General features: G+C 39.9%; 1 protein-coding gene across 1 annotated transcript; it reads left to right on the forward strand.

The window, feature by feature from the left end:
- The first annotated feature begins 24,126 nt into the window (after positions 1-24,126).
- On the forward strand, positions 24,127-24,702 carry LOC147617884 (pterocarpan synthase 1-like). Its single transcript, XM_086775522.1, has one exon. It carries the CDS (start codon positions 24,127-24,129, stop codon positions 24,700-24,702), a length of 576 nt encoding a protein of 191 aa, XP_086631648.1.
- Positions 24,703-72,089: the final 47,387 nt, after the last annotated feature.

A 72,089-nucleotide genomic window follows, 5' to 3' on the forward strand; every position in this document is an offset into this window, starting at 1 on the left:
TGCATACTTTTATGCATGAAAATTAAAAATGATAAAAGTAACACTTTTGATATAAAAATTTTCCTTTATGCATACTTCTATGCATGAAAATTAAAAATGATAAAAGTAACACTTTTGATATAAAAATTTTCTTTTATGCATACTTTTATGCATGAAAATTAAAAATGATAAAAGTAACACTTTTGATATAAAAAATTTTCTTTTATGCATACTTCTATGCATGAAAAGTAAAAATGATAAAAGTAACACTTTTGATATAAAATTTTTCTTTTATGCATACTTCTATGCATGAAAATTAAAAATGATAAAAGTAACACTTTTGATATAAAAATTTTCTTTTATGCATACTTCTATGCATGAAAATTAAAAATGATAAAAGTAACACTTTTGATATAAAAAATTTTCCTTTATGCATACTTCTATGCATGAAAATTAAAAATGATAAAAGTAACACTTTTGATATAAAATTTTTTCCTTTATGCATACTTCTATGCATGAAAATTAAAAATGATAAAAGTAACACTTTTGATATAAAAAAATTTCCTTTATGCATACTTCTATGCATGAAAATTAAAAATGATAAAAGTAACACTTTTGATATAAAAATTTTCTTTTATGCATACTCTTATGCATGAAAATTAAAAATGATAAAAGTAACACTTTTGATATAAAAAATTTTTCTTTTATGCATACTTCTATGCATGAAAATTAAAAATGATAAAAGTAACACTTTTGATATAAAAATTTTTCCTTTATGCATACTTCTATGCATGAAAATTAAAAATGATAAAAGTAACACTTTTGATATAAAAAATTTTTCTTTATGCATACTTCTATGCATGAAAATTAAAAATGATAAAAAAAACACTTTTGATATAAAAATTTATCCACTATGCATACTTCTATGCATGAAATAAAAATGGTAAAAATAACACTTTTGATATAAAAATTTATCCATTATGCATACTTCTATGCATGAAATAAAAATGGTAAAAATAACACTTTTGATATAAAAATTTATCCATTATGCATACTTCTATGCATGAAATAAAAATGGTAAAAATAACACTTTTGATATAAAAATTTATCCATTATGCATACTTCTATGCATGAAATAAAAATGGTAAAAATAACACTTTTGATATAAAAACTTATCCTTTATGCATGATATTAAAATTCAATTTCTCCATGATTATAATGAAATTCTTTCAATTAATCTAGGATGATAATTCCTAGAATATGGTAGAAAGTCCTCTTTTTATGCTTTGAATGAAATTATTTTATGTATAATTTTTATAAAAATTTTGCCATAGCTCCGCTGCTATGACTGATAAATCTCAATTTTTCTAAGGGATAATGCTTATCATTAAGGAAATAATTAAAATGATCTCTAATTGGATTATTAATCCATAATGGATTGAATCATCAATATACATAAACTAAAAGCATAGAAAAAAGCCATTAATTTGACCTCAAGCATAGCTTAATCTTGGGTTAAGGAAAAGCTTTATGAAAAGCTTGATTTGGATTGAGAACGGGTCATGAGTATGACCATTTCTTGAGTGAGAGAGAGAATTTACATAAAAATCATTAGAATTTAAACATAAATGAAAATTAACTTCAATAGCATTTATTAAATTATGTAACTCTTCACTACTATTCAAACTTCAATAGCATTTCAAAAACCATACCAATTAAACTTCTCAAGCTTGAGAGGGGTTGAGAAGAGAGAAACATTGAGAAATTATAGAAAGATCAATATTCACTAATTACCTTACAACTTGCTTGATTCTTTGTTCACGGTAGAGGCCCCCAACCAATCAATTGGTTAAGTATGTTGATGGAGCCACTAATGGGGATTGAAGAAGGAGGGAAGCTCCAAAAACTAGTGAATTATTAAATGAATTCACAGTTCTTGGCTTAGGTGGAGTAGCATAACGATGCATAAACACTATCTATTTTTCAACAAGGGGGAGGCTTCTATTTATAGGAAAAATTGAGCTCCTAACCAAACAAACTGATTCTAGAATTTTCTAAATCAGTTTGGTCAATATTTGACCATTTTTAGGTCAGTTAAGCTAACTTTTTGGAACTAGACTTGAATGAGGAGAGAGGAGAGATGAAATATCTCAATTTTTATGAGTTTAAAACTCATTCAAGCATGTGAAATATGCACCTCCTTGAAAGAACTCCCCTTCCTTACATATGTGTCATAATGGAATCATTTTAATATTGCTCATAGTTTTTTTACTAATAAACCTTGTACATTTTCAACTCTTCATCTTATGTGAAATATGCACCTCCTTTAAAGAATTCCCCTTCCTTACATATGTGTCATAATGGAATCATTTTAATATTGCTCATAGTTTTTTACTAATAAACCTTGTACATTTTCAACTCTTCATCTTATGTGAAATATGCACCTCCTTTAAAGAATTCCCCTTCCTTACATATGTGTCATAATGGAATCATTTTAATATTGCTCATAGTTTTTTACTAATAAACCTTGTACATTTTCAACTCTTCATCTTATGTGAAATATGCACCTCCTTTAAAGAATTCCCCTTCCTTACATATGTGTCATAATGGAATCATTTTAATATTGCTCATAGTTTTTTACTAATAAACCTTGTACATTTTCAACTCTTCATCTTATGTGAGCATTTACTCATTTTTGGATACCCAAAATATCTCATATTTTTAATATTGCTCATAGTTTTTTTACTAATAAACCTTGTACATTTTCAACTCTTCACCTTATGTGAGCATTTACTCATTTTTGGGTATCTTCTTTTTACAAATTTGGATTTATCTCTTCCCTACACATGGATTGATGCTATTGGCCCATAGGAACCTTAATTGGACCATAGTCTAAAGATTTCTGAAAATCTAGACCCTTAGACTAAGGTTCTTTATACCTATTTCCAATTAATTCCAATTGCACATTGGAAAATTCTTTTTGAATTTCTATTTCAGGGGAACTCATCTGAATTATAAGAGATATTTTTCTATCCAAAAATATTCAAAATCTGAATATTCTCTCTCTAGAATAATTTTCCTCTCTCTAGGCTAAAATAGTTAGCAAGGGTCTTTATATTTCTGAAGAGGGTTGATTACAGGGGAAGATACTAGACATCAAAAAGGGGTTGGGAGAGGAATCTTACATTCTACCCCACTTAAGAAATGCGAGATGTCCTCATCTCGCAACTTGTGATAATTTCGCAAGATTCACGAATATGAGACTTAGAGAAAAATTTTAATCAAGATTAACCACCAAGATAAGTCTTAAAGAAAGCAAGATTCAAAATATGAACAAGATTTAAACTTTATTCATTCTCGAAACTTATACAGTAAAGATAGAGGAACTCTTTACACTTCCATAAGCCCGTCCATCATATGGTCACAAAAGCAGTCCTCACAAGCTGCACAAGTATAAGGTAACTCATCTATGGGAATGATTATGTGGGTTATTGCTGCGCCTATCTCAGTGGTATGAGGTGTTCTAACAAAAGGACCTCTGAGAGGCAAGCCAAAAACGGGGTAAAGGCATATCTTCTCATGAGGAAGAAAACACGCCAGTAAGAAGACCCGCTCAGAAAACCCAAGATGTCTTGATCTCATGACGCAGTAGTATCGAGGACCCAAACCCAAGGCTTCGATAACCATGGCCAAGCGGACATTGTTACGAAAGTGCTGCTGACCCCAGGGTGTTACCCTAGTTATGTCTTGATAGGTCCGCCATTTGGTCTGCGCTACAGAAGTTCCTAGGTGAGGAAAAAGTGAGCGCTCATACTGTTCTATAAAATCCTTCTTCACAGACTCACTTGCGTCTTGAAGGTGAGGAATCATTATGGATAAAACTAATTCTTGTTGCCAAGCCATGAAGGAGATTAAGAAAGAAAGGAGATCGATGGGAGTAAGATTACTGTGAACGACAAGTAAAAGTTACGACTTATATAAAGGAAGGAGCTAGCATAACTTAGAAGCCAATGGTAACTTGCCACTGAAGTTTTACCGTCTTTCCATGATTTGGGTTTGGCATATTTTTCTATAGAAGGCATTTAGAACTTTGAGATGAGGAGATAAAAGAAGTTCGTAAGCTAAATCACCTACTTTCTTTGGTCCACAATATCTGGGAGATACTTCTTATACTTCCCAAGAGATAAAGAACTTCTTTTGGGCCGTACTCGAATGAAGACCAAAACCTTGATATCCAAAACATCGATTCTCACTTCTGAACTCATTGTTCTGAATCTTAAAACAGGTGGGACTCTTGAGAAGTATTTAGGGAAAAGGTTCTTCCTTTTTTAAACAAAATCTTTCTTTTATTTTAGAGAGAGAATAATTATAAGATCAGAAAGGGAGATTCTTACTCCTGTATACCTCGAAGGCTGGGGGAGAATCTTACATTCTACCCCACTTGAAAAGTGCGAGATGTCCTCATCTCGCAAGGTAGAGGACAACTCTTTTTCTTAAGATCCAATTTATTCTGGGGTTCCTTATATTCTGGTCAACCCAACAGAATACGGGGATAATTATCCCTTATATAGAACTCATCATTAAATAACAATTCATTCAGATCATATCATTCATATCTTTAACACGATAATGGTCCATTAGTCTGAAAATTTTCCTTCTGAACATTCCTCCACAGGAATTTTAGTTAAGCAAGTTCTCAATTTGTCATCCCTTAACTTAATCTACCGTCTCAAGTGTTAATAGTAGCAATCTGACAGCACAATCCACTAATCTCATAGTGATTTGCTGAAATCATTATCATCATTCCAGTTATGAATATCATCACTGGGACTCGTCCCATTCATCCTCATTGTGGTTTCGCTCAGCTTATTACATTTCAACTAAATTTCGGAAATCGTCATTTTTCAATCAGAATCCAATTCAATTCATCAATTCTCAAACAGAATTAAAAATCATATCAACCACATTCGAAATTATCATCTGGATAGCATTAACGCTTATAATTTCAAGTCTTAGATTTACTCGTATATACTGTCAGTAAAGAGCTGCAGTTATACTCTCGGTATATACGGATAGTCACGGCCCTTGGAATTATAAGGTAAATACCATCATGTCTAGGCCTCAAGCAAGTCAGGGATTCTATATAATTGCGGTACTTCCATCTGAAGACCCAATTACCAAATTACGAATTTCAGTTTGAATATCAAATTGTATGAATTATATCACACAATTACAACTTTTTTGTGTTTCTTGATAAATTTCTGAGCTATTTGTCTTCTCAGTTGATCTTTATTAACCAAATGCTCTGATACCAACTGTGAGATCCCTGTTCCCACCGTGCAACAGATTCGGGGTACTAGCAGCGGAAGTAGCACTTCATGCGCGGGGCAGGGACCCACACTCGGGGCCTCGTCCACGGATATCCGAACAAGAGACTAATCCGTCGGTTTTTCCAAAACCGAACCCGAAAAAACTTCCCTTACCCAGAAAGCATGGGCGATTCCACCAGGATAACTCTTTACTCTAACGCAGTCAAGATCATTACAGATCAACTGATTTGACTGCACCTTTAATGGTACTTGGTCAAATCAAGGAAGAAACTTGCACTTGGATCATTGGGATCAACGCTTTTTTCCCCATCAAGAGGCACAGCCGTTGATTCCTATCCATAGAACAATTTCTATCCGGGATTTACTTCATCTATCGTAATAATAGAAATTAAATCTCGATTTACGGATCCATCAGTCTAGCCTAACCCCATCCGATCCCATGGGTTAGCCAACCACCCAACCACTGTAGTGATGGGATCCAATTTGGAATTTGGTTAGGTTTTGTCCCGGGTACCAAGGGAAAGAGTTCCAAGGCCCCCTAGCCGGAAGTTCATGCAAACATAAAACTAGCCACACCACTCACACACCCAATATGAAAATTGCCTTTTTCTTAGCATCAGCTAACTTTAAAACAATCCTTTAATGAAACCATAGTACCACTGATCACAATCTTCCAATTTATCCAGTTGATTCATAATTTCCCATCATTCCTTCATCAGAGTATCTATGGCATCATTGGCAACTAGAACGCTCACCACCTGTCCACACAGGGGTCTTTTCAATAGTTCCTAGCCCATAATACTCGGCAATATAATCACTTATAAAAATCAAGATGGACTCTCGTTGAAGATCAGCAAGATCAACCAACAGATCCATATAAAGAGCCATGGACTCATCCATTGAAGACCAGCAAGGTCAATCAACCAGATCCATGCCCGGTTTCACAAAACAACTCTTACTCCTTGTTCCAATATCTTCCACGACGCACGTGTGGGTATCTTCGGCGACCCAGAGCCCGAGCACCGTATGGTCAGCACCCTCTAGGATCCTTCGCAGGTGACCTAGCGCTTCACTCATAGGCCGCTTCCTTGGTCCCTCATCCACCGTACCGGAAGCTCACCATTTAAATCGAGCCGAGGCTGGTCAAGACCTCGATCGACCTTGCTACGCGAGACGTCCTCCATTGACTCTCCGTCAGCAGTTGCAACTTTATCAGTTCAGTCTTCATGACCTTAATCCTCAAGATGGTCAAAATGCTTCTCCAGCATTCTTGACATAAAACAGTCATTTACAAACAGTCACAAATACAGTTTCTATAACGAACTCTTGTCTTTCCATATTATCCACTCTCGGACCACATTACTTATTCCACATTCCATTCAGTGTGTACTCGTTCTCATCCATTCACTTATATAGACTACATTATCTCACATACATCTTCATATTCATTATTCTACATACATATCCATGTTCGTACGTCCACATCATACATCCAATTTCACATTCATACATACGCATCTACATGCATACATCCACATCTACATTCATACATCCATACCTCCATTTCCACATCCACACATCCACATTCATATTCATACATCCACATTCACATGCATACATCCATTTTCACATCCTCATTCATACATCCACATTCACATACATACATCCACATCCGTATCTACATCCATACATTCACATCCACCTCTTCATTCACAATCACATCCATACATCCACATCTACATACATACATCCACATCTGTATCTACATCCATACATTCACATCCACCTCTTCATTCACAATCACATCCATACATCCACATCTACATACCTACATCCATACATCCACATCTATATACATACGTCCATTTTTACATCCTCATTCATACATACACATCCACATACATACATACACATCCGTATCTACATCCATACATCCACATCCACATCAACATTCACATTCATACATATACATCTACATGTATACATCCACATCACATTCATACAACCATATTACATCCATTCTCGTCCTAACACATCCCATATACATCTTAACACATCCTAACTCATCTTAACACATTCTATCACATCTCATACACATCTTATCACATCTTTTTACATCTCATACACCTCTTATCACATCCTATCACTTTCCATACGCATCTTATCAAATCTTATCACATCTCATACACATCTTATTACATCTTTTTACATCTCATACACCTCTTATCACATCCTATCACTTTCCATACGCATCTTATCAACTCTTATCACATCTCATACACCTCTTATCACATCCTATCACTTTCCATACGCATCTTATCAATTCTTATCACATCTCATACACCTCTTATCACATCCTATCACTTTCCATATGCATCTTATCAATTCTTATCACATCTTATACACCTCTTATCACATCTTATCACATTTCATATCTTTTTTTTAAAAAGAGAATTCTTCTATTTTATATAAGATTTCTCTACACATTTATTTATACATAAATTCCATTTAAGGAGACTAACACTTTCGAAATTAAAATCAATCTTTTATGCATCTTCTTATGCATAATTTCAATTTGGTAGGGAATTACACTTTTAGAATAAAAGAATTTCTCTTATGCATCTAAGTTAAGCATAAAATCCATTTATGAGGAAAATCACACTTTTAGTATAAAAAGAATATCTTTTATGCATACCTATATGCATGAAATCCAATATGATAAAAGTAACACTTTTGATATAAAATTTTTTCCTTTATGCATACTTTTATGCATGAAAATTAAAAATGATAAAAGTAACACTTTTGATATAAAAATTTTCCTTTATGCATACTTCTATGCATGAAAATTAAAAATGATAAAAGTAACACTTTTGATATAAAAATTTTCTTTTATGCATACTTTTATGCATGAAAATTAAAAATGATAAAAGTAACACTTTTGATATAAAAAATTTTCTTTTATGCATACTTCTATGCATGAAAAGTAAAAATGATAAAAGTAACACTTTTGATATAAAATTTTTCTTTTATGCATACTTCTATGCATGAAAATTAAAAATGATAAAAGTAACACTTTTGATATAAAAATTTTCTTTTATGCATACTTCTATGCATGAAAATTAAAAATGATAAAAGTAACACTTTTGATATAAAAAATTTTCCTTTATGCATACTTCTATGCATGAAAATTAAAAATGATAAAAGTAACACTTTTGATATAAAATTTTTTCCTTTATGCATACTTCTATGCATGAAAATTAAAAATGATAAAAGTAACACTTTTGATATAAAAAAATTTCCTTTATGCATACTTCTATGCATGAAAATTAAAAATGATAAAAGTAACACTTTTGATATAAAAATTTTCTTTTATGCATACTCTTATGCATGAAAATTAAAAATGATAAAAGTAACACTTTTGATATAAAAAATTTTTCTTTTATGCATACTTCTATGCATGAAAATTAAAAATGATAAAAGTAACACTTTTGATATAAAAATTTTTCCTTTATGCATACTTCTATGCATGAAAATTAAAAATGATAAAAGTAACACTTTTGATATAAAAAATTTTTCTTTATGCATACTTCTATGCATGAAAATTAAAAATGATAAAAAAAACACTTTTGATATAAAAATTTATCCACTATGCATACTTCTATGCATGAAATAAAAATGGTAAAAATAACACTTTTGATATAAAAATTTATCCATTATGCATACTTCTATGCATGAAATAAAAATGGTAAAAATAACACTTTTGATATAAAAATTTATCCATTATGCATACTTCTATGCATGAAATAAAAATGGTAAAAATAACACTTTTGATATAAAAATTTATCCATTATGCATACTTCTATGCATGAAATAAAAATGGTAAAAATAACACTTTTGATATAAAAACTTATCCTTTATGCATGATATTAAAATTCAATTTCTCCATGATTATAATGAAATTCTTTCAATTAATCTAGGATGATAATTCCTAGAATATGGTAGAAAGTCCTCTTTTTATGCTTTGAATGAAATTATTTTATGTATAATTTTTATAAAAATTTTGCCATAGCTCCGCTGCTATGACTGATAAATCTCAATTTTTCTAAGGGATAATGCTTATCATTAAGAAAATAATTAAAATGATCTCTAATTGGATTATTAATCCATAATGGATTGAATCATCAATATACATAAACTAAAAGCATAGAAAAAAGCCATTAATTTGACCTCAAGCATAGCTTAATCTTGGGTTAAGGAAAAGCTTTATGAAAAGCTTGATTTGGATTGAGAACGGGTCATGAGTATGACCATTTCTTGAGTGAGAGAGAGAATTTACATAAAAATCATTAGAATTTAAACATAAATGAAAATTAACTTCAATAGCATTTATTAAATTATGTAACTCTTCACTACTATTCAAACTTCAATAGCATTTAAAAAACCATACCAATTAAACTTCTCAAGCTTGAGAGGGGTTGAGAAGAGAGAAACATTGAGAAATTATAGAAAGATCAATATTCACTAATTACCTTACAACTTGCTTGATTCTTTGTTCACGGTAGAGGCCCCCAACCAATCAATTGGTTAAGTATGTTGATGGAGCCACTAATGGGGATTGAAGAAGGAGGGAAGCTCCAAAAACTAGTGAATTATTAAATGAATTCACAGTTCTTGGCTTAGGTGGAGTAGCATAACGATGCATAAACACTATCTATTTTTCAACAAGGGGGAGGCTTCTATTTATAGGAAAAATTGAGCTCCTAACCAAACAAACTGATTCTAGAATTTTCTAAATCAGTTTGGTCAATATTTGACCATTTTTAGGTCAGTTAAGCTAACTTTTTGGAACTAGACTTGAATGAGGAGAGAGGAGAGATGAAATATCTCAATTTTTATGAGTTTAAAACTCATTCAAGCATGTGAAATATGCACCTCCTTGAAAGAACTCCCCTTCCTTACATATGTGTCATAATGGAATCATTTTAATATTGCTCATAGTTTTTTTACTAATAAACCTTGTACATTTTCAACTCTTCATCTTATGTGAAATATGCACCTCCTTTAAAGAATTCCCCTTCCTTACATATGTGTCATAATGGAATCATTTTAATATTGCTCATAGTTTTTTACTAATAAACCTTGTACATTTTCAACTCTTCATCTTATGTGAAATATGCACCTCCTTTAAAGAATTCCCCTTCCTTACATATGTGTCATAATGGAATCATTTTAATATTGCTCATAGTTTTTTACTAATAAACCTTGTACATTTTCAACTCTTCATCTTATGTGAAATATGCACCTCCTTTAAAGAATTCCCCTTCCTTACATATGTGTCATAATGGAATCATTTTAATATTGCTCATAGTTTTTTACTAATAAACCTTGTACATTTTCAACTCTTCATCTTATGTGAGCATTTACTCATTTTTGGATACCCAAAATATCTCATATTTTTAATATTGCTCATAGTTTTTTTACTAATAAACCTTGTACATTTTCAACTCTTCACCTTATGTGAGCATTTACTCATTTTTGGGTATCTTCTTTTTACAAATTTGGATTTATCTCTTCCCTACACATGGATTGATGCTATTGGCCCATAGGAACCTTAATTGGACCATAGTCTAAAGATTTCTGAAAATCTAGACCCTTAGACTAAGGTTCTTTATACCTATTTCCAATTAATTCCAATTGCACATTGGAAAATTCTTTTTGAATTTCTATTTCAGGGGAACTCATCTGAATTATAAGAGATATTTTTCTATCCAAAAATATTCAAAATCTGAATATTCTCTCTCTAGAATAATTTTCCTCTCTCTAGGCTAAAATAGTTAGCAAGGGTCTTTATATTTCTGAAGAGGGTTGATTACAGGGGAAGATACTAGACATCAAAAAGGGGTTGGGGGAGGAATCTTACAGTCATATGGTTGCCAAAGCTCAGATGTGTTCAAACATCTCCATTCACACCTCCTCCTATTTGTCCCAATGCATTTCCTATGCCTATCGCTAAAATCTCACCACCGACTAAACTTCAATCTCTTGCACGTACTCTAAAAGGGGTACCAAAAAGAGTCCAACAAAAAGGAACCTGTGCCATACGCCATCACCCCACAAACAATTTGCATAATGTTACATCCAAAAGCAAACTCATTCTTGAAAGAGCTATCATGCTACAAAAGCTAGTTTTTGGCAATTCATCTATCGAATCTATTAGCTCTATTTTCGTCATGCCTGTACATACTAGCATTCTTCGTTCAACTTGCATTAAATAAAAAAATCTGAACACTTCCTTATGTGTTGTATAGAATAACCAAATGGAGACTTGGCTCGACACATGCAGTCCATCTTTGGACCTAGATAGCACTCACCCTGACCATCAAGGGGGCTACAGCATTGCACCTTTTCAGACGCACTCCCGATATTTTTATGCCCCAGTGGGTGAGGATTGCTGTGGAAGACAATTTGTGGAGTTATACTACCAGCAACATCATCCGTTTCCACACTGCCGCGACTATGCTCGTATGGTATTGGGGAATGCTTCCCATATATGTTGGCAGTGTCGCACATATTTTCGTCACTATGGCACTGGTATGATGCAGCAGATCATGGGGGTCACACCTCAACGACATAATCTCTGGGCAATTATGATGCCGCAACGTGGACCCAACCAACAAAGACTCCCGGAAGAGAAAAGAGTTCAAACATGGTGCGAGGACACCCTTCGTTTGCTAACCCCTCCCATTTTGCAGGTTCTTCTTCCCCATGAATCTACATGTGAGTTTTGGCTCTATGTGAGTGAGTCTTTAGAACGGTTTCAAAACCATAAGTGCCTCTTTAGCCTTCCTACTGTGCCCATACCATATGTTAGTGAAGATGCACTTCTTCCCTTGCCATCTTCTCCATGGGTAGGATTATGTTCTGGGTTATCTTTACATCCTGAAGCTATTGATGTCCACCCACCTGAGAATGCAGACATACATCCACCCCCAGTGCAAGACTAGCACTTGTACTCTCTTAATAAGAACTAGAAGCCAAGGTACTTTTTTCCATTGGGTTTTTTCCCTCGGCCAAATCTTGTATTTAGCACCAATGTTTCTTATTTTTTGTCTTTTTAATTTTCTTTCTCTTTAGTTTGTTCTGTCGGAATAAAACAGATACAAGCACCAAACTACATCTTCCGCTTAAGTACCGCAACTGACAGTCATACAAATCAAGTGCAAACAATTCTTCACCAACCAGCGCTTTAACAGAAACAGGTGAACTCATGCCAATCTCTAATGTTTTCTGTATTTTTCTTGTTGCTTGATTGTTTATAAATTTCACTTTACTAAGCATGGCAATATGCATCTCCTTTGGTCTAGAGTAGGGATAGCATTCTAGTGGCTTTAGACTTGATAGTGTAAGTTTGACCGTAATTGTTTTTACCCGTTTAGCAATACAAAGTAATTAGTGTTTTGTGCTAAAGGTAGAGTTCCAGACCTAGGACAAAGAGACTAAATTAATCATAGGACCGTCAGTGGGATATCTTGCCCTTACTAGGACATTGCTTAGGGACAATCTAATAAACATTCCATAACAAAAATTGGCATGACAAAAATAAAAGAAAAGTGTATATGTTTGTGGCCTATTGCCTTGTTATTCATGGTAGGCGAGGGAGGTCTATACCTTTCCCAGCAGACCAATGCCTTGTGTAGTAAGGAATAGCCATATCACGGGTGCGCAAACATACTCTTGAAGAGAGCCATGTCCAAATAAGAGAGAGAGGGAGAAAAAAAAAAGGGGACAGAAAGGCACCAAGAGAAATGCTTGTCTAATCCAGGATGGTCGCTGTTGTGCTTAAAATATTAAACCAAAACACTAAGCAAAATATCAAGAGTCTGCCACACTACATAATTATGTTAGATTTATTAGTGTTGAACCGACATCTTTGACTTAGCATAGGCTTAGTATACCACTTAATAGTCCCTCGATTAACTGTTGTCTTTTGCCTTCTAGGAAAAGAACAATACATTTGGCATAAAACATTCTTTACTTTAGTTAGCTGTGCAGGTAGAAATTATTAAGGCTTGAACTAACCTATTCAATCTCTACACTGCTTCAATGTTTCCTTCCTCTAGCTAATTAGACGTTTATTGCCATGTCTTATTCAATAAAATTAATTGTTTTGTTATTGTCTGTCAGTACTTTTGCTTTCAAAAAAAAAAAGGAACACACAAACCACCTATCATTTTGCTTGTAGGTACACACTCGAGATGCTACTCTTCCTTGGCATCTACGCGCTCAAGGACGTGCACAAAATAGGAAGGGGGGAATGTTGCGTGACGAGTGGTGAATGCAAGGATGCAACACAAAGATGGAAGCAGGAAAACAAGAGACTTGACATTCTTATTTAGGGCTCTTGTAGAGAGTTCCAAGTTATAGGTGAGTGTGGGAGTGGGCTTGAGAATAATACCACATAGGAAGTTTTGGGAGTTTTAGGAGTTTTAGTATAAATAGTGGCTCATTTGAGAGCTCATAGACACATTGGGCTGAACTCATGCTTGAGCTCTCTTGAGACTAGCTCTCCCTCTTGTTCATAGAGATGCAAGCTCTTCTCTCTCCCCATCTACACTATTGTATGAGCGATGCTCTTCTAATTCAATGCAATGAGATGATGTTTTTTCTCTCTTCTCATCTCTATTCTCTAGTATGCATGCTTCTTTGTTTATGCTTATGGGTTCTCTATTAGGCTTTGTGTGCTAGTGGATTCAAGCTTAAGCTTCTCCATAGCTTGTAGCTTATCCATGGGCAAGGCATTGCTTGAGTAGTGAATGAGAATGCATGTTTATTTCAAGTTCCATTAAGCTTCAAGGTTTGTGTGCATGCTAGGGAAGTAGGTGCTTGAGAATGAAGTGTGCTTTGAGCTTGTGTGCTTAGTGAGCTTGTGTGTGCATTAGCTTAGCTTTCTTCTTGTATTGGATGCATGAATGAGTGGGTTGATGAGTGAATGAGCTATGGCAAGATTGAGCTTGTGTGTGTAAAGTCTATGTCAAGGTAGTGGTGTTCATAGCATCCTCTCCCGAAAGGGATAAGCTTCCATGCACCTAACCAGGTTGAATCCCCTAGCAATGAAAGGAGTGTTTATCATTCTATTGGTGAGCTAGGAGCGTAGTCTACTTGCCCATATTGCATATGTAGGGAGACGACCGCCGTCTTTCCAGATGGATACCTAGTTCCTGTTGTTATAATGCCATGTTTTCCTATGTTATTCTGAATGGTTTACAACGAGGAAACTACTTTGAGTATGAATTCCTATGATCATCTGCAGCAGTCAGATGGGCTAACAGAGCGTATGAATCAGATTGTACAAGATATACTTCGTGCATATGTCTCTGGAAAAGCATCAAATTGGAAAAAATATCTTCCAATGATGGAATTTGCCTATAACAGTTCTAAACATATGGCTATTGGTTTTAGTCCGTCCATACTTATGTATGGGTATCAACCCAGAGCACCTATTGATATCGGTCTTAAAGGACATCGAGCATACGTGTACATGGTGTGAGTGAAGGCTTTGCTATGGAATGCACTCGCAGGTGTACAAGGTGGACGGTTTGGCTTTGGGCTTGTGTAGGCTTGTCTGGAACGTGGTTCACTGGGGTTGATTTCAGCTCCTCGGTCGCCTTGAAATGTGTGCACGTCCAAGAGTATAATTGGGCACTCATAAGCTGCATCTTGAAGAGGTATGGAGGCATGAGCAATCAAAGACTGAAAGGGCTGGTGTAGCCTTGAGCATAGTGTGAAATGAAGAGTGATGTAGCCATCGTTGAGGCTTTAGGAAAATAAGAATAATAAAATATACTACAATGTGGCCACAAGTGAGCAGACCACGTGGAGTTTTTTGGAGCCGCCAATGAGGGTCTCTAGAAGTTGGCCAGCACGTGAAGAGGAAAACTGGCGAGCAAGGGTGATGCGCAGCTGCAAACGAAAAGGAGAGTAGCCGCCTTGTTTGTGGGGGGTCTCGTTAAGCGTGCAGGCACAAGGCACTGTGGCGAAGGGTGCACGCCCTGGGTGCGAGAAGCAGAGGCTGGACACGCGTTGTGAAGTGTAAGGACCGCCAGAGTTGCAGGTACAAGAGGTGACAGGTTGGTGTTACAGTGGCGTGGGGGCTCTCGGGCGTAGCAGCGGGCACACACAGAGAGAGTCATGTGGCTGGTGATACCAGGGAGTCGTCGTAGGTAGCCGCTTGTGGAACCGGGGGCGTCCCTTGTGGAGCGCAGCCGTATGTGCAGGCGCCTTGGTGAGCGCAGCTGGTAGTCGGGTTGACGGGCTGCAACTAGTGGTGGGGCCTCCCGTGTGTGAAGAGAAGAGTGCCGACGTGTGGGCTGGCGTGGCTGAAGCGCAAGGAGAGAAGTGAGAGCAGCTGGTAACGCAGGTGATGCTGCTGGAATTGGGCAGACACCAGAGGCGAGGAACAGTGGAAAGCGGCCTTGTGTACGTGAGGAGGTTGCCTAGAAGACAGAGCATGGGTGAGTGCCTTTGAGGTGTTGGCACAACAGAGGAAGAGCTGGATGTACAGTTGCAGGTGAAGCTGGTTGGAAGCAAAGGGGTTGACAGGCTACGAGGGCTGGTGTGGGCCGCGTAGGTGAAGCCGACAGTGGACAGCGTGAGCGGGTGCCGAGTGAAGCAGAGAGGGACAGGTGTTGCTGCTTGGTGGTGGGCTGGTAGCACTACAGATAAGCTACAGGTGGAAGTGAGGAAGTGGCTGGCGGAGGTGATGCAGAGACCAGAAGAGACACAGTCGAAGAGGCAAGGAGAGCCCCCTTGGTGAGGACAGCCATTTGGGCTGGTGAGCGTGGAGGGCACGCGTAAGAAGAGAAGCAGAGCATCTGGCAAGGAGCTACGAAAGTGCAGAGGCAGAGAGGGCCGCTAGATGAAGCTGGATGTGGAAGCCAAGGAGATGCTGGCGATCGAATGCTGAAGACAGTGTGGAGGGCACGCATGGCCGTATAGAGTGTTGCTGCTTGGTGGTGGGCCGGTAGCATTGCAGAGGAAGGGTTTGAAGTGGCTGGCAGAGGATCAGCACAGAGCGAGAGAGTGAGAGAGTGGTGTTTGGATAGCTGCTGCTGCTGCTAGCGACACATGCAGAAGTGATGGGCTGCAGAGAGAGTTGAGGGTTAGCTAGTGGGCACCTTCTGAAGAGTGAGAGTGGCCGGGTTCTTTCTGGTGTGATTGGCACAGCACGCTGTGTGAAGTTTTGTGGGAACCTCAAACTCAACTTGTACATGTGTACATGAGTGTTGTTCGTGTTGTGTGGGAGCACCCATTGACTCAGTGTGGGCATTGTGGATCCGGCAATCAAGCATAGGGCTTTGATGGAAGTGTATGTGCAAAAAAAAAAAGATGAAATTCTGGAAGCATAGGCCTATCCGGTGAGAGGTCCACCGGGGATGATATCAGCTGCTCGGCCACTTGAATTGTGTGCGCGTCCAAATGGAGTGGGCACTGAAGGTTTCTATTTGAAGAGGCATGAGGTGCATGGGCAATAATAGATAAGGGGCCAAAGTTACCTTTGCTTTGGTGTGAAAAGGAATAATATGGTGGCCATTTTTCAAAATAAATAAAATAAAATAAGAATGAACGTGGCCTTCTGGAAAGGTGGCGTGGAGGTTGGAGCTGCCGCCAGCGAGGTTCTTCTGGAAGCTGGCGAAGACACCTTGCGTGGAGTACCAGCTTTTGAAAGTGGGGGAGCGCAAAACAGAAAAGGGGGGTGTGTTTTTGTGTGGCTAGCTGCAGCCACCACAGGCGCACAGAAGCGTGAGCTAAGAAGTGTTCACGTGTGTGGAGAGCTGGGGTCTCTCTTATGAAGAACAGAGTAAAGGGGTAGCTGCTGCTGGCGAGCACCGTAAGCAAGGTTGCCGGGTGATGTTGGTAGTGGCTGGGCGTGTGCAGTCAGGCGCTGGTTGGAGGGAAGCGACGTGGAAGCCGAGGGCTGCGAAAACAGGTGGTGCAGCTAGGTGCAGGCCGCCTTTGGGCTGATTAGCAGAGAAGGTGGCGCAGAGATAAGTGCAGGGCGAGAGAGCATCAAAGGCAACAGGCTGGTGGTTGCCGTAGGTGACAGGCAGGCGGCGTCGACTTGTGGGAGACAGTGGGCTAACGTGTGGGAGCCACCAAGGAACTGTTGGCAAAAGGAGAATAAGCTTGGAAGCGAGGGTTGGCGAAGGCGTTGAGAGGGCCGCGTGTGGGAGCCAGTGGGAAGAGCCGCCTTGGTGTGGCTGCCTAGAGGTTAGAGACAGGGGGCCTCCCGTGTGAAGAGCAGTTGGGGCGCTCAGCGGAGATGATGGCCATCTGCTGAGGGGAGAGCAGAGGCATGGTGAAATACAAAGAGGGAGGCTATCTTAGGGCTGGCTCTTGTGAGCAACAGTGAGTGCCTTGCTTCGTATTGGATACAGCTGGTGGCTGGTGAAGACAAGAGGTTGCTTGGGGTTTTAAGCTTTGAGGACTGGCAGTGTGCTAGTGGGGGAGCGCAAAACAGAAAAGGGGGGTGTGTTTTTGTGTGGCTAGCTGCAGCCACAGGCGCAGAAGAGAAGCGTGAGCTAAGAAGTGTTCACGTGTGTGGAGAGCTGGGGTCTCTCTTATGAAGAACAGAGTAAAGGGGTAGCTGCTGCTGGCGAGCACCGTAAGCAAGGTTGCCGGGTGATGTTGGTAGTGGTGGCTGGGTGTGTGCAGTCAGGCGCTGGAGGGAAGCGACGTGGAAGCCGAGGGCAGCGAAAACAGGTGGTGCAGCTGGGCGCAGGCCGCCTTTGGGCTGATTAGCAGAGAAGGTGGCGCAGAGATAAGTGCAGGGCGAGAGAGCGTCAAAGGCAACAGGCTCGTGGTTGCCGTAGGTGACAGGCAGGCGTCGACTTGTGGGGGACAGTGGGCTAACGTGTGGGAGCCACCAAGGAACTGCTGGCGAAAGGAGAATAAGCTTGGAAGCGAGGGCTGGCGAAGGCGTTGAGAGGGCCGCGTGTGGGAGCCAGTGGGAAGAGCCGCCTTGGTGTGGCTGCCTAGAGGTTAGAGACAGGGGGCCTCCCGTGTGAAGAGCAGCTGGGGCGCTCAGCGGAGATGATGGCCGTCTGCTGAGGGGAGAGCAGAGGCGTGGTGAAATACAAAGAGGGAGGCTATCTTAGGGCTGGCTCTTGTGAGCAACAGTGAGTGCCTTGCTTCGTATTGGATACAGCTGGTGGCTGGTGAAGACAAGAGGTTGCTTGGGGTTTTATGCTTTGAGGACTGGCAGTGTGCTGGGTGGTGTAGGAGAGAGTGGCCTTCAGCTAAGGTGCAGAGCAGAGAACAAAAAGGTTGGCTGCTGCAGAGAAGCAAGGAGCGAAGGGATTTGGAGCGACCAGGAGCTGGGCTGATTGCGAGCGGCTGCTTGATGAAGCTGGTGTCTGGGATATCTTGGATATCCAATTCTGTAAAGATGAAGGTCTTTTCTGAAATATAAGTCTTGTTCATGCTCTTTGGTCTGGTGTTCTGGTGTGATTGCATGCGTGTGTGGAAGTGTGGCATTCTATAAGGGCGTAAACAGCTTTACCGCTTCCGTGCCATCAACGCAGGCGAGAGGTTCGTGGTGATTGGGGATGTGGTGTATCCTCGGCAGTGACAGGTCTGAGTGTTTTGTTTATGGTGTGTGAGTAAAGCTTCTGTGTCGGGAGAAGCTTGTATACAGTGTTTACTGGGAATATATTGATGGGTGTTTATCTTGGTCTATGGTGCCCCTGTTTTGTGCTGTCTGTCTGGCATGGGTTGGTGGGTTGGGTGGTGAAGTTTGAGAAGCGTTCTAGCCGGTGGTGGCTGGTGGTGCCCCCGTTCTAGCCGGTGGTGGCTGGTGGTGCCCCCGTTCGTGTTGTTGTATCCAAGTTTGGGAGGTGAAGGGCTATAGAGGAAGGGTTTTCTTTCTTTTTTTCACCTCACATTCTTCTGGTGCTCCCACGGAGGATACTCTGGTGTTGTTCTTTGCGTAGAAGGGCGTATGTCCCACTGAGGAGAGCTCAGGGATTGTTACAGGTTTTCAGGATGTGGTCTTATCCTGAGTCTCATGGCAAGAAGGGAGAGGATGTGTGTGACTTCTTGGAGTAGAGGGAGTTGGCATGCATTAGCAATCATGTTACAGATGAAGAGCAGGTTCTGAAGTTGATAAAGATTTTCTTGAAGGAAGATGCCCGAAGCTGGCTTAAGGATTTTGAAGTACAGGATGCGGCATGTGAGCTACATGGTGTTTTGACCTTAGACAGGTTGAAAGAAGGCCTTTTCGAGCATTTTCAGCAAGTGGAGGATTCTAGTGTACTTTGGCAGGAGTTGAGCATCTTGAAGCAGGTCCATGGGCAATCACTGGATGATTTTGAGAAGGTATTTACATGTTTGTGGAGTAAATGGTGTATGACATTGAAGCAGGAAGTTCCTCCTATGTTTCTAAAGAAGAGCTTGTTTATTGATGGTTTGTTACCCCATTTGAGGGTTAGGGTTGAGTTAAAGAATCCTAGGTCATTTGATGATGCAGTTAGGGTTGCTAGGGAAAAGGAAGGCAAGATTTTGAAGTAGATGGAGATGGGTATTTATCCGTTTGAAGGTGTTGTGTCTGCAAGGGATATGCATGTGAATTTGGTTGAGGTGTGTAAGAGTTCTATGCAAAGTTTGATTAGACACAGGAGCCTCAAAGGCCTATACAGGTGCAAAGGGGAATGTTCTATATGCCTTCTGATTTCTTTCCAAAGTCTTTAAAGCAGGTGAAGGTGGATGAGAAGCAGGTGAAGGTGGATGAGAAGCAGGTGCAGGAGCAAAGTGCAGATGAGGAGTTGCCAGTGGATTCTTCTTTGGATTTGGAGGTCATGGCTATACAGGATAGTGATTTGGAAGGTTCTATTGGAGATCGTTTGCATTCGGATCTGGATGATATGCATGCACATGGAAGTAAAGAGGATGATGCCTTGGGATTAGCTGATGATAAGAAGGAAGAGGAGCTGGATACTGGATGCTTTGAGGATGATTCTTTGCCAGATTCTACAAGGGAGGAGGATGGGGTAGAGACTTGTGGTGAAGTGAAGATGGTTTGTGATGCGGATGTGGAGAGTGTGGAGGAAGATCCTATCATTATGGATTTTCTTAGACAGCTTGATGATGGTATGGTACCTGCAATGAATGGTATGGATGTTGTTCCATTGGATGCATTATGTGCTGAGGAGTCTTTGGACGATGATACCAGGGGGGTTGGCAACACTCAAGAAGGTGTGCATGTTGATTTGGCTGATGAAGAGCGTTGTGATGAGAGTATTGTGTTTGAGGATCATATGTGGGAAGTTGCTAGCCTTGATGAACAGGAGCCAGAGATGGAGATGGATGCAGGTATGGTCGAGAGTGTAGCAAAGGCTTCTTTGCGTGTTACTGAAATGCTAAAGGCAAAGTGCATGGATGACAAGGGTTATGAACCAGCTGAGTCATATGGTTGTGAAGAGATGCCTGAATTACAAGAGCTGGAAGTGCTGGTGGACACTCCCGTTGGAAAGGATGTGGATTTTTGTATGCATAAAGGTCAAGATGCTGGAACCTGGCCTTCACTAGTGTTGATGAATGGGATGCTAAATGTTGCAATGCCACAGATTTTGAAGACGAGGAGGTTTGTTGTGGGTGAAGTGGACGTGAATGATTTTGTGATGCATATGGTCAATGTTTGGTATGCAGTGATGCAGCCATGGTGTTTCACAGATATTGGGAAATGGGATGGTGAGTTGGAGATGTTTCCTTTTGATCCTGGTGGATAGCTATTGGACTTTATCTTTTTGCTGCTGAGCATGAATGCTCTAGCAGATGGGGGGGTTGGCAAAGTATGTCAGGCGTTTTTCTGAAAGGTATTTTGGGCTTGTGTACATACGTGTGCATGGTGTGAGTGAAGGCTTTGCTATGGAATGCACTGGAAGGTGTACAGGTTGGACGGTTTGGCTTTGGGCTTGTGCAGGCCTGTCCGGAATGTGGTTCGCTGGGGTTGATTTCAGCTCCTCGGTCGCCTTGAAATGTGTGCGTGTCCAAGAGTATAATTGGGCACTCATAAGCTGCATCTTGAAGAGGTATGGAGGCATGAGCAATCAAAGACTGAAAGGGCTGGTGTAGCCTTGAGCATAGTGTGAAATGAAGAGTGATGTAGCCATCGTTGAGGCTTTAGGAAAATAAGAATAATAAAATATACTACAATGTGGCCACAAGTGAGCAGACCACGTGGAGTTTTTTGGAGCCGCCAGCGAGGGTCTCTGGAAGTTGGCCGGCATGTGAAGAGGAAAGCTGGCGAGCAAGGGTGATGCGCAGCTGGCAAACGAAAAGGAGAGTAGCCACCTTGTTTGTGGGGGGTCTCGTTGAGCGTGCAGGCGCAAGGCGCTGTGGCGAAGGGTGCACGCCCTGGGTGCGAGAAGCAGAGGCTGGACACGCCTTGTGAAGTGTAAGGACCGCCAGAGTTGCAGGTTCAGGCTGGCGACAAGAGGTGACAGGTTGGCGTTACAGTGGCGTGGGGGCTCTCGGGCGTAGCAGTGGGCACACACAGAGAGAGTCATGTGGCTGGTGACACCAGGGAGCCGTCGCTTGCAGGTAGCCGCTTGTGGAGCTGGGGACGTCCCTTGTGGAGCGCAGTCGTATGTGCAGGTGCCTTGGTGAGCGCAGCTGGTAGTCGGGCTGACGGGCTACAACTGGTGGTGGGGCCTCCCGTGTGAAGAGAAGAGTGCCGACGTGTGGGCTGGCATGGCTGAAGCGCAAGGAGAGAAGTGAGAGCAGCTGGTAACGCAGGTGATGCTGCTGGAATTGGGCAGACACCAGAGGCGAGGAACAGTGGAAAGCGGCCTTGTGTACATGAGGAGGTCACCTAGAAGACAGAGCATGGGTGAGTGCCTTTGAGGTGTTGGCACAACAGAGGAAGAGCTGGATGTACAGTTGCAGGTGAAGCTGGTTGGAAGCAAAGGGGTTGACAGGCTACGAGGGCTGGTGTGGGCCACGTAGGTGAAGCCGACAGTGGACAGCGTGAGCGGGTGCCGAGTGAAGCAGAGAGGGACAGGTGTTGCTGCTTGGTGGTGGGCCGGTAGCACTGCAGATAAGCTGCAGGTGGAAGTGAGGAAGTGGCTGGCGGAGGTGCTGCAGAGACCAGAAGAGACACAGTCGAAGAGGCAAGGAGAGCCGCCTTGGTGAGGACAGCCGTTTGGGCTGCTGAGCGTGGAGGGCACACATAAGAAGAGAAGCAGAGCAGCTGGCAAGGAGCTGCGAAAGTGCAGAGGTAGAGACGGCCGCTAGATGAAGCTGGATGTGGAAGCCAACGAGATGCTGGCGACCGGATGCTGAATCGACGCACACACATATATGTATATCGACGCACACACATATATGTTCATGCATACACACACATATAACACACAGACACAAGCACATGATACGTGCACACACGCATACAAACACACATACACACACTCGCACACATGGACACACATGCAACATATAGAGATATACACACTTGCACACATACTCAAGCTTGCACGTACACATGTGTATACATGCACACAAGCACATAAATACACTCACATACACAAGTACATGTGCACACACATGGATATGCACACACTCACACACACACACATATGCACCTGCATGTGCACACACATAGATGTACACACAAGTATATTCACATGCTCACACACATGTACATGCAGACACTCGCTATGGATACACATATATAAAAACATACACACCATGTACACACACACACACACACACAACAAATACACATTAACACATACACACAATCAAGACACTTGCATAACACATGCACACGTGAAGACATTACACAACCACACATATAAAAATGCGTGTGTGTACGTATCATGTACTGGTGTCTGTGTGTTGCGTGTGTGTGTATGAACATATATGTGTGTGCGTCGACATACATATAAATCTATTTATATATACATGCTTACATACCTATAGATACACATACATATATATTATATATAAGTGTGTGTATCTATAGGTATGTAAGTATGTATACAAAGATTTCATTGAAAGATGTGAGATGAGATCTTCTTAGATTCAAATTCAAAATTGCATTGGAAGATGTGAGATTTGGCTCCTCCTCACGCTTGGAGGAGGAGTGGTTATTTTGAATTAGCCCCACCTCCTTTGCCCACGTGGAGGGAGGTGGGGTTGTCCTTAATCCTGTATAGATGTCCCTTCCAATATAAAAGTAAGAAAAAGGGGTTTAAAATTTTCCGCTTCAAATTAAAAGAATGGGGTCCCCCTTCAAATTTGAGGCCTGCTGGGTATAAGATTTGTAGCACTTCTGAGCGGTGCATGTGTAATTAATTAATTTCTTTTTATTTTGACCGGTTCACAAGGAGAAAGAGATGGTGTTATATCTAACTAGGCGTAGGATGGGCTATTAAACATCTCAGCGGTGGGGCAATGGGCATCCGATGGCCGGCTAACGAAGCCTAGAAACTATACGAGCTGCCGACCAGTCAGTCCATGTGAACTTGCTCTTAGGCGTCCTTGCTATTAGGACATGAATTATGGTTTCTGTAAGGAAGCTAGCAGTTGAAGAACAAGAAAGCTAGCAATTGAAGGCCACGCAATTCCTCAGTTTCCTTGCTTTTTCTTGTGTGTGGCATTGCACTTAATTTCATGGCACTATTAAGGCAGTTAGCTTCCCCGCGAGCTGTAATTACAAGCTTCTCTCTTTCTCTCCCTCTCTCTCCCCCTCTAGGCTCTCTCTCTCGCCCGGCCTCCAGCTGCTTCGATTCTAAGCTCAGTTCCTTACCATTTCACCAACATGTGCACTGTCTCTGGCTTTGCTTATAGAGCCCTCTTCACGCTTTGGCTAGTGCTCGCTGCTGCTGCATGCGCACTCGGCGCAGAAGAGAAGTCGATCATTCTAGAGTACTACATGCACAACGACGTGGGTGAGAACTTGGTGGTGGAAATACCAGCTGGCGCTAATGCCAGCGCCACCGTCAACTTTGGCACACTCTTAGTCATGGACTTGCCCTTGACCGTCGGCCCGGACCTCAACTCCACCAGCCTGGGTGCTGAGAGGTGCATCGCCACCACCCTCTCCTTGCACTACAACCCCAATTACATGGCCAGCGTGCACATGTGCAGCGTGAACTACGATGACGGTGTCCACAGTGGTACCTTCAGTAGCATGGGTGAACTCAACATCCTGCAACCCGAAAGCTTTGAGTATGGAATCACAGGAGGCTCCAACGACTTCCGAGGAGTCCAAGGTTATGCCGTCGCTACTCTCCACAGCTCTAACCAAACCCGCCACACCTTCCATTTCACTGTTTACCTCCGACTTCCGGATCCCCCCATGACCCACAACACTATCAATTCCCTCTTAAACTAAACTGTGGTCGTTGGACCCTTAGTTGTATGATGGCAGAAAATATGAGATAAATGTCAGGTTTCGCCTTCGACTGTATGTCATATCATGATGGTGCTATATATATATTGAGTTTTTACTGTTAAATTACATCCATTAGCATTTCTGAAGGGTATCTCCACAGCTTCTCAATAACTAATAAGTGTTGATAATTTGGTAGCTCAATAAGTGACACATTAACATAATAATATTCATAGTTAGCTAAGTTCATAATGTTATTGTTGTGATTTTCTATACAAAGCTAGTGATCGCCAATAAGAAGAGTAGAAAATCTCAAGTCAATTTCACAAATGTTGGACGAGAAGGATATGTTGGAGTGAAGCAAGAATTGGTATTTTCTTTATATCTATGATTTATTTAATTCTTATCAATTGTTATTTAATTCTTATCATTTATTTCTTTATGAAGTATAATTTCAAAGTTATGTAGGCTATACAACTTATAGGGTCTCCAACTCAAAAAGAGATCTTTGTGGAGGGTCACACCTCCAAGGGTTATGGGTCAAAAGAAAGAGGATCATTGTCGAGCTACTACACCTCAAAAGTTTCAAGTAGTGGAATTTACTCTCTAAATGTAATTGTGTGCATGTAATCCTTTGAAATTCTTATTTACACTTCAAAATTTTTAGATGGTAGAAGTACTATAATAGTGTTTTATTGACTTTTTTAATTATTAGGACTCTGATGTGGATACATTGCTAGAAATATCAAGTAGATCAACACTGAAAACAAAGTAGCATAATGTGGTGGTACTTCAAAGCTTGTCATTAACCATGAAGATTCTTCTTCTCAAGCTGATACTCTTGTCAAAAAGTTGAAATAGAAGGATGAAGCTATGGATTCTTTGAGAGAAGAGCTAGAAGCTTTGAAGAGAACGTTGTCAAGCTCTTTTTCTACACCGCCACAGGTAACTTATATATATTAATTAAAGGCATAACCACCCATGGGTACAAAAGGTGTTAATTATATCACGCAATAATGTAGGCCTATGCCCATGTTAATCCACATCTTAAAACAACACCAACATCAATTGGAGCCAATGAGGTCAGTTATGCATCTTTAATATTTGACTTTAATAATATAAAATGGTTTAGATTATAGATTCATATATATTTTTAAGATGTTCATAAGTATGATTTTTTTAAGGGTGGATGTCTTCAAAAGGGCCAAAGAGTGAAGATTTTGCACAAGGGCTTAGGAGAAATTATTGGTTTAGGAACCATCAAAAGCTTAGATCCTCACTTCATTATACATATTGTACCAATCGAGCCAGGATTTATAGCTATAGAAGTTATTAACGTTATAATCACAACTGCCCCTTTATTCAAAGCATCAGAGGAGATAGCGGCTTTAGAGCAAGCTATTAAATTAAATGTTGCATGAAATCCCTGTCATGTGACACCTTTATGATGGGTTTCTTAGCTCATGTTGTTGTTAGTTGTTATCGACATCTCAAAAAAATGCATTGGTATATTCAAGTAGCTTATGTTTCTTTCTATCTCAAGAGATCTTTTTGTAAAAGAAATTATTATTTTTTGTCAATTTGAAAGTTAAAAAGTACTATTTTGTTGCTTCGTATCTTTTATGCAATATAGTATGTGTTCTTTGAAACTTGCAATTTCTTGTCATTAATGAAAGTGCCTTTGATATGCTATCATACATAAAGATGACATAAGTTTTTCAAAGTGAGCTCTCTTTTTCCATTTCTTGTGGATCTACACCATTTATAATGAATAAATGGCATTGTGTGTGCTGTTTCTCATGGATAAATGGCAATATGTGTGCATTTTCCATTAGATAAATGGCACTATGTGTGCTATTTCTCATGTATAAATGGCAGTGTTTGTGCCATTACTTATAAATAAATAGCATTTTCTTAGCCATTTTAAATATAACACATTAGAGTTTCTTGTGTCATTTCATATGGATAAATGACACTTCTTATGCCATTTCTTGTAAGTAAATATGTGTTAGAAAGGGTGTGCGTGTGAAATGAGCATATTGTTTTTTTATCGAAGAGGACACTCCTCAGAAGAGGGTGTGTGACTTACAAAGCAAGGTTGTAAATAACTAAATTGAAATCATTAGCTTCATGCCTTTGTTATTTACCCTATTATCTGGAAACCCTAACCCTAGCACATAGGTACTTTGTATGGAGGTGTACATATATTGTACTCATAGCTTAGCAAATAATGAGTCATGCACAAACACGTTGTCGTGCCATGGCACGTCTATGGTGTGAAACCATGCATGTGAGGCCATCAAATGCAAATCCAGATGCATGGGTTAAGTGCCATGACGAGTCATTATATGATGCCATGTACATATGTTCATATTGTAAATGAGGTTCAATAAGACAAGCTGAGGCTGAGCCAGATCTAGGAGTTTTTGTATATGAGTGTGGTGGGTGATGGTTCTGCTGTTACTCAGAGCTCATGGGTAAGTTGGAAACATTCAGTTATATATGATGGTATGAGTGGCTCGCCAAAGGGATATGTTAATGGCTTCCCATGTGCATAATGTGTAGTAGCTTCTTTATGGTATTGATGGGTCGAGTTAGTGAATACCTCTTATGGGAGTGCAAACATGAGGGCATGCCAATGCACAAGGGAATGCATTTATGAAGACATGGAGATATATTTGAGTGAACAATTGGGGGATTCTACAAATCACATGGTCGATATGATGACATTATAAACCATGGAGGCATCAAGAGCAATGGAGATCCAATGGGGCATTAGAGTGCCGAAGTCTTTATCGAATGCGGGAGACACAATTGGATGATCAACTTTGTATTGGAAAGCTTGCCTTGATGCCAATGTTAGGAGCATCACACACCTTATTGAATGTAGATTATAATAAGGGATATTAAGAGGGCAGCTTGCGTGGCATTAAAAGGATAAATAATCGAAAGCATTAGAAATGGAAAGGTGGCGCATGAGTATTTTGGAAGAGGGAAAATGCGTGAAGATAGCTGCAAAAGGTGGGGGAAGCGCCGAACTCCTTGCAGGAAAGTGTAGAAAAATCAGAGAAGTGGAAGGGTGCGCATATCAGAAGGAAGTTTGCAGAAAAAAAGAGAGAACCAGTGCGCCTTCGACCAGAGGCTAAAAATCCAAAGTGGCGGCTACTGTTCAACGCTTGTAGGAGTTAGAATTGATGAGTAAATTGTGTGCTATCTAGTGATAGGTTTTTCAATAAATATATGTTTTTTGCCTTTCACATGGCCTGCAGCGAAGCGCCGTTTGGAATTTTACAAAAATCCTGTGGAATCCGCCTTTCCACTTTCAGATAAGTGTTAATTTAATTCATTTTTGTTTCACTATCCTACCTACCCACGATTTGAAAATTCGTGGAGTCTAAAAACCTTTAAAGGTTTTGTAAATCAAGAGGAACTTGATATGAAGAGTTGTGATATTAATGCATCAAAAAACGTGGAATCAAAGTATCAGAAAATACAGCAAGGATTCTGGTAAATTTGATTTTGTTTCTACCCTAGTGGATCTGGAATGCAAGCCTTGGAATTTCTTAAAATCATGTGAGCATGTTATAGTTATGCCATATATCGCCTTGTGTTTGTGAGTTGTTCGAATTTATAGGCAGGTTTTCAGGTGATAAAGAACATCATGAGATGATGGGATTGGAGACACTGGATGTATGGAATGAAAATGGTTACATGTATGTTGGAATTATTTGAAGGTCATGTTATGCTTACATGTGATTGGCTTGAAGGATTTGGAAAAAGGAGCCAGTGAATCTATGCTTGGAAAGGGACAAGCACTTGGTACACAATTTTGTGCAATCATCAGGATGAATTCAAGGATGTATTGAGGTGAATTGACACATGTATATGTCATTAAAAATGGATATGTCCTATGCTCCTTGGAGAATTTTGTGTGTGAGTTTCCTTGTTAAATTTGGTACCTACTCTCACAGCTAGAAGTCTTGTACTTTCCCAGCGACACCGCCCACGTCACGACAGCCTTTGGTGAACCCGAGGTGAAACTGCTGGGGTGAGAGTGTGGTGAAATACACAGGGAAGATATGGCTGAGAATTCTGAGGGTCAGGGGGTTCATTTTGATCCCGGAGTTATGCAGATGTTTCAGATGTTTACTATGTACATGCAACAGCAGCAAGCTGCTGAGAGGGGACAAATTTCCACGACCAAAGCACTACAATCAATTGTGAAAAAGGTGGATCAATTTGATGGAAAGGATATCACAAAGTACCTGCGCAATTACATAAAGGAAATGGAGCTAAACAGGGTGACTGAGGAGGATATGGTTCGAAGTTTTGAGCTGGTATGTGTTCCTGAAATAACAGAACACATAAGAGGATTGCAGACAGCACATGGTGGCAGAAATTGGGAGGAGTTCAAGCTTGCTTTAAAGGACAAATATTTCATGGAGGATTCTGAGCGAGTGACCAAACGAACTTTCTTGGAATGGGTCACAAAACCTAAAATGGGAATTTCTGCCACAGAGCTGCTAAGAGAGTTTGAGAAGCGCTATGCCCAGGTGTCAAGGATAGAGCGCACAACTTTGGACAGAGAAAAAACAGAGCTCTTCTTACAAGCAGCTGGGAAAGATCTCCAAGAAAAACTGGAAATTCTCCTTGAGGACAAGGATACAGAGCAGGGACTAAAGAGTGATTGGAATGATGTTGAGGATGCGGTCACTATGCTAGCAAAGCGGCAACGAAGGAGGGATAAAATGGTGATGAGCTCCGCAACCCCTATAACTGCTGTTACCCCTCAGAATCTACCAAAACCAGCTGCTACAATCCTAAAGGTAGAAGGGCCGATGGATGAGCTTATTAAGGGTATGCGTGACCTAAAATTGAAGATGTCCAGGATTGAAGAAAAGGGGCTACCATTAGGGCAGGCTTCTATGCAAAGGCCTCAAAGTAAAGAAGGGTTTACATACAGATGCATATGGTGTGATGATCCAGAACATGCAAAGAAAGATTGTGCTAGCTATAAAGAAGCCCTTAAAAATCAACTTGTGTTTTTCAAAGATGGGAAAATCCACCTTACAGAGACTGGTCTTCCATTGAGTACAAACTTTGGGAAAGGAGGGATGAAAAAGCTGGTTGAGGATATGGCTGCTACTCATGCCATCTCTATGGTTGAGGCAGCAACCTATGGATTAAAGGCTGGTCAATCAAAGCAGGGATCTGAGAATGATGAAGATTATGAGAATGAAGATTTTTGGCCATCAACAATGGAATTAATTGCGTCAAAGAAGGTGTCTAAGCAAGCTTTGCATGAGGCAGGTGACTGTATACGTCTTGAGACTGGCTGGGAGGAGCCTGTGGATTCTTTATCTGTTCATGTCTACATTGCTAAATGCCAAAATAATGAGGCACAGGTAGAGGAGAAGCGTAAAAGGGAAAATGAGGAAGGAGGGCCATCAACAAGAGTTACACGTGGAAGTGAAAAGAAGGATCCTGGGCCATCACATATGCCTCCACCGTATAGCAGACCTCCACAGGAAGTATCAATGGAAGAAGTGCCAACAAAAATGAAGCATGAGAAGGAGAAGGGTAAAGGGAAAAGTCCACTCTACAAGCTTCAATCTGATATTGAAGCCGCAACAGATCTCAAAAAGGTGCTTGAAGAGAGGATTCTAAACAGCAGGGTGGAATTTACACTAGGGGAAGTCTTGGGAATTGCAAAGAAAGAATTCCATGATGAGATAATTGATATTATAAGGAAAAGGCAATCCATAATTGAATCTATTCCATCACAAGGGGAGGCAAGCACTTCCAAGACTCATGGAGTACAGGTACAGCAAAAGGAAGAGAGGGAAAATGTGGTGGAATGTAATCACTCTGCTGATGGGGCACGACAAGTGCGCTTTGTGGAAGAGGATGATGAAAAAGAAGTTCTTACAAAGAGTCATTACTCTAGGAGCCATTGGGCAAGAGCAACCACTGAAACCCTTGTCAAAATAGGAGATTTGGAAGAGCCATACGTTGCTCTAATTAATCATGGGTCTGAAATAAATCTTATGGCTAAAAATCTCTACAACAAATGTAAGTGGCCAATGGATGTAGATCATGGGTGGATGATTAAAGCAGCTAATAACTCATCTGGAGAGCTCTATGCAGCATGTCCAAATGTAAGGGTAACTATAGGAGATATGAAAGATGATCAGAACTTCTTTGTTCAGGAGATGTCATCGTATCCCCTCATCCTTGGGCAACCCTACATTACAGCTGTAAGGATGGAAACAAAGGTTTTGGATGATGGCTCGGCATATGCGAGAATAAGGAGTAAAGATGGCAAAAAAGCTGTTCAGTTTTTGACAGTTTGCATTAACCATGAAAGGAATCGTGAGTCTCTTCGAGCACAGTCACTCCCAAAGATAAATAGAGAATTCATGAATTACAGGGAGATGAGGGATTTTGGCCAGGTGCCATTGTAAAGTGGGATTCCAATGGTACAAGGGGAAATGAGTTCTCACAGGACTCAATCAATGTAAATAACTTTTCAGCAAATTTTCAGGGATTCTCCAGCTATGGGTCACTGGTTTTTGTAAAAAGCAAGGATTTGAAGCGTGGCATGCGTAGACATGTACAAAATGAACAAAAAAGTTTTGAGCAGTGTGGTCTTTTGGAGAAGAATGAGTTTATTTCAGGGGTGCTTGATGAGGTGTCATTTGTAGATACTATGGATGTGCTTTTTGATATGGGAAGAGCATGCTTACAGGGTGGAAATGAGATGATAGAGGTGTCATCTGTGGAGATGTATGATATAATCCAGGAATTTGAGGGTGTAAGATCCCTATTCCCACCGAGCAACGGATTCGGGGTACTAGCAGCGGAAGTAGCACTTCTCGCGCAGGACAGGGGTCCAACACTCGGGGCCTCGCCCACGGATATCCGGACAAGAGACTAATCCGTCGATTTGTCCAAAACCGAAACCGGAAAAACTTCCTTTACCCGGAAAGCACGGGCGATTCCACCAGGATAACTCTTTACTCTAACGTAGTCAAGATCATTACTGATCAAACTGATCTGACTGCACCTTTAACGGTACTTGGTCAAATCAAGGAAGAACTTGCACTTGGATCATTGGGATCAACGCTTTTTTTCCCATCAAGAGGCACAGCCGTTGATTCCTATCCATAGAACAATTTCTATCCGGGATTTACTTCATCTATCGTAATAATAGAAATTAAATCTCGATTTACGGATCCATCAGTCCAGCCTAACCCCATCCGATCCCATGGGTTAGCCAACCGCCCAACCACTGTAGTGATGGGATCCAATTTTGGAATTTGGTTAGGTTTTGTCCCGGGTACCAAGGAAAAGAGTTCCAAGGCCCCCTAGCCGGAAGTTCATGCAAACATAGAACTAGCCACACCACTTACACACCCAATATGAAATTGCCTTTTTCTTAGCATCAACTAACTTTAAAACAATCCTTTAATGAAACCATAGTACTACTGATCATAATCTTCCAATTTATCCGGTTGATTCATAATTTCCCATCATTCCTTCATCAGAGTATCTATGGCATCATTGGCAACTAGAACGCTCACCACCTGTCCACACAGGGGGCCTTTTCAATAGTTCCTAGCCCATAATACTCGGCAATATAATCACTTATAAAAATCAAGATGGACTCTCGTTGAAGATCAGCAAGATCAACCAACAGATCCATATAAAGAGCCATGGACTCATCCATTGAAGACCAGCAAGGTCAATCAACCAGATCCATGCCCGGTTTCACAAAACAACTCTTACTCCTTGTTCCAATATCTTCCTCGACGCACGCGTGGGTATCCTGGGCGACCCAGAGCCCGAGCACCGTATGGTCAGCACCCTCTAGGATCCTTCGCAGGTGACCTAGCGCTTCACTCATAGGCCGCTTCCTTGGTCCCTCATCCACCGTACCGGAAGCTCACCATTTAAATCGAACCGAGGCTGGTCAAGACCTCGGTCGACCTTGCTACGCGAGACGTCCTCCATTGACTCTCCGTCAGCAGTTGCAACTTTAATAGTTAGGTCTTCATGACCTTAATCCACAAGATGGTCAAAATGCTTCCCCAGCATTCTTGACATAAAACAGTCATTTACAAACAGTCACAAAATACAGTTTCTAAATCAAACTCTCGTCTTTCCACATTATCCCTCCTTAGTCCACATTACTTATTCCACATTCCATTCAATGTGTACTCATTCTCATCCATTTCCTCATATCGACGACACATTAATTCACATTCACATTCATACATCCACATTTACATGGATACATCCATTTTCACATCCTCATTTATACATCCACATCCACATCCATATTCACATCCATACATCCACATCTACATGCATACCTCCATTTTCACATCCTCATTTATACATCCACATCCCTTATCTACATTCATACATACACATCCATATCCACATCCATACATCCACATCCACATCCACATTCATATTCACATCCATATATCCACATCTACATGCATACATCCATTATCACGTCCTCATTCATACATCCACATCCACATACATACATACATCCACATCCACATACATACATACATCCACATCCACATTCCCATTCACATCTATACATCCACATCTACATCCACATACATACATACATCCACATCCACATTCCCATTCACATCTATACATCCACATCTACATCCACATTCATATACATCCACATCCACATTCCCATTCACATCTATACATCCACATCTACATCCACATTCACATCTATGCATATACATCTTCATGCATACATCCATTTTCACATTCATACATCCACTTTCACATTCATACATCCATACTCCCATCTCCACATCCACACATCCACATACATACATCCACATCCACATTCCCATTCACATCTATACATCCACATCTACATCCACATTCACATCTATGCATATACATCTTCATGCATACATCCATTTTCACATTCATACATCCACTTTCACATTCATACATCCATACTCCCATCTCCACATCCACACATCCACATACATACATCCATTTCCACATTCCCATTCATGTAACCCCATATGTCTTCACATCTAATCTTTTACATCACATCCATTCTCACCCTATCACAACCATATACATCCTATTCTATCACATACACTTCTTACCTCATCCCATACACATCTTATCACATCCTATCACTTTCCATACGCATCTTATCAATTCTTATCACATCTCATACACCTCTTATCACATCTTATCACATTTCATATCTTTTTTTTTTAAAAGAGAATTCTTATATTTAATATAAGATTTCTCTACACATTTATTTATACAAAAATTCCATTTAAGGAGACTAACACTTTCGAAATTAAAATCAATCTTTTATGCATCTTCTTATGCATAAATTCAGTTTGGTAGGAAATTACACTTTTAGAATAAAAGAATTTCTCTTATGCAACTAAGTTAAGCATAAAATCCATTTATGAGAAAAATCACACTTTTAGTATAAAAAGAATATCTTTTATGCATACCTATATGCATGAAATCCAATATGATAAAAGTAACACTTTTGATATAAAAATTTTTCCTTTATGCATACTTCTATGCATGAAAATTAAAAATGATAAAAGTAACACTTTTGATATAAAAAAATTTTCCTTTATGCATACTTCTATGCATGAAAATTAAAAATGATAAAAGTAACACTTTTGATATAAAATTTTTTCCTTTATGCATACTTCTATGCATGAAAATTAAAAATGATAAAAGTAACACTTTTGATATAAAAATTTTTCTTTATGCATACTTTTATACATGAAAATTAAAAATGATAAAAGTAACACTTTTGATATAAAATTTTTTCCTTTATGCATACTTCTATGCATGAAAATTAAAAATGATAAAAGTAACACTTTTGACATAAAAATTTTTCCTTTATGCATACTTCTATGCATGAAAATTAAAAATGATAAAAATAACACTTTTGATATAAAAATTTATCCATTATGCATACTTCTATGCATGAAATAAAAATGGTAAAAATAACACTTTTGATATAAAAACTTATCCTTTATGCATGATATTAAAATTCAATTTCTCCATGATTGTAATGAAATTCTTTCAATTAATCTAGGATGATAATTCCTAGAATATGGTAGGAAGTCCTCTTTTTATGCTTTGAATGAGATTATTTTATGCATAATTTTTATAAAAATTTTGCCATAGCTCCGCTGCTATGACTGATAAATCTCAATTTTTCTAAGGGATAATGCTTATCATTAAGGAATAATTAAAATAATCTCTAATTGGATTATTAATCCATAATGGATTGAATCATTAATATACATAAACTAAAAGCATAGAAAAAAGCCAATAATTTGGCCTCAAGCATAGCTTAATCTTGGGTTAAGGAAAAGCTTTATGAAAAGCTTGATTTGGATTGAGAATGGATCATGAGTATGACCATTTCTTGAGTGAGAGAGGGAATTTACATAAAAATCATTAGAATTTAAACATAAATGAAAATTAACTTCAATAGCATTATGTAACTCTTCACTACTATTCAAACTTCATTAGCATTTAAAAAAAACCATACCAATTAAACTTCTCAAGCTTGAGAGGGGTTGAGAAGAGAGAAACATTGAGAAATTATAGAAAGATCAATATTCACTAATTACCTTACAAATTGCTTGATTCTTTGTTCACGGTAGAGGCCCCCAACCAATCAATTGGTTAAGTATGTTGATGGAGCCACTAATGGGGGTTGAAGAAAGAGGGAAGCTCCAAAAACTAGTGAATTATTAAATGAATTCATAGTTCTTGGCTTAGGTGGAGTAGAGTAACGATGCATAAACACTATCTATTTTTCAACAAGGGGGAGGCTTCTATTTATAGGAAAAATTGAGCTCCTAACCAAACAAACTGATTCTAGAATTTTCTAAATCAGTTTGGTCAATATTTGACCATTTTTAGGTCAGTTAAGCTAACTTTTTGGAACTAGACTTGAATGAGGAGAGAGGAGAGATGAAATATCTCAATTTTTATGAGTTTAAAACTCATTCAAGCATGTGAAATATGCACCTCCTTTAAAGAACTCCCCTTCCTTACATATGTGTCATAATGGAATCATTTTAATATTGCTCATAGTTTTTTTACTAATAAACCTTGTACATTTTCAACTCTTCATCTTATGTGAAATATGCACCTCCTTTAAAGAATTCCCCTTCCTTACATATGTGTCATAATGGAATCATTTTAATATTGCTCATAGTTTTTTACTAATAAACCTTGTACATTTTCAACTCTTCATCTTATGTGAGCATTTACTCATTTTTGGATACCCAAAATATCTCATATTTTTAATATTGCTCATAGTTTTTTACTAATAAACCTTGTACATTTTCAACTCTTCACCTTATGTGAGCATTTACTCATTTTTGGGTATCTTCTTTTTACAAATTTGGATTTATCTCTTCCCTACACATGGATTGATGCTATTGGCCCATAGGAACCTTAATTGGACCATAGTCTAAAGATTTCTGAAAATCTAAACCCTTAGACTAAGGTTCTTTATACCTATTTCCAATTAATTCCAATTGCACATTGGAAAATTCTTTTTGAATTTCTGTTTCAGGGGAACTCATCTGAATTATAAGAGATATTTTTCTATCCAAAAATATTCAAAATCTGAATATTCTCTTTCTAGAATAATTTTTCTCTCTCTAGGCTAAAATAGTTAGCAACAGGATCTTTATATTTATGAAGAGGGTTGATTACAGGGGAAGATACTAGACATCAAAAAGGGGTTGGGGGAGGAATCTTACATTCTACCCCACTTAAAAGACGCGAGATGTCCTCATCTCGCAACTTGTGATAATTTCGCAAGATTCACGAATATGAGACTTAGAGAAAAATTTTAATCAAGATTAACCACCAAGATAAGTCTTAAAGAGAGCAAGATTCAAAATACGAACAAGATTTAAACTTTATTCATTCTCGGAACTTATACAGTAAAGATAGAGGAACTCTTTACACTTCCATAAGCCCGTCCATCATATGGTCACAAAAGCAGTCCTCACAAGCTGCACAAGTATAAGGTAACTCATCTATGGGAATGATTCTGTGGGTTATTGCTGTGCCTATCTCAGTGGTATGAGGTGTTCTAACAAAAGGACCTCTGAGAGGTAAGCCAAAAACGGGGTAAAGGCATATCTTCTCATGAGGAAGAAAACACGCCAGTAAGAAGACCCGCTCAGAAAACCCAGGATGCCTTGATCTCATGACGCAGTAGCTTCGGGGACCCAAACCCAAAGCTTCAATAACCATGGCCAAGCGGACATTGTTACGAAAGTGCTGCTGTCCCCAGGGTGTTACCCTAGTTATGTCTTGATAGGTTCGCCATTTTGTTTGCGCTACAGAAGTTCCCAAGTGAGGGAAAAGTGAGCGCTCATACTGTTCTATAAAATCCTTCTTCACAGACTCACTTGCGTCTTGAAGGTGAGGAATCATTATGGATAAAACTAATTCTTGTTGCCAAGCCATGAAGGAGATTAAGAAAGAAAGAAGATCAATGGAAGTAAGATTACTGTGAACGACAAGTAAAAGTTACGATTTATATAAAGGAAGGAGCTAGCGTAACTTAGAAGCCAACGGTAACTTGCCACTGAAGTTTTACCGTCTTTCTATGATTTGGGTTTGGCACATTTTTCTATAGAAGGCATTCAGAACTTTGAGATGAGGAGATAAAAGAAGTTCGTAAGCTAAATCACCTACTTTCTTTGGTCCACAATATCTAGGAGATAACTTCTTATACTCTCCAAGAGATAAAGAACTTCTTTTGGGCCGTACTCGAGACCAAAACCTTGATATCCAAAACATCGATTCTCACTTCTGAACTCGTTGTTCTGAATCCTTAAAACAAGTGGGACTCTTGAGAAGTATTCAGGAAAAGGTTCTTCCTTTTTTAAACAGAATCTTTCTTTTATTTTAGAGAGAGAATAATTATGAGATCAGAAAGGGAGATTCTTACTCCTGTATACCTCTAAGGCTGGGGGAGGAATCTTACATTCTACCCCACTTAAAAGGTGCAAGATGTCCTCATCTCGCAAGTAGATGACAACTTTTTTGCTTAATATCCAATTTATTCTGGGGTTCCTTATATTCCGGTCAGCCCAACAGAATATGGGGATAAATATCCCTTATATAGAATTCATCATTAAATAACAATTCATTCAGATCATATCATTCATATCTTTAACACGATAATGGTCCATTAGACCGAAAATTTCCTTCTGAACATTCCTCCACGGAATTTAAGTTAAGCAAGTTCTCAATTTGTCATCCCTTAACTTGATCTACCGTCTCAAGTATTAACAGTAGTAATTTGACAACATAATCCACTAATCTCATAGTGATTTGCTGAATCATTTTCATCATTTATCATTACAGGGACTCGTCCCAATCATCCACATTGTGGTTTCGCTCAGCTTATTACATTTCAACCCATTTTCAAGGATCATCATTTTTCAATCAGAATCCAAATCAATTCATCAGTTCCCAAACAGAATTAAAAATCATATCAACCACATTCAAAATCATCATCTGGATAGCATTAACGCTTATAATTTCAAGTCTTAGATTTACTCGTATATACTGTCGGTAAAGAGCTGCAGTTATACCCTCGGTATATACGAATAGTCATGATACTCGAAACTATAAGGTAAATACCATCATGTCTAGGTCTCAAGCAAGTCAGGGTTCCATACAATTGCGGTACTTCCAATTGAAGACCCAATTACTAATTTACGAATTTCAATTTGAATTAACAATTTGTATGAATTATATCAAACAATTACAACCTTTTTGTGCGTCTTGATAAATTTTTGACATAATTGGCTACTCAGTTGATCTTATTGGAGATCTATGACTTAAGTCTGATAAATAGATTTTTCTTTATCCGATCGTCCGAAAAAAAACATTTGTATATTTATATACAAGTTGCAATAATTACATAGAGTGGCTCGGCTCCAAAATTCAAAATCTCTTCGAGAGACACATAAGACGACGGTACTGGGCCATAGTCATGCCCTGTTACATAAGTTCTCTAACTGCGAAGGGAGTTATTATTTTCTCCTTAGGGATAATTCGACTAAGGAGTCTATAAATTCGACATGAAAGTCTGAAATTTTGAGGTGTCGAATGATATAGAATGACACCACGCACCATTTTTAGCTTTAACAGGATCATAGTCAATGAAAGATTCTGCCACAGCATTGTATGGTGGTTGCAATGGGCGTGGACATATTGCCCTGCAAACCACTTATGTTGTATTCTCTCCGCTGGGGTAGGAAAACATAAATCTGCGAAATGGCGTGCGAGTCTTGCTCGGCTTGTTTGAGTTGAAGCGGAAGAGATGAGATGCTCGAAGGCAAACGCAATCATATCTTGAGACTGGGTGAGGTCGGGAATACCAGATAAATGGGGAACTTCCATCTATAAAAATAAATTTTCTTTTTGATTAAAATTTCTTCATTAAAGAAGCTTACGGAATGAAAATACATTATGAAAATGCTATTTCTGAATTCTTTTTACCAATTTCAGATAAGAATTTAATTATCTTTATTAGCTTTCAATTTCGCTCTGATACCAACTGTAAGATCCCTATTCCCACCGAGCAACGGATTCGGGGTACTAGCAGCGGAAGTAGCACTTCTCGCGCAGGACAGGGGTCCAACACTCGGGGCCTCGCCCACGGATATCCGGACAAGAGACTAATCCGTCGATTTGTCCAAAACCGAAACCGGAAAAACTTCCTTTACCCGGAAAGCACGGGCGATTCCACCAGGATAACTCTTTACTCTAACGTAGTCAAGATCATTACTGATCAAACTGATCTGACTGCACCTTTAACGGTACTTGGTCAAATCAAGGAAGAACTTGCACTTGGATCATTGGGATCAACGCTTTTTTTCCCATCAAGAGGCACAGCCGTTGATTCCTATCCATAGAACAATTTCTATCCGGGATTTACTTCATCTATCGTAATAATAGAAATTAAATCTCGATTTACGGATCCATCAGTCCAGCCTAACCCCATCCGATCCCATGGGTTAGCCAACCGCCCAACCACTGTAGTGATGGGATCCAATTTTGGAATTTGGTTAGGTTTTGTCCCGGGTACCAAGGAAAAGAGTTCCAAGGCCCCCTAGCCGGAAGTTCATGCAAACATAGAACTAGCCACACCACTTACACACCCAATATGAAATTGCCTTTTTCTTAGCATCAACTAACTTTAAAACAATCCTTTAATGAAACCATAGTACTACTGATCATAATCTTCCAATTTATCCGGTTGATTCATAATTTCCCATCATTCCTTCATCAGAGTATCTATGGCATCATTGGCAACTAGAACGCTCACCACCTGTCCACACAGGGGGCCTTTTCAATAGTTCCTAGCCCATAATACTCGGCAATATAATCACTTATAAAAATCAATATGGACTCTCGTTGAAGATCAGCAAGATCAACCAACAGATCCATATAAAGAGCCATGGACTCATCCATTGAAGACCAGCAAGGTCAATCAACCAGATCCATGCCCGGTTTCACAAAACAACTCTTACTCCTTGTTCCAATATCTTCCTCGACGCACGCGTGGGTATCCTGGGCGACCCAGAGCCCGAGCACCGTATGGTCAGCACCCTCTAGGATCCTTCGCAGGTGACCTAGCGCTTCACTCATAGGCCGCTTCCTTGGTCCCTCATCCACCGTACCGGAAGCTCACCATTTAAATCGAACCGAGGCTGGTCAAGACCTCGGTCGACCTTGCTACGCGAGACGTCCTCCATTGACTCTCCGTCAGCAGTTGCAACTTTAATAGTTAGGTCTTCATGACCTTAATCCACAAGATGGTCAAAATGCTTCCCCAGCATTCTTGACATAAAACAGTCATTTACAAACAGTCACAAAATACAGTTTCTAAATCAAACTCTCGTCTTTCCACATTATCCCTCCTTAGTCCACATTACTTATTCCACATTCCATTCAATGTGTACTCATTCTCATCCATTTCCTCATATCGACGACACATTAATTCACATTCACATTCATACATCCACATTTACATGGATACATCCATTTTCACATCCTCATTTATACATCCACATCCACATCCATATTCACATCCATACATCCACATCTACATGCATACCTCCATTTTCACATCCTCATTTATACATCCACATCCCTTATCTACATTCATACATACACATCCATATCCACATCCATACATCCACATCCACATCCACATTCATATTCACATCCATATATCCACATCTACATGCATACATCCATTATCACGTCCTCATTCATACATCCACATCCACATACATACATACATCCACATCCACATACATACATACATCCACATCCACATTCCCATTCACATCTATACATCCACATCTACATCCACATACATACATACATCCACATCCACATTCCCATTCACATCTATACATCCACATCTACATCCACATTCATATACATCCACATCCACATTCCCATTCACATCTATACATCCACATCTACATCCACATTCACATCTATGCATATACATCTTCATGCATACATCCATTTTCACATTCATACATCCACTTTCACATTCATACATCCATACTCCCATCTCCACATCCACACATCCACATACATACATCCACATCCACATTCCCATTCACATCTATACATCCACATCTACATCCACATTCACATCTATGCATATACATCTTCATGCATACATCCATTTTCACATTCATACATCCACTTTCACATTCATACATCCATACTCCCATCTCCACATCCACACATCCACATACATACATCCATTTCCACATTCCCATTCATGTAACCCCATATGTCTTCACATCTAATCTTTTACATCACATCCATTCTCACCCTATCACAACCATATACATCCTATTCTATCACATACACTTCTTACCTCATCCCATACACATCTTATCACATCCTATCACTTTCCATACGCATCTTATCAATTCTTATCACATCTCATACACCTCTTATCACATCTTATCACATTTCATATCTTTTTTTTTTAAAAGAGAATTCTTATATTTAATATAAGATTTCTCTACACATTTATTTATACAAAAATTCCATTTAAGGAGACTAACACTTTCGAAATTAAAATCAATCTTTTATGCATCTTCTTATGCATAAATTCAGTTTGGTAGGAAATTACACTTTTAGAATAAAAGAATTTCTCTTATGCAACTAAGTTAAGCATAAAATCCATTTATGAGGAAAATCACACTTTTAGTATAAAAAGAATATCTTTTATGCATACCTATATGCATGAAATCCAATATGATAAAAGTAACACTTTTGATATAAAAATTTTTCCTTTATGCATACTTCTATGCATGAAAATTAAAAATGATAAAAGTAACACTTTTGATATAAAAAAATTTTCCTTTATGCATACTTCTATGCATGAAAATTAAAAATGATAAAAGTAACACTTTTGATATAAAATTTTTTCCTTTATGCATACTTCTATGCATGAAAATTAAAAATGATAAAAGTAACACTTTTGATATAAAAATTTTTCTTTATGCATACTTTTATACATGAAAATTAAAAATGATAAAAGTAACACTTTTGATATAAAAATTTTTCCTTTATGCATACTTCTATGCATGAAAATTAAAAATGATAAAAGTAACACTTTTGACATAAAAATTTTTCCTTTATGCATACTTCTATGCATGAAAATTAAAAATGATAAAAATAACACTTTTGATATAAAAATTTATCCATTATGCATACTTCTATGCATGAAATAAAAATGGTAAAAATAACACTTTTGATATAAAAACTTATCCTTTATGCATGATATTAAAATTCAATTTCTCCATGATTGTAATGAAATTCTTTCAATTAATCTAGGATGATAATTCCTAGAATATGGTAGGAAGTCCTCTTTTTATGCTTTGAATGAGATTATTTTATGCATAATTTTTATAAAAATTTTGCCATAGCTCCGCTGCTATGACTGATAAATCTCAATTTTTCTAAGGGATAATGCTTATCATTAAGGAATAATTAAAATAATCTCTAATTGGATTATTAATCCATAATGGATTGAATCATTAATATACATAAACTAAAAGCATAGAAAAAAGCCAATAATTTGGCCTCAAGCATAGCTTAATCTTGGGTTAAGGAAAAGCTTTATGAAAAGCTTGATTTGGATTGAGAATGGGTCATGAGTATGACCATTTCTTGAGTGAGAGAGGGAATTTACATAAAAATCATTAGAATTTAAACATAAATGAAAATTAACTTCAATAGCATTATGTAACTCTTCACTACTATTCAAACTTCATTAGCATTTAAAAAAAACCATACCAATTAAACTTCTCAAGCTTGAGAGGGGTTGAGAAGAGAGAAACATTGAGAAATTATAGAAAGATCAATATTCACTAATTACCTTACAAATTGCTTGATTCTTTGTTCACGGTAGAGGCCCCCAACCAATCAATTGGTTAAGTATGTTGATGGAGCCACTAATGGGGGTTGAAGAAAGAGGGAAGCTCCAAAAACTAGTGAATTATTAAATGAATTCATAGTTCTTGGCTTAGGTGGAGTAGAGTAACGATGCATAAACACTATCTATTTTTCAACAAGGGGGAGGCTTCTATTTATAGGAAAAATTGAGCTCCTAACCAAACAAACTGATTCTAGAATTTTCTAAATCAGTTTGGTCAATATTTGACCATTTTTAGGTCAGTTAAGCTAACTTTTTGGAACTAGACTTGAATGAGGAGAGAGGAGAGATGAAATATCTCAATTTTTATGAGTTTAAAACTCATTCAAGCATGTGAAATATGCACCTCCTTTAAAGAACTCCCCTTCCTTACATATGTGTCATAATGGAATCATTTTAATATTGCTCATAGTTTTTTTACTAATAAACCTTGTACATTTTCAACTCTTCATCTTATGTGAAATATGCACCTCCTTTAAAGAATTCCCCTTCCTTACATATGTGTCATAATGGAATCATTTTAATATTGCTCATAGTTTTTTACTAATAAACCTTGTACATTTTCAACTCTTCATCTTATGTGAGCATTTACTCATTTTTGGATACCCAAAATATCTCATATTTTTAATATTGCTCATAGTTTTTTACTAATAAACCTTGTACATTTTCAACTCTTCACCTTATGTGAGCATTTACTCATTTTTGGGTATCTTCTTTTTACAAATTTGGATTTATCTCTTCCCTACACATGGATTGATGCTATTGGCCCATAGGAACCTTAATTGGACCATAGTCTAAAGATTTCTGAAAATCTAAACCCTTAGACTAAGGTTCTTTATACCTATTTCCAATTAATTCCAATTGCACATTGGAAAATTCTTTTTGAATTTCTGTTTCAGGGGAACTCATCTGAATTATAAGAGATATTTTTCTATCCAAAAATATTCAAAATCTGAATATTCTCTTTCTAGAATAATTTTTCTCTCTCTAGGCTAAAATAGTTAGCAACAGGATCTTTATATTTATGAAGAGGGTTGATTACAGGGGAAGATACTAGACATCAAAAAGGGGTTGGGGGAGGAATCTTACAGAGGGGGTGGAATGTAAAAACATGAATTGCGAGATGGATGCTCATGTTGATACAAAGTACAAAACAGTTGCAAAGAAGGTGAAACCAGTTGCCTTGCCTTTGCCACCAGGAAGCAAGGAGAAGATAGATGAAGCTTCTATGCAACCAAATCTTAGAGATCCGAAGAAAATTGGGCATAAGTTTACTCAAGAAACTCTAAAAGAGCTGAAGATTGGTGAGATGGATTTTCTGTTGCCAGTTGAAAGGGAATGCTTTGAGGAGATGCTTGTAAAACATGGGAAAGCCTTTGCTTTTCAGCCGCATGAGATAGACTGTGTTGATCCAAGTGTAACAGCACCAATGGTGATCTTTACTGTTCCACATGTGCCGTGGAACCTGCGGCCAATTCCAGTACCAAAGGCTCTCTTGCCAAAGCTGATGGAATTACTAAAAGAAAAGATCAGGATGGGAATCTTGGAGCCATCATGCGCTCCATATTCCAACAGATGGTTTACTGTGCCAAAGAAAAATGGGACATTGCGCTTTATTCAAGACATGCAACCTGTAAACAAAGTCACAATCAGGAATGTGGGAGCAGGTCCGATTGTGGATGAGTTTGCAGAAGCATTTGCAGGAAAAGCTATATACTCTATGGGTGATCTGTATTCGGGATATGATCAGTTCCAGCTGGATATACAAAGCAGGGACTTGACCACAATGAGAACTCCTTTGGGATTAGTAAGGATGTGTACCTTACCACAGGGAGCCACCAACTCAGTGGCACATATGATGAATGGAATGAATAAAGTCTTACGAGACTTCATACCACAAATAACTATGCCATTTTTGGATGATGTGCCAATACAGGGCTGTGATGAGAAAGACAAAGATGGGGATTTGGATTCAAAGGGGTGCCGCAAGTTTGTGGCAAATCATATAAAGGATTGTGATATGATTCTATCCAGGCTTGAAGAAGTGAATCTTACTTTATCTGGGCTGAAATCAGTGTTTGGAGTTGGTGAAGTGCTAATAGTGGGACATCTTTGTAGTACTAGTGGACGCCGACCTTGTCCAGCCAAGATAGATGCAATACAAAGAATGAAAGAGACATGCATTAATGTTACAGAGCTGAGGAGATTTCTTGGAGCATGTGTCTTTTATGTTATTTGGATCCCACATTATGCACATGTAGCAGATCCTCTTTATCAACTTTTGAGGAAAAATCAAAAATTTCTGTGGAGTGCAGTACATATTAAAGCTATGCGGAAGCTGAAATGTTTGCTCCAATCATCACCTACTCTGAGAAAGGCAGATTATGAGTGTGGCAGGCCTATGATTGTTACAGTTGATACTAGTCCTACTGGAATAGGATGGGCAGTAGGGCAAGATGATGAGGATGATCACAGGTATGTAATCAGATTTGGAGCAAAGGTATTAAGCATCCGACAAAGAAAATATCCGCAGATCAAGAGAGAGTTATGGGGAATAGTCACTGCTCTAAAATGTGAAAAAGAATATCTTATTGGGGCATCTGTACTTGTGGAAACTGATTGCTTGCCACTTCTTGGGATGATAGCAAGTTGTACCACTCCAGATATTTCTATGCTTAGGTGGATTGCTTATATCAAGTCACTAAATCCTGAGTTTGAGCATATTGCGGGAAAAGATAATCCAGTTGCAGATATGCTATCAAGAGCCAGGTATGAAGATGAAAAAGAGATGATTAGTGACATTGATGATGTGGAAACAAAGTTCTACACTACTGCATATGCAAAGGGGGACCATATTTGCCTATCAAATGCACTTGAGTCTTTTACTGAGGAAATTTATGAAGGAGATTGGTTGCTTATTGGTCAATACTTGAGTACTCTGACAAGACAGGAAAGTTGGTCTGACTCAGAATTTAAGAGGATCCGCAGAAAAGCATATGGTTATTTTCTAAAGGATGGGTACCTCTGGAAGCATCCTAAGCAGAGGAATGCTATGCCACAGAGAGTCATATGTGATAAAGAGACTCAAGGGAAGCTTGTGAAAGAATTCCATGAGAGTCTCTGGGCTGGACATCGAAGTGTGTGGGCCACTTTTACCAAAATAAAGGAAAAATATTGGTGGAAAGGAATGTACAAGGATATTTCCCAATATGTGGAAACATGCATGGAATGTCAAATGTACTCAAATGTGCGACATCGTGATGGCTTGCAACCAACCTACCCGCCTGCCATGCACTACAAATGGGTAGTGGATCTAGTTACAATGCCTTTGGGAATTTGGCAGATGCGGTACATAGCACTTGCAAGAGAAGATTTGACAAATCAGGTAGAAGGGCGTGCTCTTAGAACAAAGAGTACGGAAACAGTATGCAAATTTCTCTTGGAAGATGTGATTTGTCGGTATGGTTGTGTTGGGAAAATAACAGCTGATAGGGGTGAGCTGGATGTTGAAGAAGCAAGGGAATTCTTCTCTAGAATTGGCATCAAACTATCCCTAACATGTGCTTACAATCCTGAGGGCAATGGTAAAAGTGAGCGAGGACATCCTCCAATCATTAAAGCTTTGGCTAAGGCATGCAGAGAAAGAATGCGAGAGTGGCCAAGGCTGCTACCATATGCCTTGTGGGCTGACCGTACAACTCATAGCTCAGTGATACATGCCTGCAGAATTAATGTATGGTCAGAAGCCAGTAATGCCAGTTGAAGAAGTAGTTCCAACTTGGAATGTTTTGCCCTGGATGGAAGGATTGAGCAGGGAAGACCTCCTTGCATTGCGAATAAGGCAACTGGAGAGAAGGCCAGAAGATGTAGAGCTTGCTAAAGCTCGCTTGAAAGATGCAAGGTTGAAAAATAAAGAAATATTTGATAGAAGACACAGACTCCGGCCAAAACCTATTGAAGAAGGTGATTGGGTTCTAATGTATGATAGTAGCCTTGACAACCAGTTCAGTGTTCAAAGGAAGTTTGCAAAAAGATGGTTTGGCCCTTACATTGTCAAGCATGTGCATGGAAATGCCACATATACTCTGTGTGAGCTTGATGGAACAGAGATAAAGAATCTTGTAGCAGGCAAAAGGATCAAGATGTTCAAAAGAAGGCTTGACAATGATCCTTTTGATTCACAAGGAACTCAGGATAAGAGGCTTGATAATGATAACATGGATATGGTTGAAGAGGAAGAGAATGATTTTCCTAATAATGTGGAGATGAGGACGACATCCAGATATATGTGGATCTTGATGATGATTTGCCACATACCAGAGGATGTGCAGGCTTAGAGGGGGTGGATGTCGTGCCATGGCACGTCTATGGTGTGAAACCATGCATGTGAGGCCATCAAATGCAAATCCAGATGCATGGGTTAAGTGCCATGACGAGTCATTATATGATGCCATGTACATATGTTCATATTGTAAATGAGGTTCAATAAGACGAGCTGAGGCTGAGCCAGATCTAGGAGTTTTTGTATATGAGTGTGGTGGGTGATGGTTCTGCTGTTACTCAGAGCTCATGGGTAAGTTGGAAACATTCAGTTATATATGATGGTATGAGTGGCTCGCCAAAGGGATATGTTAATGGCTTCCCATGTGCATAATGTGTAGTAGCTTCTTTATGGTATTGATGGGTCGAGTTAGTGAATACCTCTTATGGGAGTGCAAACATGAGGGCATGCCAATGCACAAGGGAATGCATTTATGAAGACATGGAGATATATTTGAGTGAACAATTGGGGGATTCTACAAATTACATGGTCGATATGATGACATTATAAACCATGGAGGCATCAAGAGCAATGGAGATCCAATGGGGCATTAGAGTGCCGAAGTCTTTATCGAATGCGGGAGACACAATTGGATGATCAACTTTGTATTGGAAAGCTTGCCTTGATGCCAATGTTAGGAGCATCACACACCTTATTGAATGTAGATTATAATAAGGGATATTAAGAGGGCAGCTTGCGTGGCATTAAAAGGATAAATAATCGAAAGCATTAGAAATGGAAAGGTGGCGCATGAGTATTTTGGAAGAGGGAAAATGCGTGAAGATAGCTGCAAAAGGTGGGGGAAGCGCCGAACTCCTTGCGGGAAAGTGTAGAAAAATCAGAGAAGTGGAAGGGTGCGCATATCAGAAGGAAGTTTGCAGAAAAAAAGAGAGAACTAGTGCGCCTTCGACCAGAGGCTAAAAATCCAAAGTGGCGGCTACTGTTCAACGCTTGTAGGAGTTAGAATTGATGAGTAAATTGTGTGCTATCTAGTGATAGGTTTTTCAATAAATATATGTTTTTTGCCTTTCACGGCTTGCAGCGAAGCGCCGTTTGGAATTTTACAAAAATCATGTGGAATCCGCCTTTCCACTTTCAGATAAGTGTTAATTTAATTCATTTTTGTTTCACTATCCTACCTACCCACGATTTGAAAATTCGTGGAGTCTAAAAACCTTTAAAGGTTTTGTAAATCAAGAGGAACTTGATATGAAGAGTTGTGATATTAATGCATCAAAAAACGTGGAATCAAAGTATCAGAAAATACAGCAAGGATTCTGGTAAATTTGATTTTGTTTCTACCCTAGTGGATTTGGAATGCAAGCCTTGGAATTTCTTAAAATCATGTGAGCATGTTATAGTTATGCCATATATCGCCTTGTGTTTGTGAGTTGTTGGAATTTATAGGCAGGTTTTCAGGTGATAAAGAACATCATGAGATGATGGGATTGGAGACATTGGATGTATGGAATGAAAATGGTTACATGTATGTTGGAATTATTTGAAGGTTATGTTATGCCTACATGTGATTGGCTTGAAGGATTTGGAAAAAGGAGCCAGTGAATCTATGCTTGGAAAGGGACAAGCACTTGGTACACAATTTTGTGCAATCATCAGGATGAATTCAAGGATGTATTGAGTTGAATTGACACATGTATATGTCATTAAAAATGGATATGTCCTATGCTCCTTGGAGAATTTTGTGTGTGAGTTTCCTTGTTAAATTTGGTACCTACTCTCACAGCTAGAAGTCTTGTACTTTCCCAGCGACACCGCCCACGTCACGACAACGTGCCATTTGACTTTTCTTGGCCATTATAGTAAAAGAGGTAAGACAAGGCATTTGCAGGAAGCGGAACAGTCATAACATCGGTCGCTTGTTCTAGTGGTGGTTAAAGGGGGTGACTTGTAACCTGGAGGTACTAGGTTCGATCTTCGGCTAGACACCCAATTGTTACCTTGCCCTCACTTTGTAGAGGAGATGAGGGGTCCTCATGGAGTATGTTGCTCTCTTCTAGTAGTCGCCACCCAAAAGTTTTAAAAAAGGAAGAGGAACAATCATAATGTTGTAAAAATACATAGTTTGGTGACAATGTCCTCTAGTTGGCAAACTATCTAAGAGAAGTAGATTGTCGTAGATGATTTAACATAAAAATTATGTTTGTGAGAAAAATAATAAGGATCTTGATTGAAATAAATGAATGGGTACTGCCTTTATGGCTTTTTCATGTTAAGATATGAATAAGATAGGTTACAATGATAGCATATATACACTTTTGAACTTTTTGCTTGCATCAATGCATATATAAATGAGTATGTGTTCCATAATATTTTTAGTCTTTTTAATAATCTTAGAATGTTTTTTTCTTGTCAATGTCCTTCACTTATTTGATTGTTATGATTTTTTGCTCGCTTCTCTCGCAATTTGTAAGTTTCTTCTTCCAAAGTAGATGGGAAGAGAGTTAGTGTAAACTGCCCAAGAAGTGTAGGAGTGGGTGTGCATTGCTTGACCATGAGCACAATTGAACATTTTGGCACTTAATCACATACATTAAACAATGCACGAAGCTGACAATAAAAGTTGCACGTATCACACCGCATAGAGGTCGGAATGGGCCGACCCCCCCTTGGAGTATATCATCATCCAAGGAGAAATATAATATCTACAAGCTTTGAGGGCCTTACTCTCCCCATGGGAGATGTGAGATTATCCATATACAACCATAAACGTGTCCTTCATCCAATATGGCTATCTAGCATGTCCTTCCATAGGTGCAGAAAAATGTATAACAGCCCACATGGCTCTTCCATAGGCGCATAAACTTGTATGACAGTCCATATACAAGCACGTAAACTTGTAAACCAGCCCATGTAACTCATTCATGAGCTCATAAACCTGTAAACCAACCCATGTGGCTCATCCATGGGCGTATAAACCTGTAGACCAGCCCATGTGGTTCATCCATGGCACATAAACCAGTATAACAGTCTGTATGTTGCATAAAACCAGAAATTTCAGCAAGCTTTAGGATAATTTTGTTAAAAAACAGTCATCCAGGGTGTGCAAGATTGGTGAAAATCATCCTTCCTAGGTTGGATATCACTATGGTGGGCTTAGAAATGAAGAGAAATGGTGTAAAATCAGAGTCTCTAACCTCTAAAAACTTGCTTAAAGCTAAAACTCACCCAAGAGATGACTCTTCATGTTTAAATAAGCAAGAAAATGCCACAATGCCATGTGTAGAGCTGAATCGATAAGTGTAAGGTCACTTGTCTTACTTTTATCATCTTATATGCCACATGTCCCAAATCTAAAGGCAAAAAATTTCACAATCTTTAGCTCTCATTTCACAATGGCACTTTGGTAATCCTTAATCTCTTGCCAAATTTTGGAGGTAATGAAGTGAACGGAAATTCCATGGGAGATTGCCAAAAATAGCAACTTTCCCTAAAATTTAGGAGATGATCTCTTTGTGTTCCACCACATGAGAAATACATGTAAGCACCATGTACAAACCTGTTTCATTGCTTGATCTCTCCCAAATCCTCAAGAGGTTGACATGCATACTTTCCACTTGACACTTGAGCTGTAAAGCCCATTTCTGTGTCCAAGAAGCTGTCTTCAGTGCATGCACCATGCTATGAATACTTGGTCCTCTATAACAGATAATTTCCCATTCTCAAAGGTTATATGTTGCACCCAGTAGCTTAGTGGCAACAGAAGGTGTAGGTAACCCACTCCACACGTCATGAGCACCAAATCAGTATCGCAAGTGTGAAGGTGGTGAACTATAACCACTAGAGAGCTGATGCTTAGAACAAGAAGACTTAGCGTAAAAGGGAAATTGGTCACTATAGATGGACACAAGGGAGATACGGTGATAGATAGAAATGTAGACACATACAAAGACATGGTGTTGTAGGGTAGACTAGGACTTAGTCTATTTTTCATGTTCTACTTGGGTACTATATATACCAAGTACTTTGTATCTCATTCTATCAAACATCTATTTGCGCTTTCCTGTCTGGAGCACATTCGTTCACTTGCGTTCACTACGTGTCTCCATCTTGTTCCTTCATGTGGTATCAGAGCTTCTGTCACTAGAACCCACATTCTGCCTTGCTTTCCATCGCCCCCCCGCAAGTTCCCCGGTGTTCCAGTGGTGCTCGTGATCCTGTTTCTAGCCAGTTTGTGCGAAGGTTGTTGCGTTTCTTCTCTTCTTGAGGTCGCCCAGCATTCAGGCCTCTTTTTGTTCTTACCAAGATCAGGTCTGTTCAGTTTGCGCATTGCCGTGCACACGCGTGCAATTTACAGACTATTTGGTGGAGTTAAGCTCATGGAATCAATCTCGGTGATCTAGAAGCTGTGTAGGCAAGTGTCTTGCGGTAATATGCCCCTTTGGAACCTATTTCTGCACTCAGAATTTGATTTTGAGCTAAGTTTCAGAATTTGGACTTTTGTGGGCTACGAATTTTTACAGTATTCAGCTCGTCTTTCTTCGTGCTACTCCCTGCCCTCAGGTCGTCTCTTTTTGTGGCCCCTATGCACTCCATTCTCCAGCATTTCAGCCTCCTGTTTAGCATGACTTTGATCTTGGTAAGATTCTACTTCTTCCTTTACAGGAACTCATTGAACAGGTACCCATTGCTTGGACACAGTTTCCAGCTTACAATTTCAGATTGTGTTGGCAGTGATTGGATGCATTATTGCACTTGAGGTACACTTTCAGATTTCACATTTGGGTTACAGAGGTTGATGCCATTTGCAGTGATTGCATAGAGCCTGTTTGCTCTGGGTGGCATTATTTTTACTTGGCAGGTATTTGAGTCAGTTGTTTGTGAAGTCACCATGTCTCTTTCAGAGAGTTTTGGCACCATGACTGAAGGGGATAAGTTGGAAGGTCCCAACTATGCATTGTAGTCATTTATGCGCTGCGGAATATTTTGGTTGGCAAGGGTCTTTGGAACATTGTGAGTGGAGATGAGACTAGGCCTGCTACTACAGCATCTACTAGCACTAGCTCATCCACTATAAGTCAGCAGACACCTGCTACTCCTCTTGCTCCATCTACTACTCTTTTCGATGAGCAGAAGAAGTTTGATATAGAAGGAATGCCCAAGCTTTGTCATTGATTGCCCTCTCAGTGAAGAGGCACATTATATCAACCATCAAGTTATGTAAAAGTGCCAAGGTGGCATGGGATAAGCTAGAGAGCATGTATCATGTCAAGAATGAGGCTAGAATTCTTGCATTGACCAATCAACTCAAGGAGTTGAAGATGGAGGAAGGTCAAACAATCACTGAGCATATTGCAAAGAGATTACAAAGATCACTGATCTTAGAGATCAGCTATAGCAGGTGTTGATGAGGAAATGGAAGACAAAAAGTTAGTCTCCACTACTCTCAATATCCTGGCCCCTTCTTATGGTACTTTTGTGACATCTTTGACCATTATGCTCAGGGGGCTGCACTTGTTTCTTTTGATGAGTTGGTAGGGCTACTCTTACACAGGAAGAGGAGAGAACCTCCAATTTTTCCCATTCTTCCCGCCAAGGTGAGCAATAACTTTTTGGATGGAAGGGCAAATTTCAGCCCAAGGGAGGTAAGAACAGCCATGCATATCAGCCCAAGAATGAGGGGAATGCAAGCAATAATGCTAGTCAAGGACCAAAGAAGAAGGGAATATGCAATTATTGCAAGGTGCTAGGTCACTACATTGCAGAATGTTCAAAAAGAATCGCAAATGAGAAGAAGAGGCAAGGAACAAACAACAATTTTGTTGCTCTGGCTAAAAATTCAAATGCCTAATCTCATGCTCATTATGCACAGAATGACAAGGACTTTGCCTTGGTGTAATGGATCATGAGATCATTGACACAAGGGGGAATCCACCAGTGATTGTTGCAGTGCACATGCTCATGCACATGCCCATGCTCTTATTGAGCTAGTGCCAGACTCCATTTGAGGCATTTCATGGGTACAAGCCCAAGGTTCATCACTTCAAAATTTTTGGATCGGTTGCATATGCTTTAGTTCTAGCCCAACACAGAGCAAAGCTTGATGACAAGAGTGTCAAATGCATATTTGTGGGATATAGCCTTGAAGGTAAAGGATTTTGTCTTTATGATCCTATTACTAGAAAGGTTATCATAAGCAGAGATGTTGCTTTTGCAGAGATTGACGTAATGTAGCCAGTCAATGTGGACTTGCCACCATATGATGATGATGTACCTCTTGAGGATGATGAGATGGGTTCCCCCATAGGTTGCTTCTTCTTCCTCACCAAGTTCAGCAACATGTTGAGGGTGTTTCTTCCTCAAGTGTTCTAGATGGGCAGTCGGCTAGTGGAGACGGGCAGCCACGTGTTTGGAAACATTACCACCATCGTGCAAAGGATGCCACACCCAGTGGTACAGCTAGTGGTAACGTAGAAATTTCAGTTCCAAAATGGGCATGGTTGACACTTAGAGACACCAAGGATCAGCCAGTTTTAGGGAGAACCAGGACAGCCACAAAGAATGCCCCATCTCAGGTGAATTATGCATTGATGGCCTTAGTGATGGATGCTAAATTAGAGCCTCGGAAGTTTGAGGATGCAAAGGGACATCCCACACGGCAAAAGGCCATGGAATCAGAGATTAGTCCATTGAGAAGAATGCCACATGGGATTTGGTTGATAGACTAATTGGGAAGAATGTTGTTGGCACAAAATGGATCTATAAGGTTAAGGATCATGCAGATGATACTGTTGAGAAGCACAAGGCAAGGTTAGTTGCCAAGGGGTATGCTCAAGAAGAGGGAATAGACTATGAGGAGACTTTTTCTCTGGTAGCCAAGATGACTACCATTCGTTCTGTCATCTCTCTTGCTCTGCAAGTTATGGTTGGCCCGTCTTTTAGATGGATGTCAAGACTGCCTTCTTGAATGGAGATTTGAAGGAGGAGGTTTATGTGCAGCAGCCCCAAGGATTTGAGGTTAAGGGACAAGAGCACAAAGTATGCAAGCTACGCAAGGTGTTATATGGGCTCAAACAAGGACCTCATGCATGGTATCACAAGATACATCCGTATTTGCTATCCCCCAAGGCTTTGTGAACACACATACAGAGTCTAACCTCTATTTTGTACAAGAAAATTCAGATTTGCTGATTTTGGTGCTTTATGTGGATGATATATTACTCACTGGAAGTAATACATAGCAAATTGCAGCCATCAAGGCGACCTTTGATATGATAGATTTGGGTTTATTGCATTATTGGCTTGGCATTAAGTTTTGGCAGACCCAGGAGGGGATATGCATGTCACAGACAAAGTATGCTAAAGGTCTCTTGCAGAAGTTTAAGATGGAAGAATGCAAACCTGTGGACACTCCATTGGAAAAAGGCCTCAAGCTTACAAATCATGACACAGCTGAGAAGTTTAATGGCACACTTTATAGGCAGTTAGTGGGGAGCCTCATTTATTTGTGCTCTACCAGGTTAGATATTGCCTATGCTACAGGGTTTCTTAGTCAGTTCATGCATTGTCCCACAGTCACACATTGGAATTCAGCCAAGAGGGTTCTCAGATATCTGTAGGGCACTCTTTCGTTTGGATTGCATTATGCTTCAGCTTGTGATGTTTCTTTGAGTGGTTTCACAGACTCAGATTGGTCAAGGGACATGGATGATAGAAGATCAACAAGCGGATATTGCTTCTCATTGGGTTCCAGCATGCATATCTTGGCTCAGTAGAAGCAAGACTGTGTTTCTCTTTCCTCAAGTGAAGCAGAATACAAAGCTACAAATGCAGCCACTAGATAGGTTATGTGGTTAAGGAAGCTTGTGTATGATTTACATCATGCACAGGATGGTGAGGCCAGCTCTATCTTTTGTGACAGTATGAGTTACATTGCCATTGGGAAGAATCCTATCTTTCATGCCTGCATGAATCACATTGAGAATCACTATCATTATGTTTGGGATTGTATACAGGATGGCTTCATGGACCTCATCTATTGTTCCACTGAGGAGGACAATGTGGCAAACATCTTCACTAAAAGCCTGTCAGCTCCACTTTTCGTACGTCATCACTGAGGAGGACAATGTGGCAAACATCTTCACTAAAAGCCTGTCAGCTCCACTTTTCATACGTCATCGTCGGCATGGCTTGGGGATTCGAGATATTACAACCAAATGTCAAGGGGGCTATTCGTGTGTTACCCCATAGGTTGCTATATCCTGATGGATGAGTTTGTGCAACCATGGTACTTTAGGTGCCCTAGGTACTACTGAGACGTTTCCAGAGTACTTCAGCCATATCTTTGAGGGGGGATTTGTAGACACATACAAAGATATGGTGTTGTAGGGTAGACTAGGGCTTAGTCTATTTTTTATGTTCTACTTGGGTACTATATATACCAAGTACTTTGTATCTCATTCTATAGAACATCTATTTGAGCTTTCCTGTGTGGAGCACATTCGTTCACTTGTGTTCACTACTTGTCTCCATCTTGTTCTTTCAAGAAAGAGTGATAGATACTCAGATAAAGTGAATGTATGAAGCGTGCAGTCATTGTTTGCTCTCAACTAATGGTTGATACTCTGTGTCATGAAGCTTGTTATAATGATAGCACTCACGAAATGGTAGTCTGTGTTGGGCAATTGCTCTGTATTAGTCTACAATACTTCCAGAATGTAACTAAGAGAAATCTTATCATTTCATTATTTTTCTGTGTTTCTCTGCACTATGTGGATTAAGTATGCAGTGTCTCTATTTTACTGAACATGCTATGTATGTGTGAGAGAGTGAGTGAGATAGTTAATGGAGAGATGCAGAGTGAGAACTAAGAGAGTGAGAGTGAAGGTCTACTCAACAGAGTGGTGCTTTGTGTGTCCCCGTGACCATTTGAGAGTTGGTGTTCATACCCACCAAGCACCAACATGATACAGGGAGATGATATATAGAGGGAGGTGCATGATATCTTGGCAGCCACAAGGGCTAAAGCGAATGAATTTGGTGTAGTATAACTCCACTACATAATCAAGACTCACCCCAAGCCCCCAAGAAGGCATCTGTGGACTGGGAATTGTAGGAAAAAGTGAGAGGATTCAAACTACTAAGGAAATAGAGCGAAGGCAAGGTAGGAAAAAGGAGGATGGCTCACGCAAAATCATTATAGAACTTCTAAAAATAAGTGGAAGCGAGCATGCAGAGCACCTCTATGAGATGAATGCTTGGAAGAAAGCTAGGAGAATGTTGATTGGTTACAAACCAATGTAATGCCAATGTTGCTGGGCAAACAGGTCCGCTTGAGACAAATGCTAATAAACTTATGTCCAAGATTAAAGGCCAAACACCTAATGGCAGGCATTGAAGGAATGAGCAAGGAACTGAAGCACTCAGTAGAGGAAGAAACCCCGAAATGTGGCAATATGCAAGTCGAAGAACTCCTAGCATCCAAAGATGATGAAGTGGCCAAAGTCACAGTCCAAATGAACAATGTACTCATTAATGATGCAGTGCTGGATGGAGGATCCAAATTGAATATCATCACTGAGGAAACTACATTGGGTTTGGATCTCAAGTGGGAGCCCATTCTGTTCAACATAAGAATGGCACATAAGAAGGTAGTAGCACCTAAAGGAATCATAAAAAATGTCCCAATAAAAATCAAACAAGTTGACTTCATGGTCAACTTAGTGGTTATTACCACACAGAAAACCACATCGGGTCTTACCAGGTATTATTTCGACATGGCAAGGTTGAGAGAGTGAGTGAGATAGTTAATGGAGAGATGCAGAGTGAGAACTAAGAGAGTGAGAGTGAAGGTTTGCTCAGCAGAGTGGTGCTTTGTGTGTCCCCGTGACCATTTGAGAGTTGGTGTTCATACCACCAAGCACCAACATGATACAGGCAGATGATATATAGAGGGAGGTTCATGATATCTTGGCAGCCACAAGGGCTAAAGCGAATGAATTTGGTGTAGTAATAACTCCACTACATAATCAAGACTCACCCCAAGCCCCCAAGAAGGCATCTGTGGACTGGGAATTGTAGGAAAAGGTGAGAGGATTCAAACTACTAAGGAAATAGAGCAAAGGCAAGGAAGGTAGGAAAAAGGAGGATGGCTCACGCAAAATCATTGCAGAACTTCTAAAAACAAGTGGAAGCAAGCATGCAGAGCACCTCTATGAGACGAATGCTTGGAAGAAAGCTAGGAGAATGTTGATTGGTTTGCAAACTGAAAACGGAATCGTTCTCTAGAATAGCTTGTGGAACACTTGAGAAATTCAACACATAAATTCAACCATGAAAACACATGCTTTGCCGGTTTCAACAAAATCAAATAAATTGAACAAAAGCATAGCAAACATAATACTTAGCTCCAAGACAAACATGCTGGGTGCAATCTTCCCCTCCCTTGTGTGTGGCCTCCCCACACGAGTATTTTTATTAGCTTTTTCCACCAAAAATAGGCCATAGCCCCCAAAAATATACAAAGTGTGCTTTTAGAGAGCACAACACTCTTCCACAACAAAAATAGAGTGTCCCAAAAATTGGGGCTAGGGTAAAGCCTTTAGGCTTTAATAAATTCAACATTATAAATGTATTTTTTCCAATGTATCAAAATGGAAAAATCAACTACTAAGGTTACAAGCTATACTTGTAAAAATAAATATGATGCGCATAAGAAACATTCTCCTTGACATAGCCCAATTAATAATTAAATTAATCCCACAAATATAGAGCATTGCAAGAATGATAGTATCTGAGCAATACTCATTCTTATGAGCCAATGCTGCCAAGCATGGTTTTGTCAAGTCAAAATTATTCACTGAAGTTTCATCCTCAATATGGACAACTATGTTAGGGCCCAGCTCCTGCAGCTTTCTCTGTATCTGCAGCTCCATCTGTATAGTCTCCACATCTATAACACATTTGGATTCTTTTATTTGCTGCTTCAATGACTCCTCATAAGCAGCTTTCCCTCTGGTGCTCATTGAGTGGGTTACTTCAACAACCTTAACCTCATCTACCTTCAACTTTCTTGTAGGTGGAATTAATAATATGTCTCTCATTTTGATGTCCTGCCATTCCACAGGATGGACTAGCTTGCCATACCTCCATCTCACTCTGGACAAAGTGTTGAAGTCTTTGGCCATCAGAGTTACTCTGTGAGCATGGGCTGCTACCAGCATTCCATCTTCAAAATATTTCTCCAAGTAATCCTCTGCCATTTCCTGTAAGGAAAGAATGGCAGTCCTGTTCCACCTGAAACCAAGGTGCCAACTATCACATATTTCTCTCACTAGTCTCTGCAAAGGTGCCTTGGGGATTGCAAAGCCTATAGCTTTCTGTTGCTTCCTGATCTCCTTTAGCACACCTGCACCATGTTTCAATCTCTTGGCCTTTTGCTGGAGCAGGCTCATTGGCTTCCCCTTCCTGCCATGTGCAACTCTTTCCTTTGGAGACACACTAGCTGCCCCAGCTGCTGCTGCTGCTGCAAGCCCTGGCCCCTTGCCAGCCCTCCTTGCAGTTGACTTGGTTCTTGCCATCACTCTGACAAGCTGCATACAAAGCAATGGAAAGAGATTACAGCCATGGAGAACATGGAATGATACAAGAAGGCAATGACACGGGTGGATGAATCAGCATTTATAAATTTGCAACAAAACGCGATTTCGGCAGTTTAAAATTCCTAACAGCTCACTCTCGCGTTTTCCTGCAAATACCTGAAGTAACATGCTATTACATTCCTACAATGATTTCTCTGTCTTTACAACTAAAAACAATATGGATTGTGTTTATGCAAGGAGTGTACAGCCTTGGATAGCTTAGAAAGACACAAAATCACAATGATAGGGGTGGATGAAACAACAATTTTATATTTGCAACAAAATGCGATTTGGGCTGTTTGAAATTCCTAAAGGCTTCTCCTCGCGTTTTCCTGCAAATTCATGAGGCAGCATACTGGAACATGTCTTTAGTCATTTCACTGTGTTTGCAACTTGGTGCAAGATGGATTGAATCTATGGAAGGCAAGAAGTGATCAATTTGTCACTCAACCAGCCCAATTCAAAAGTCTTCCTGCTTGTGGTTGCAATGGAAAAAGCTAAGGAATGCATATAATATTTATCTTAATATCTAAGCTACATCACATCACTCAGTACCTTATCCTCATATACTATTAAATAAGAAGAAAATGATATAGAGAGTCTTACTAACTTGGAAGCTATCTGTAGGTGTGCTGTGCTGGTGATGAGTAACCTGTGCTAGGGATGAACCTTTGCTGCTGGTTAGGATGCTGATGGTGCAGAGTAGGGAGGTAGAGAGGCAAGAGAGGGGAGGGCCTAGATACGAGAGATTAAACAGGAGGAAAAAGATTAATGCAAAATACAAACAAAGTAGCTAATAAATACCACACGTGTGGAATAGAGTGGTTTTTCACACGTGTGGATGGGACCCAGATCTCTTGGAGTTTGAAACTTGGCACGTGTGAATGGCACTTTTTGCCTTGGAACTTGTGCCAATCATGATTTCATAATCAGATCCATAAACACTCTTGTCTCCCCGTCTTTCATCCCTGCCAGCACCCTCCCATCATCCTTTTCCTTCCCCCTCTGATCCCTTCCTACCCAACACACTCCATCCAGACTGCAACCTGCCTGAAGACTACTACCACTACCAAATCTCCAGGTTACCTAGGCTGCAGCTCAAGTTTGGAAGAGAGAAGAAGAATCACCAGTGCAACTCCAACAGCATGGAAAAGGAAAAGAAAGGTCAGAGATCTATATTCTTTTCAATGTTTTTTAATATATATATCTTCCATCCATAGAATTCTTGAATCTTACTGCCCACGAATCTGGTACAGCACCCTAGGATTTGATTGGAGATGGATATCAATAGGACCTAGAAGTTTGCAACAAAATGCGAGGAGGGTGCTTTACATTTTCCAAATGGCCCCATATTGTGTTTTCCTACAAATTCTTATATTAGTTTTGGTTTTCATTTCTTCCTCATTGTTTTGCTCTCTTTGGCCCTGGGGAATTCTTCCTAGTATCACCTACTGTCCCCCTCGGACACTGTGAGATGATCCTAGCATTTGATTGGAGATGGATGTCAATAGAAATGGAGAATTTGCACAACAAAATGCGAGAGCACTTGACATTTTCCAAATGGCCCTGCATCGCGTTTTCTTGCAAATTCCTGTGTCCCTTTTGGTTTTCACTTCTTCCTCATTGTTTTGCTTTCTTTGGCCCTGGGGATTTCTTCCTTGATGATGAGAAAAGTTTTTGCTTTGGAACAGTTGATTCTCAGGCCCCTCCTTTCAAGAGGAAGCTAGACTTTTCTGCTGCTATACTTAGACCACAGCAATCACCAGGTGAGTCATGTGTGCTCATGAAGAGAGTTTTTTGGTGATATCCTATACATTCCCTGATTGCATATGTCAGCATATAGAATTCATGATATATAAATTTTTGCTCAGGCAAAAGCAAGAGACTGGAGCAGAAAGCTGAGTCTTCCCTTTCAAAACAAAAGGAACCAGAAGAGGACAAATCTCTAGATTTGCTCCTATTTGACTTTCTTCACAAGTGCAAGGCTCAGAGGAACTTCCACATATACCACAGTATTTTCAACAGGGAGTTCACTATGAGCTCTGTAGTACTAGAGCATCACAGAGATTTTCTTTCAGACCATTGGGATACCTTCAAACAACTGAGGCAGGAAGGATTGTGGAAGGTGAAAAAGTTTTTGTGCATATAAATCATATTGTCTCCATTGACAGGCTGAGGTACCATGTGAATAGAAGATTTGACAGCCTGCCTGAGGAATATAAATTCAGCTGTAACTTGCACACCAGAAAGTGTAGAGTGCTTGAGGAAACCATGGCATTCCTTATGTACGTTGTCTTCCATCAGCACTCTGTAGAAGAGCAAGGGCAGGAGGCTAAAGAAGAAGACACATTTGTAGCAGAGGAAAAAGAGGATGTTCCTGTGGCAACAAAAATGGCAAAGCAAGAAGAAGATATCAACCTCCAGGATGAGGGGCTGCAAGTGGCTGCTCTTGACCTTGTTCAACTGAGAACTGAAACTCTTAGGGCAGCACAGCCAGTTGAAGATTTTGATGTTCAGAGCAGCAACTATGCAGTGCCCATGCTTCCAGGTGGTAAAGATTATGTTTTCCTCCATGATATAGAGTGTATGTTCAATTTGAGGGAGGACTATGCCATTTCCCTTATTGCCCAGGCTTCAAGGCTTGACAAGGAGGTTGGCATAGAGAATGACCATTCACTACTGGCTTTGGAAACAACTTTTGATCCTACAGAGGCCCTTACTATTTGTTTCAAAGAGGCTGAAAAGTTCCAAGAGCCAGATGAAGCTGCCTTTCAGCTCACACAGGAAGCTATGAATCTCTCAGCACTATACAAGGGAAAGCTTAAAGAAGAGGCTGGACTGGAGGGGAGAGGAATAAATCTTTGGAAAGATGAACTTCTTGTTGCTGATGAAAATGAGAAGGTATGATCTTGTTACTTCAAATCAAATACTTTATCTTGTGTTTAAATGTTTTGTAGTTGTGTATTATTGTCTCACTGCAATCTTTTGATATGTGGCAGCTACAAATTGAGGATGACACATTCCTCCAGAGAACAAGTGGAAGCAGGCCGGCTGGGTTTGGCAAAATGTCAAGCCTAGCTCATTATATTCATGATCTAGGCAGTGCTAAGATCTTGATTTACCATAGGCAGTTGAGCAACAATGGAGAAGCCATTGTTTACTTCTTTAAATGTTTGTCTAGGGTTTTAGGTGGACATGATCTTTCATAGCAAAAGGAAAAGATCATTTTAATGGAGAGGTTGTCTGCCATAGATATATTTGGGGATTATGTGAATAAGCAGGCCTCTAGGGCCTCTTACTTTTTATCTTACACTTCTTATGCATTAGCATATGTGGTGTTAAGGAGCCCAAATGTCTGGAGGGCTATGGAAAACACAAGCTCATAAGGTTTCGAGAGCCACCCGTGATTGCATCAGGCGACACAATCCAAGAAGAAGAACACGTGGAGATAGCTGAAGACAAGGATACCCCTCCCAGACATTTAGCAAAGGCAAGCATTGATAAACAGACAGTCGACATCAAGCCAACAAGGAAGAAAAAGAGTCCAATCAAGTTCAAAAAGAGAGTTTCGACTGGCAGGCCCTGGGCGTAATAGGATTTAGTCATCAAATATAGCACAAACATTATGTTGAAGTTGAACTGATTTGTACAAAGTATTTGATCCTCATCAGCTCCTTGTCCATACGGATGATCAGTACCCTTTTGCATTTGTCCCATCACCATACGACACTTCAGTAGAGTCTTCCCACACTCAGTAGCTTCTAAAAACGTTTGACACTCAGTACCTTATTGGTAAGGATCAATAGTGTGTCTAGCATAATTAAGTAGTATTGATTGAATTTTTTGTGTGTAGCTCATGGATGTATTGATGCTTGTTAATATAGATCACATGTTTCACAAAAGAAATACTTTTGATGGAGTCTCAAAACATATAGGCATAACACCAAGAGTCACTTGTTCCACAAAATAAAAATCTATTGATTGAGTTTGAAAACATGTGGACATAACACCAATAAGTTACAAACTGCTATTCATGTTTACTTGTCCATTTATGGTTTCTAAATATCTTCGAATCCCTCCATTGTCTATGTCTCTCTGCTGCCATTGAATTGTCCAAAGTTTGTCTTCGTCTTTGCTTTTGGGCTAGAATAAAAGCAAGCTTGACTTTGGAAATAGCAACTTTTCTTTTAGCATGCAGCCTCTGTAGAATGCCTCGATAAAACCATTGAAAGACTTCCTTCAGACTATTTGCCTTTTGACTGCCTCCGTAGTGTTGTGTGTGTCTGAAAAATGCATTACGTGCCATGTAGTGAGACTTCTCCATGCCTTGGGTAGACCAAATTGCTGGGCATCCATACTTTTTGACAAAATAGGGAAGGTGGTTGTAGATGATATGCTGTTTTCACAGAGACATAAGAATGCATAGTAAGTTATTAAAAAAAAAAATCACACTTAAGTAAAAGAAGAAGACAGAACTTTACCATGTAGTGAGTTATATTGCAGGCTGTCCACGCGTCTTTCATTGACTTCCCAAAATGTTTAATCGCCTCTTCAAAGTTCTTGTAATCACTCTTTGTCCATGTTACATTGTCACAGAACATGAAGAGTTGATCAAGAGACCTCCACACCTCTGCCTTCACATTTCGTGCTTCCCCATCTGCCTCATGATCTTTCACGGCATTATGGACTTGCTTCCACAATCCATAATTAATCCTTGAAACTGTTCTACCTTGCCTTACTTGCTTATTACTGTGTTTGGGTCGAGACAAGAATCTTCTTGCCTTAACACCACCAATAGAGGGCTTGATTGGTACCTCCTTGCCATTGGTAGACTTTTTAAAATCCTTTGTGATATGAACATCACCTCCATGCAGACCTATATCGGATAACACTTTTTCCAATGCTTGAAGAGCATCCTTTCTATTTTTTTCGAGACAGAGTTTCCAAGCAAATCCAATATACAAAAATACCAATTTCTCAATAATTCGACATAGAGCATGCAATGTGCATATGTGAACATTACATAGTGGAATGTCAAGAATGGCCTTGAAGTCAGGGTCAACTTTATCTCTATTAGGTGCTCTCTTCCACCATTTGGAATCCATTACTCTTGAGCTGATTCTTTGCAGTAAAGACAAGGAGACTTTGAGTTGCCTCCTTTACTAACGTTATACATGCACTTAAGTGTTTTAAGATCCCCCGCCATGTGCCACTCTACTTGAAAATCACCTTTTCCTGCAACATGGAGATTCTCTCCTTGCACTTGTCTTTTAATTATTCTTGGTATTTCCGTGTGGTGAAACACCCAATCTAGTGTTTCATGGTCTTCTGTCTTCACCTGTGATTATAGAAAACAAAAGTCTTACTATAAAAGATTTGAAAACAATGACTAAAATCAAGTACGAAACAAAAAATGATCATACCTGGAACGAGCCTAACCACCATATGTGTTTCTCCGACTGCACACTAAAATACTTCGAACTCGCTTCAGTCAATGATGTATCAAGTGCTCCATTCATCAATGTAATAGTAATCCTTTCCATTTTCTTTTCCTTTACAACCTCACACTCATCCAGTTTGATAACAAATTTCAAAATGCCTTTGCACTCCTCAAATGTTATTCCATAAAACTCGACCATTCTTCTTTGAAGTTGTTGTAGATCTACAAATATATTGTTCCAAGGGTCATACACAGTGGTTCCTTTACCACCATAAAATATTTCTTCAATATGGATATATTGCCCAATAAACTCATCGATACTTTCATTCAAATGACCTCTTATCCTCCACACGGTTGCTGGATTTGGTAGTAAAACTCATTTAATCCTTTGATCTCTCAAAGTTGAGGATATCGCATGGAAAATCGAACTATATCCCTTCCTCCTAACTCCACTAACATCAAGAGCCTCTTGGATTGTAGTGCCATCAACTTGATTATTGGATATAAAGTCCTCTACAACATTCCGTTTGATTGTTTCGTATTTTTTCTTCTTCAATCAAACCTTTTGCTACACCACAAGAAAGCAATCCTTTCATTTGTTTAACAGGAAGAAGGTTGGGATCCATATTTTCTTTTGCAGGCTCCAATAGTTTCCTATAGTAACAACACAATATGCCTATATTATTCAACACCTCCATTCTTGTTTTGCGTTAATGGACAAAATAGATATAGTCATTTGAGAGCCTTTTTTAGTATAAAAAATGAAAAAAATCAAACTAGCCTTGCTTCCTGAATTCTTCGCTTGAATCCACCAGTCCCAGCCTTCAAATTTGCAATGTTTTTAATCTTCCTGCTTCATTGTCTGTCTCCAAGCACGGTTCTCTTCCTTCTTTCTCTTGTCAAATCTTTTTTACTCTTTGAATGCTCCTCAATTTCATTCTACAACTGCTGCTCCAATTTTGCACGAATGGCTATTTCTTGCATCCTGGCCCCCTTTTCTTGTAGGTACATCGTTTTATATGTTTCTGCAAATGTAGACTGCGCTGAAATATAACCAAGAAGTCCATTTTGTCCATCGCCCGCAAACCTCAGTAGTGTGGTTGGATTGACAAATGGAGGCGTAGAGTTTTTTACTAGACATTTTGGATATATGCTTCCATCGCACCATAAGTCAATATGTTGAAGCCCTTCTCTTCTCATATTTTCTCGTTGTTCAGCATTCAGCATCATATCCTTTCGTCTTTTCTGTGCAGGAGTATATTGTTCTTCTAAGTTGATGTGAAGATGGTGTAATCGCTTCTTTTGAGATTGTGACTCACTAGTATGGCCATTTTTGTGCTTCTGATGTTGCAAAGTTTGCTTGTCAATCTCATAGTCTTTTTGTAACATGAATCGTGGAGGTGTGGCGGTATCCATGCAATCGTGGAGGTGTGGCGGTATCCATGCAATCATTAAGTTTAGTGATGGATTCTTTATGAGAGGCCTACACACGTCGTGAAAAGAGATGTGAAATCTTCGGGAAACAAAAAAAAACTAAGGAGATATTTAATGCAAAATCGTGTTAGTTAGACAAAAGATTATCTTATTCCTTTCTGAACTGACAGTTCGGTAGTCCTTACTGACAGCTCTGAGCCATGTTTCCATATTTTACTATTTTTGAGGTCTTTTAGGAGAGAAATAAATCAAAAAATAGTGAATTTCTTACAAGGCCCCAAAATGAGCTCCCTTTTTCCCTAATGACCCCAGGAATCACCCTGCCATACAAACCTAACTGAAATAATCATAGACGGCCCCAAGCATACATCATATACCACATGTATTAATATTTATAGTGGTGTCACCCACGATATTAACCTAGCCGACATGACGGAAGAGTAACCTAGGCGTCCCCAAATTACTCAAGAGGAGAAAATAATATTCTTAAAGAGGACTTAAAATATATTCTCATGACACAAACCAATGTAATGCCAATGTTGCTGGACAAACAGGTCCGCTTGAGACAAATGCTAAACTTATGTCCAAGATTTAAGGCCAAACTCCTAATGGCAGGCATTGAAGAAATGAGCAAGGAACTGAAGCACTCAGTAGAGGAATAAACCCCAAAATGCGGCAATATGCAAGTCGAAGAACCCCCAGCATCCAAAGATGATGAAGTGGCCAAAGTCACAGTCCAACTGAACAATGTACTCATTAATGATGCAGTGCTGGATGGAGGATCCGAATTGAATATCATCACTGAGGAAACTACATTGGGTTTGGATCTCAAGTGGAAGCCCATTCCGTTCAACATAAGAATGGCACATAAGAAGGTAGTAGTACCTAAAGGAATCATAAAAAATGTCCCAACAATAAAAATCAAATAAGCTGACTTCAAGGTCAACTTAGTGGTTATTACCATAGAAAACCACATCGGGTCTTACCAGGTATTATTACGACATGGCAAGGTAAAGCAAGACTGGGGCAAGAACAGAATCACTATCAAAAAGGGAAAGAAGAAATTGCATGTTGATTAGAATCTCCGAGATGCAAAGGGATCAGTGAAACCTGCTCAGAGGCCAATCCATGCTGAAATAATCAACATATCAAAAGGCTTTGATGACAATGAAGAGAGAACATAATACTCCGTGAACACTCGGACCTGGTGCCCCAAACATGCTCCGATGGGGACCAAACTTTGCAAACATGTGGGGGTGGGTCCCCCCCAGATGCTCACAAATTTTAGTCACTATCGGAGCGTGTTTGTGTACGATGGTATAGTGAAGAGCAAGATTTTCCATGGCCTCTCAAGCACCAAGAGGCTTGTAAATCCGCACGGGTGCTAATTACTAATCCAAACATGCTTTGATGGTGAGCAAACTTTGTGAGCATGTGGGGGTGGGTGCCCCCCACATGTTTGCAAAGTTTGGTTGCCATTCGGAGCATGTTTGGGTACGATGGCATGGGGAAGAGGGATTTTCCATGGCCTCTCAAGCACCAAGAGACTTGAAAAATCTGCATTGGGTGCTAATTGCTAATCCAAACATGCTTTGATTGGGGACAAAACTTTTCAATCATGTGGGGGAGGGTCCCTCCCGAGATGCTTGCAAATTTTGGTCACCATCGGAGCATGTTTGGGTACGATGGCATGGTGAAGAGCAAGATTTCCCATGGCCTCTCAAGCACCAAGAGACTTGAAAAACCATCACTGGGTGCTAATTGCTAACCCAAACATGCTCCGGTGGGGACCAAACTTTGTGAGCATGTGGAGGCGGGTCCCCCCCCCAAATGCTCACAAATTTTGGTCACCATCGAAGCATGTTTGGGTACGATGGCATGGTGAAGAGCAGGATTTTCTATGGCCTCTCAAGCACCAAGAAACTTGAACATTCCACACTAGGTGCTAATTGCTAATCCAAACATGCTCCAATGGTGACCAAAGAATGTGGAGAGGATCCACCCCCAAATTCTCACAAAGTTTGGTCACCATCGGCGGAGCATGTTTGGGTACAATGGCATGGAGAAGAGCGGAATTTTCCATGGCCTCTCAGGCACCAAAGACTTCAAAAATCCACACTGGGTGTGCTGATTGCTAATCCAAACATGCTCTGATAGGGACCAACCTTTGCGAGCATGTGGGGGAGGGTCCCCCCCCAGATGCTTGCAAATTTTGGTCACCATCAGACCATGTTTGGGTACGATGGCATGGTGAAGAGCAAGATTTTCCATGGCCTCTCAAGCACCAAGAGGCTTGAAAAATCCACACTGGTGGGTGCTAATTGCTAATCCAAACATGCTCTGATGGTGACCAAACTTTGTGAGTATCTGGGGGGGACCCACCCCCACATGCTTTGCAAAGTTTGGTTACTATCGGAGCATGTTTGGGTAAGGATGTATGGGGAAGATTGGGATTTTTCATGGCCTCTCAAGCACCAAGAGACGCGAGCATGTGGGGGAGGGTCCCCCGAGATGCTCGCAAATTTTGGTCACCCCACGGACCATGTTTGGGTACGATGGCATGGTGAAGAGCAGGATTTTTCATGGCCTCTCAAGCACCAAGAGGCTTGAAAAATCCACACTGGGCGCTAATTGCTGATCTAAACATGCTCTGATGGTGACCAAACTTTGTGAGCATTTGGGGGAGACCCACCCCCACATGCTTGCAAAGTTTGGCTTCTACCATCAGAGCATGTTTGGATAAGATGGTATGGGGAAGATTGGGATTTTCCATGGCCTCTCAAGCACCAAGAGACCTGAAAAATCCACACTGGGCACTAATTGCTAATCCAAACATGCTCCAATGGTGACCAAACTTTGCGAGCATGTGGGGGGGACCCACCCCAATATGCTCACAAAGTTTGGTCACCATATCGGAGCATGTTTGGGTACGATGGTATGGGGAAGAGCAGGAATTTCCATGGCCTCTGAAGCACCAAGAGACTTGAAAAATATGCATTGGGCACTAATTGCTAATCCAAACATGCTCCTATGGTGACCAAACTTTGCGAGCATGTAGGGGGACCCACCCCCACATGCTCGTAAAGTTTAGCCACCATTGGAGCATGTTTGCGTACGATGGCATGGGGGGAAGAGTGGGATTTTCCATTGGACTTGAAAAATCCGCACTGGGCACTAATTGCTAATCCAAACATGCTCTGATGGGGACCAAACTTTGCGGGCATGTGGGGGTACCAAACCCCACATGCCTGCAAAGTTTGGTCATGGAGCATGTCTGGGTACGATGGCATGGGGAAGAGCGAGATTTTCCATGGCCTGTCAAGGACCAAGAGACTTGAAAAATATGTAATGGATGCTAATTGCTAATCCAAACATGCTCGGATGGGAACCAAACTTTGTAAGCATGTGAGGGCGGGTCCCCCCCAAATGCTCGCAAATTTTGGTCACCATCGGAGCATGTTTGGGTACGATGGCATGGTGAAGATCAAGATTTTCCATGGCCTCTCAAGCACCAAGAGGGTTGAGAATTCCGTATTGGGTGCTAATTGCTAATCCAAATACGCTTCGATGGGACGGTGACCAAACTTTGCGATCATGTGGGTGTGGGTCCACGGCTTCGATTTCATCTTGGTATCTCGAACGAGATATGTTGACGGATGAGATCACATCTGTATACCTCATTTTTTCAAGATATGTGGATGGTGGAGACGGCATCATTAAATATGCTGAATGTACATGTAAGCGGGCATGTCGAGGGGGATCCACCATGGCATTGACGTGGATCTGAGTGGCATGCTTATCTCCATCAAGATAATGTGGTGGCGGTGACATGTAATGGTGACTTGAAACTCAGACCTACTGGCATGGCATTAGTTGGTATCTCATTTGAGATATGGCGTTTTGGGCTCAGGAGGCACGTGTCGTGTTTTAATTGATGGCAATATCACGTTTGAGGTACTCCACCCGAGTTGCGTCGATGTCTCAATTTTAGAGAGAGTGAACAAAAGTGAGCACCCTCATCTTGCAACCACCCAATGGACTAGGTGGTGGACATTTTTCCGCAGAAAACCACTACATAAAAAGTGCTTCAGTTAGGCCTATGGTGGCTAACACTCTTTGGTGATGCCTCAAAATTCGTCAAGAGGTGTGAAGAATGCTAGAGATTTGCTACTATAACTCATAACAAGGATCGTGTGCCCTTGTCTTCCAGATGTGGGGGATAGACTTTGTTGGATCTATCCGTCCTACTGCAAAATCATCTCGGGCAAGGTAAATTATAGTGGCAACATGCTATTTTTCAAAATGGACAGAGGCCCGTGCCACTATGAAAGTTGACACTCAAAGTACTACCAAATTCTTATATGAAAATATCATAACTCCATATGGCTGTCCATTAGGACTTGCAAGTGATAAAGTAAGTTATTTCATCAATGAGGTGATCACTTTTCTCCTGGTTGAGTTCATCTTGGTTCATAGAAAATCTTTGCCATATTATCCTCAAGACAATGGGTAAGCAGAAAGTACTAACAAGACTTTATGCACCATATTGACCAAAATAGTAAATGAACGAAGAAACGATTGGGAACAAAACCTTCCTGCTACTCTTTGGGCCTATAGAGTGACCTATAAGACTACTACTAGAATGAATCCCTTTCATATGGTGTATGGGCTCCATCTTGGGAAGGAAGAGAAAATACACCCCTGTCCAGCAAAAAGACTAAATATTGGCTGATCTACGATGGCCACTAAGTCCACAAAGTGGATCCAAACAAGGAACATGTGCCCTATTACTTTTGGAAAGAATTGGCTATTCATACAAAAATACGACCGCATAGATCTCCAAAAATATGGGCAAATACGATAGAACAACTGATCCTGTTCAATTTATTCAAATGTTTGAACATATATGTGAAGCCTTTGGAAATCCAAACTGCCCCACCAAGGTACATGTGTTGAACCTATGCTTCATGGGAAATGCTAGTCGATGGTTCATTGCATTGATGCCGGCGATCAAGAACAACTTCAGAACCTTGAAAACAACCTTTATCCACGGCTTTTAAAGACAAGGTGATCAGTGGAAGAAACAAGAGAACTCTATTCAATTGAGCGTAAATGAAACGAAACCATTAGAGACTTTATCCTATGAATAAAACTCTTGGATTCACGATGTGAGTCATGGGAAAAATTAAACGATTCTCAATTGAAGACATGTTTCACGATGGGCTTAAAGAATAACAACTTACACAACTTGATCATTGTATCCAACCTAGAAACATTCGATCAATGTTGTAAAGAAGTAGCACGTTTAGATGACAACATGATGGAAGATGATCATGCTACGAGATGTTCCTTATCTAAACCAAGTGAAGCAATAGAAAAATAACGACCGATCTTAGAATTGTCATTCCCTAAAATCTATGTAGCCTTGCTTAAAAGCTTTCAATCAACATCTCTACTAAGAGAGGATGAGATCCTTCAAAGCCAAACATCCTTAATGCCTCTACAAGATGAGGAGTGAAATGCCTTGTGTTTAGTGCAATCACTATGACCATCCCAATCGCTGGTCATGATACTACAAAGTGTCCCAATTCATCAATAATTGACTCAAAACTTCCATCTCCCATGCACCAAGCAGAAATAGTCCAAAGGGTAGAAACTGCTCAAGAAGCAACTAATTGAATACTTCAGTGTTTCTATTGTCGTGGACCACAAAAGGTGGCCGATTGCACAATTTGGAATACTTCCATACTACCCACATTAACTAACACTTTGCAACCCATGTGTGAATGATGTGGCATTGATCACATGTTCTAGGATTGCCCAAAAAGGTGAGTTGCCTCACTGCAACCTGTCTCACAGAATACAACTCGAAACATCTTAAGTGTACAAAATGGGAAATTATCCACGGTACCCTTGAATGTGCTTACATGCTTACAAGCCAAGGCACAGGAAACAATAAAAAAGATCGCAAAAAAAACACTTCAAAATGGGTAGAAGAACATGCTTTAAAGCAAGAACCAAAATACAAACCAAAAC

The sequence above is a fragment of the Cibotium barometz genome, chromosome 36, assembly GCF_041138505.1.
Source record: "Cibotium barometz isolate CiBa-2024 chromosome 36, ASM4113850v1, whole genome shotgun sequence".
NCBI classification, from domain to species: Eukaryota; Viridiplantae; Streptophyta; class Polypodiopsida; order Cyatheales; family Cibotiaceae; genus Cibotium; species Cibotium barometz.

Bases quoted from the DNA above. Each gene is read 5' to 3' on its own strand.
- LOC147617884 (XM_086775522.1), top strand. From the start codon at position 24,127: ATGTGCACTGTCTCTGGCTTTGCTTATAGAGCCCTCTTCACGCTTTGG.